This window comes from Panicum virgatum, chromosome 2K, assembly GCF_016808335.1.
Source record: "Panicum virgatum strain AP13 chromosome 2K, P.virgatum_v5, whole genome shotgun sequence".
Classification (NCBI taxonomy): domain Eukaryota; kingdom Viridiplantae; phylum Streptophyta; class Magnoliopsida; order Poales; family Poaceae; genus Panicum; species Panicum virgatum.
In genome coordinates this window covers 1,869,015-1,939,410 of record NC_053137.1, presented here as the reverse complement: position 1 = coordinate 1,939,410, position 70,396 = coordinate 1,869,015, and the positions used below count along the sequence as shown (strand labels likewise).

At 49.4% G+C, this 70,396-nt stretch overlaps 5 protein-coding genes and 1 pseudogene across 7 annotated transcripts; 2 read left to right on the top strand and 4 right to left on the bottom strand.

Annotated features, from left to right (window-relative positions):
- Positions 1–5,585: 5,585 nt before the first annotated feature.
- LOC120659379 (translation initiation factor IF-2-like) lies at positions 5,586–6,134 on the bottom strand. The gene has a single exon (XM_039937511.1). It carries the CDS (start codon positions 6,132–6,134, stop codon positions 5,586–5,588), a length of 549 nt encoding a protein of 182 aa, XP_039793445.1.
- Positions 6,135–6,844: 710 nt separating this feature from the next.
- On the top strand, positions 6,845–14,699 carry LOC120659375 (annotated as a pseudogene).
- A 22,448-nt stretch (positions 14,700–37,147) lies between these two features.
- On the bottom strand, positions 37,148–40,821 carry LOC120660690 (protein HGV2-like). Its single transcript, XM_039939311.1, has 6 exons — positions 40,383–40,821; positions 39,548–39,783; positions 38,618–38,839; positions 38,446–38,536; positions 37,917–38,151; positions 37,148–37,799 (listed from the first exon to the last, which is right to left on the bottom strand). The coding sequence occupies exons 1-6, from the start codon at positions 40,601–40,603 to the stop codon at positions 37,413–37,415; spliced, it is 1,392 nt and encodes a 463-aa protein (XP_039795245.1). The 5' UTR covers positions 40,604–40,821; the 3' UTR covers positions 37,148–37,412.
- A 919-nt stretch (positions 40,822–41,740) lies between these two features.
- LOC120660676 lies at positions 41,741–46,328 on the bottom strand. 2 transcript variants are annotated; one of them, XM_039939301.1, is made up of 3 exons: positions 43,878–46,328; positions 43,445–43,776; positions 41,741–43,230 (listed from the first exon to the last, which is right to left on the bottom strand). In XM_039939301.1, exons 2-3 carry the CDS (start codon positions 43,485–43,487, stop codon positions 42,233–42,235), a joined length of 1,041 nt encoding a protein of 346 aa, XP_039795235.1. In that variant the 5' UTR covers positions 43,488–43,776; positions 43,878–46,328; the 3' UTR covers positions 41,741–42,232. The 2 variants fall into 2 exon arrangements, with proteins under 2 accessions (XP_039795235.1, XP_039795229.1); XM_039939295.1 differs by having other exon boundaries at positions 41,741–43,776; positions 43,878–46,327.
- Positions 46,329–47,194: 866 nt separating this feature from the next.
- On the top strand, positions 47,195–50,306 carry LOC120659367. Its single transcript, XM_039937487.1, has 3 exons — positions 47,195–47,413; positions 49,289–50,137; positions 50,251–50,306. The coding sequence occupies exons 1-3, from the start codon at positions 47,389–47,391 to the stop codon at positions 50,304–50,306; spliced, it is 930 nt and encodes a 309-aa protein (XP_039793421.1). The 5' UTR covers positions 47,195–47,388.
- A 10,088-nt stretch (positions 50,307–60,394) lies between these two features.
- On the bottom strand, positions 60,395–63,875 carry LOC120660661. Of its 2 annotated transcripts, XM_039939278.1 has the most exons (4): positions 63,744–63,875; positions 63,430–63,650; positions 62,275–62,313; positions 60,395–62,173 (listed from the first exon to the last, which is right to left on the bottom strand). In XM_039939278.1, the coding sequence occupies exon 4, from the start codon at positions 62,141–62,143 to the stop codon at positions 61,208–61,210; it is 936 nt and encodes a 311-aa protein (XP_039795212.1). In that variant the 5' UTR covers positions 62,144–62,173; positions 62,275–62,313; positions 63,430–63,650; positions 63,744–63,875; the 3' UTR covers positions 60,395–61,207. The 2 variants fall into 2 exon arrangements, with proteins under 2 accessions (XP_039795212.1, XP_039795219.1); XM_039939285.1 differs by lacking the exons at positions 63,430–63,650; positions 63,744–63,875 and having other exon boundaries at positions 62,275–63,177.
- Between the last annotated feature and the right edge of the window lie 6,521 nt (positions 63,876–70,396).

Genomic DNA, 70,396 nt, shown 5'->3' with positions numbered 1-70,396 from the left:
ATTCAAACACTCAGACCGGTCAGACCGGTTGAGCAGACCGGTCAGACCGGTCCTACGCAGAACCTGCACAAAAGTGTTAACCCTCCCCTTTACGAGCTCTAGCACAAATGTAGCTTGGTATGGTGCTTCTTTAGATGCTTACAAATGTATTTCTTAACCCTGCACACACAGAAACAACAAAACCAAGTAGATCGAAGCGGAAGCACAAATAAAGCTAGAGTACAAAGTGTGAGGCAAACTAAATGAAGATAATGCAAGGAGACATAGAGATTTGTTTCACCGAAGTTCGGATTCACCACGTTCACCACGTGTGAATCCTAGTGTCCGTTGAGGAAGCTTATCGCGACCACAAGGTCAAGCTATCTCCTCCTTTCCACTATTTGACCATATGCCCTTGTGGCACACCTTTGCTGCTGCAACAAACTTGCCGCTGCTCACCACAAGCTTGGCAGCTAGCCGGTGACGCCTAGCCGTCTAGGAGGCTTCTCCTCCAAGAGTAACAAATGCTTCAATCAAGTTGGTGACGCAACCACAAGTGCTCAAGCTAGGGCTTATTCTCTCACTGCTCAAATGCTCTCTTAGCAAAAGTTTCACTCAACCCAACTCAAAGGATTCAACTCTAATCACTCAAATCTCACAAAGAGAGGTTGGGGAGGACTTCTCAAGTGCTCTCACGACTCAGAGATGGGTCTGGAAAGTAATGGCATCAGCACCCACGAATGGGTGAGGGTGTGGGGTATAAATACCCCTCTCTCAAAACTAGCTGTTGCTCTGTCAGACTTAGACCGGTCAGACCGGTCCCCCAGACCGGTCAGTTCAAATTAACTAGCCGTTGGACCCCGACCGGTCAGACCGGTCGGCTGGACCGGTCAGACCGGTCCAAGTAGGTTTTCTGCTCCCAAGTGTTTCTTTCTGATTTTTCTCACATGGGATAGCTATGAGCACTTTTGGTAATGTCAAACCACTGATGTTGCATCCCTCTTGATAGTACGGCATCCTATACTCAAGTTCACATAAAATGACATACAAAACACTTGAGCTTTCATGTCTTGATCAAGCCGAACTTCTTCAATCAATATCTTGAGGTTGTCAACATCCTTAATTTCAGTGAGCATGCCTGCTTGAGCTAGTGACTTTGAATCTTCCTTCATATAAGAATGAAATCCGTCTTTGATTCACAAGTCACTCCCATTTTCCAAATAATGACACTCTTCAACATAGAGCTCTCCATGACTCTAGGATCTCCAGTATTTTGACCCGTATCGGTTTCCTTGCTCCCCCCCCCAAGCCAACGCTTGCGTAGCCTCTTGAAACACGCCTCTCGGTCCTCTACCTTTATCCTAGCCGTCCATCTTGAACTCATATTGATTTGTGTCATGCATGAAATCTTCGTTGTCAATTTGAATTCTCAATTCAATCTTATATAGAAGCCTTCTAATTTGAGATAACATATGCACATCAACTCATGTCTCATTCACTTTTCTCTTGCTTGCTTCCCTTGTACAATAATATTCATCTCATGCGACAAGTCTTTCCAATTTGAGACTATGCAACAACATATTGTGTCTCATTCTCATAACCTTTACTTGTCGTACGAATTTTATCATAAGTCGAATAAGCCTTTAATAGATATTTGAGCCTTCATGTCAATCATGAATACTTGCTCACATTTTCCTTTTTCTTGTCATATACATCCGAAACAAGCCTTCGCATATTAGAGCCTTTATATCAACCATGAATACCTTGCTCTATTTTCTTTTACAACTTTTGCTTGCCACTTTGAGTCCCACATAAACTAACAAGCTTCAACACAATATTAGAGCCTTCACACTACACATGAATACCTTGCTCTTCCATTTTTCTTTCTCATTCTAGCTTGTCACATATAATGATTGTCAATGGGACATACACATTTGCTTGTAATATATGAGCTATATCATTCCACAAATTAAATACCTGCTCATAATCTCATGCAAACAAGTTAGTTCTTTAATCGTATTGTCAATCAATACACCAAAACCCACTAGGGGCCTAGATGCTCTTTCATCAAACAATACAAACTATCAGAGGAAGCCCAAGAAAAATCCGAACAGGCCAAGGTGAATGCAGCAAATAAGAAGTACATCCACCACCTTGGGGCTGCCGGGTACAAGAAGTCAATAAAAAAATGGCAGAAGATGGAGCAGGACCTTATGGATAGAGGCATCAGGCCGACGACTTGGGATTGGCTGGATAGATCCAAGTGGTGGTTATTTGCTAATGGCGTGACACTAAACCAGTTGGATGGAAATTTGGTCGTGCCCGAGCATATGCAAGAAGTGTCCCGCGATCTAGTCGCTGCAATAGATGAGACCCAACAAGGAACATTCCATCCTCAAAGGGAGAATGATGAGCTGACAAGGGCATTAAAGAATCCAGAACACACTGGACGAGCCCGCGGCATCGGCGTGGTCCCATGGAAAGTTGCTTGGGCCGGAGATTCCTCTTACAAGACTCACCGAAAGAGCAAAGCCGAACAGGAAGAGAAACTTCGTGTCATGCAAGAAGAGATGACAAGGAAGGTTGCGTCCTTGGAATCTCAGATGGACGCCAGGGTCAATAAGGCAATGCAGCTAGCTCTGTGCCAAAGGGGCACTGCTGGGTCGCACCCAGATGTTGTGATAAGCCCGGTCTCTCAGCGATGCAGCAGCTGTGCATCCACAGCGGCGCCCGACGTACAAGCGGAACAGCAACCCCAGATTGAGCAAATGGCGGTAGATGACCAGAGGTATCCAGTGGACGATGTCACCATGCGGACACCGTGCGAGCTTCATGTGCGAGCAAGAAATATATCCATTCATGTCACATACAGGTCAGTCTTGCCCCTGAATCCTTCTACTATAATTCATGGAAGGCCGATACCCCCTGGCTACACCTCCGTCACAGTCGAGCAGATAGTTGGAAACAATCAGGATCTTGAGCTCGACTTCGTTGGAGGGGATGGAGAGAAGACATTGGGAGACGCACTGCACGGGGTCGTTCTATGGCGCAAGGCCAACATCAAACTTACTGCAAGCTCAACGGCTCCCGTGCAGACCGATCGCCCGTCTCCGCGGTCTCCCTCACCGCCGTCCCCACAACCACCTCCTTCACCACCATCTCCGCCGGCGCAAAGGGCTACGAGTACTCCAACTCTTCCTGACCCAGAAAAAGGAAAGAAAAAGACAGCATCCAGCCTCCCAGCGGATGGACCCTCAAAGAAGAAGCAGAAAATGGTCGAAAGAAAATTAACCTACGAGAAAACTACTGAGGAGTTGGAAAAGAAGACTGCTCAATATATAAAAGAACAATTGAAGCCTAAAGTCCCCCCGCCGAGGGAAAATGTACCTCTAGAACTAGGGAAAAAGCTTCTCGCAAACCTAGACAACCCATCAAAACCGAAAAGCTTACCCTCGGACTATGATCATACTCTGACAAAAGCACACAAGGTGAGAAATCTGAAGAAAAAATGTGGCAAGACCATTCCTCAGCTTGGCACACAACAAAAAGGATTCGAGCCCCTCCGGGTGCCAGGGTTGCCACTCCTACACCCGACGGACGTACAACTCCAGGCGGACCTACAGGCTGCAATATTTCTTTCTGAAACTGGATTAACGCTAGAGGAGGCAACGGGGCAAGTGGAGGCGGAAATCCCTGTCGCTCCCGTTCTTACTCCATTCCAGCATGGAAAACCTTTTGTCACTGAGGAAGAGGAGAAAAGTCTAGGCACGCAGATGTTCAATTTGCATAGATGGTACCTGCGAATGTCGAAGGACCATGGGAAAATGTTTGGAGTCAAGTATCGTGACCATGATTTCTTCCACGGGGAGGAGGACTTCTGGGTGTACTTCGAAAATTTATATCACATTTACCATCGACAAGCCCTCGACGCCGCTATCATCACCATTTGGGTTTTGTAAGTATCACTTACCTCTACATTAATACTTTTTTGTTAACAAGAACATAATTATATGTGTGCATTATAAAATTTCTATTGTATCATTTAGACAGGAGACCCAAAGAAGCCGAAAACATGGATGGCACCATCAGATCGACTTCATGTCTCCTTTGCTAGTCAACCAGAAAGTGCTCAACGAAAATTACAAGGAAACGTGCGAAAACATGTACGATTCATTGACTAGGCAAAATTACAAATCCTATATATTCATACCATACAACTTTGGGTAAGCCTTGGTTGACTCAATCCTCTGTTATATTACTAAATAAATACTAAGTCTTCTAATGCATGTATGTATGTATCCTATCTATATCCGCAGTTATCATTGGATTTTACTCATACTTTCCGTAGAGACCGGCAATCTTATAGTCTTTGACTCAATGAGAAATCCAAAGTCCGCAATCGAACATATCATAGACCCCTTGAACAGGTAAGTTCAGTTTGCACAATCAAATCTTTTTCTGTTAATAACAATTTCTGAATATCAAACTTAACTTTGAGCGCAGGGTTTGGAAAAAATTTGTGAGAAATAACAAAGGACGTGGTCAATGGAGGCCCGAACTGAATGTTAACATGGATTATCCGGTATGTTGATTCATAAAGATTTGTCTAGTTAAGTATATAATCCCAAATTGTTCTAAATTGAGTAATTTATTTGTTTCACCTTAAGTGTGCGAGACAACAACAAGGAACTGATTGGTGCGGGTACTACGTATGCGACTACTTGCACATCATGACTCCATGCGGGAAGGTTACTGATGAAGACACGAGAGTACGTCCAAACCGTTCACTAGTATATTTTCATAATTGTACTAACGCACATGATGTTAATCCTTTTTTTCTAAATGATAGATGTCTCAAATGGCGGATGAATGTTACTCTACTGATCGGATCAACGCCGTGTGCGAGCACCTCGCCGGATTCATTTTGAACGAGATCTTGGATCCTAGAGGCGAGTTCTACCACAACGGTCATATCCATAGAGGATTTCCATCTACCTCCTGAGGGGACCAGTAGTTGGACTACAAACATGACTTGTACATTTGTAAATATTTTTAAACATTATGTCTTGATGTTTGTAAATTTGTAAATATATTAGTTCATCTAATTAGCTTAATTATATGCTCGCATTTCACTTTTAGTTAGTTTCACTACTACAAAACAGGGCTTTGTTCCTGCACATTTGTCCCGGTCGTTATTGGACCCGGGACAAATGAAAGCTTTAGTCCCGGGTCTAAAGTCTAGCAGCCAATAAAGAGTAGAAAGAGACCTTTTATCCCGGTTGAAGACTTCCACCAGAATAAAATAATATCCTTTAGTCCCGGTTGGAGTCACCCACCGGGACTAAAGGATTTAGTCCCGGTGGGTGACTCCAACCGGGACCAAAAGATAGTCTTTTGTCCCGGTTGGAGTCTCCAACCGGGATAAAAGATAGTCTTTTGTCCCGGTTGGAGTCTCCAACCGGGATAAAAGAGTTTCACGGGCATCTCTCTCCCTCTCATTTATTTAACTCTATCCCCTCTCTTATCTCTTCGACTCTTCTTCTCTCTGGCATCTCTCTCCCTCGAGCTTTCCTCCTCCCCTCCCTCCTCGATCCGGTTCCTCCCTCTCAGGCGCAAGCGGGGGCGGCGAGCCGCACCCAGGCGCCGGTGGGGGCGGGCGCGGGCCGGCGAGCCAGCCAGCCGCCGCCGCCTCTGCGCGCGGCCAGGAGGCGCGGCCACGCTGGTGGGGGCGGGCGCTGCTGCGGGCCGGCGAGCCGCGGGAAGCGCGCGCGGTTGCGGGCCGGCAAGCCGCGGCCAGGCGCCGGCAGGGGCGGGCGCACCCGGGTGCGGGCCGGCGAGCCGGCCAGCCGCCGCCGCCTCTGCGCGCGGCCAGGAGGCGCGGCCACGCTGGTGGGGGCGGGCGCTGCTGCGGGCCGGCGAGCCGCGGGAAGCGCGCGCGGTTGCGGGCCGGCAAGCCGCGGCCAGGCGCCGGCAGGGGCGGGCGCGCCCGGGTGCGGGCCGGCGAGCCGGCCAGCCGCCGCCGTCGCGCGCGGCCAGGAGCGGCAGCGACGTTGACGGGGACGGGGCGCGGGTGCGGCCCAGCAAGCCGCCGCTGCCGCGCGCGGCCATATGCAGGGGCCGGCACGCCCGTCGCCGTGGGCCGGGGAGGGCGGCATATGCTTTTTTGTTTTGTTTTTTTTTTGTTTGTGACTGTGGTGGTCAATTCTTGTATGGTGAATCAAATCAGTCTCTTGTATTGTGAATTAGATTTTTGCTATTTTACTTGTGTGATGTGTGATGACCATGTAAGATAAGAATGTTTCTAGCTTAAATTTGAAATTTTTTTCAAGTGTGATTGTATCTTTGTGAGGGAGTTCAGCATGTTTTTGTGATGGAGTGATTGGAATTGGAGCTCGAGGAGGGAGGAGCCGGTGGTGCATGCGGAGCTCCGGCGGGGGACGCTAAAAAAAACATTTTGTCCCGGTTGGTATTACCAACCGGGACAAAAGGGTGTCTTTTGTCCCGGTTGTCAGACCCGGGACAAAAGGGTTCCTCCTTTTGTCCCGGCATGGCGTTCCCGGTTGGGAAACCGGGACAAAAAAGGTTTCCCAACCGGGACAAATCAAGGTTTTTGTAGTAGTGTTTCAAATATTCTCTGAAAATGAACACGAACGACCAATGAACGTATAGTACTGTAGAGCTTGAGTGCGTTTAGCAATTATAAAAGAATAAACAGCAATAAATATAACAAAGAAAACTGGATTTGGGAAAAAAGGGAAAATGTCATTGGTACCGGTTGGAAAGACCAACCGGTACCAAAGGGGCTGCCACCTTGCGTCAGCGTGGCAGCCTCTTTGGTACCGGTTGGACTTTCCAACCGGTACCAATGGGTGCCTAAGGCACCGGGTTAAATACCCGGTGTCCTAAGGTGAGGCCATTGGTCTCGGTTGGCGGGAACCGGTTGGAAAACCGGTGCCTAAGGCCATTTCCAACCGGTTCCCATGGCCTGTTTTCTAGTAGTGGAAGGAAGTTAATCGTATATCTGAGAAATACTTTACCACATATTGTATTTTTTTATTTCTATGTTGACAAGAAACATGAAGAAAATATCTCTGATATATTGAATTGCTCTATTCTCTGTATTCTTGTAGATTCATATGAGGCGGAATTTCCTGACATAATCGAGGAGTACCTGCATCATGCTGCTATGAAATGTATCGCATTTAACCGTACCGGGACGCTTCTTGCTGGTAATTATTTGAGCTTGTTATTCTTCAAGTAAATTCAAGTTTTCTATGTAATTATTTTCCTAGCTAGTTCATATAAACCATGCTGGTTTCTTGTATACTTCTTGACTGGTGTTGAGTTTGTTATGGTTAACAAGGATTAAAATTTCTTCTAGTCTGGAATTGCAATTTCTCTTCTGTTATACTGGCAGGACCAATTAGATTGCCTGAATCTTTAATAAATTAGCAAAGGAACCTTGTATTTTCTATGCGCCTTTAGTTTTATGTGGTTCATTTCAGCAGGTTTCACTCTATTATAATAATCTTAGTTCCATATGTGCTTGATGCTGCATGCCTGCTAAAATTTGGGATATAGACATCATCATTATTTTTTAAATGTGCCGTTAAATCTTTAGATGGTCTAGAATATCTTTCCGCTTGAAATTGTTTTGACTGGTCACTAACGTTGTCTATTACATATTTCCAGCAGGATGCTCAAATGGTAGCTGTGTTATCTGGGATTTTGAAACAAAAGGGCTTGCAAGAGAATTTCGTGATAAAGATTGCACTGCATCTATAACAAGCGTCTCCTGGTCCAAGTATGGCCACCGTTTGCTTGCCTCTGCTACTGACAAGTCATTGACACTTTGGGATGTGTCATCTGGGAAAAAGATTGCTCGAATAATTCTTCAGAAGGCTCCATTGCGTGCCAGTCTTCATCCTGGTTCTCCAACTCCATCTATTTGTTTGGCATGCCCTCTGTCTTCTGTCATGTGGGGCAAAGTCTACGAACGCAGGCGCAAGAAGACTCAGGTGGCCGGTTAGGATTGTGTCATCGGCCTTGGTTGTTATTTGGTAGGCTATCTCCTAGATATTAGGGATTTGTTATGCAAGGCGCCTAGGCCTATATATATGTAACTAAGAGACTCTTGAAGGCGATCAATGAATTATCGTTCCTCTCCTATCTCAACTAAGCCATGCGTTCGACCCTGCCCTCCTACGTGTCCTATCGTTCACCACATCTGGTATCAGTTGGTTAGGTCCGATTCAATCACATCTTGTGCTCCGAATTGGATCAGAACTGTGCCTCCTCGACGTTCTCATCCAGCCATCATATACCCACACCACCGCCGTATCCTTCCACCAAAACCCTAGCCCACCACCGCCACACGTTCCTTAAACCCTCGCCGCCATGTCCGACGACGAGAAGTAGCCTGATGGATCCGTCCAGTTGATGGAGGCAATCCTCAAGAAGCTGGAGTGCCTCGATGTCTTGGACGCCCGCCTGACCGAGCTCGATCGCCAGCAACGTCTCCATAGCGCAACTCTCTAGCGCATGGAGCAACGACAGGAGCACGCGCATCCAGATCCCCGGCGCGAGGGGCCTATCGGCCAAGCTCGCTTCCACAAGCTTGATTTTCCCAAGTACGATGGCACCGGCGATCCGATGCCCTTCGTCAACAAGTGCGAGCACTACTTCCGTGGCCAACGCACCATCGAGGAGGAGAAGGTGTGGCTTGCCGCGCTGAATCTTCACGACGCTGCACAACAGTGGTACACGCAAGTGGAGAAGGATGAGGGCACGCCCTCATGGAACCGCTTCAAGGAGCTCCTGGATCTGCGCTTCGGCCCTCCCCTACGCTCCAATCCACTGGGGGAGCTCGTTGCATGCCGCCTCACGTCCACGGTGGCCGACTTCCAGGATCGCTTCCAAGAGTTGCTCGCGTGCGCCAGCCCCCTGCAGGAGAACCAGAAGACGTAGCTGTTCCTCGCCGGTCTTGGGGAGCCTCTCAGTCTGGACGTCCAGATCCAAGGGCCCCAGTCGCTCGCCATGGCTATGAGCCTGGCACGCTCCTTCGAGCGCCGCAATGCCGCGGTGGCCGCCACACTGCAGCCCCAGGCGCCTCAACCTGTGCCCCTGCGTTTGCGGCCGCCACCACCACAGCCACCTCTGCTAGTGTTGCCAGCGGCCCCTACATCCGTGGCGACACCAGCAGCACAGCCGCCCAAGCTCTTGGCGCAGTCGTCGTCCAACGCCACCACAGTGGTGGCCAGTCGCACTATCCGCTGCCTGACTCAGCCGGAGATCGACGAACGGCGCCGCCTCAGCCTCTGCTTCAATTGTGACGAACGGTACGTTCGCGGCCACAACCGTTCATGCAAGAAGCTCTTCCTCCTCGACGTCGACTACGACGACGCCGACGACACCGAGGACGCCGAGGATCTGAAGGTGTCCCTGCTGGCGGTCACCGGCATCCATCAGGACACGAAGCGCGCGCCGGGCACCGCGCTGCAGCTGCTGGTCCACGTCGGATCGGCCACCCTCCGTGCATTGGTCGACTCCAGTTCGTCACATAACTTCATCAACTCGGAGCGTGTGGCGTCCACCAGTCTCCAGGTGACTCCGCGTGCGCTGCGGGTCACCGTGGCCAATGGCAAGAAGGTGCCATGCGCCGGCGTGCTCCGCCAAGCGGCGTTCCTCATCGACAACGAGTCCTTTGTCGACAACATCTTCGTGCTTCCACTGGGAGGCTACGACATCGTGCTGGGCACAACGTGGCTCACCTCCTTGGGCACCCTCAGCATGGACTTCCGTACCCTGTCCATGGCGTTCCGGCGCGACGGCCGCCTGGTCCAGTGGCGCGGCGAGGCCGGACCCCAGCGCCCACAGCTGCATGCCTTTACTCCGGAGTCGCTCCTGGATGACCTCCTCGATGAGTTCGAAGACGTGTTCGCTGCACCAGCGGGCTTACCCCCAGCGCGCTCCAGGGATCACCGCATCCTGCTCAAACCCGGCTCCCTTCCGGTGGCAGTGCGCCCTTACCGCTATCCGGCGCTGAAGAAAGATGAACTTGAGCGCCAGTGCCGTGTCATGGAAGAGCAGGGACTCATCCGCCGCAGTTCGTCACCGTTTTCTTCTCCAGTCCTCCTCGTCAAGAAGCCCGACAACTCCTGGCGCTTCTGTGTGGACTACCGCGAGTTGAATGCCCTAACGGTGAAAGACAAGTTCCCCATCCCGGTGGCGGATGAACTCTTCGACGAACTCCATGGTGCATGCTTCTTCTCTAAGCTGGACCTCAGCTCCAGCTATCATCAAGTGCGGATGCACCCTGATGATGTGCATAAGATGGCGTTCCGCACTCATGAAGGACTCTACGAGTTCTTGGTAATGGCGTTCGGCTTAACGAACGCGCCGGCTTCCTTCCAAGCGCTGATGAACGAGGTACTCCGGCCCTTCCTCCGCCACTTTGTTTTGGTTTTCTTCGACGACATCCTTGTCTACAGCAACTCGTGGGCGGAACATCTTCAACACCTGTGCCTCGTCCTCGACACGCTGCGCGTGCACCGCCTCTTCGTCAAGCGCAGCAAGTGTGCGTTCGGCACGACGACCGTCTCCTACCTCGGACACGTTGTCTCGGTGGCCGGCGTCGCCATGGACATCGATAAGGTGCGCGCCGTGCAGGACTGGCCGCAGCCGCGCTCTATTCACGCCCTGCGCGGCTTCCTCGGGCTCGCCGGGTACTACCGCAAGTTCATCAAGGACTTCGGCGCGGTGGCGGCACCCCTCACGCGGCTCCTCCAGAAGAATGTGTTTGCCTGGTCGGACGAGGCCACGACGGCGTTCGATGCTCTCAAGCGCGTGCTCACATCTGCGCCCGTCTTACAACTACCGGACTTCGCCAAGACGTTCATCGTGGAATGCGATGCTTTGGGCTCGGGGTTCGGCACGGTGCTCCATCAAGACGACAGTGCCATCGCTTTCTTCAGTCGTGCCATCGCCGTCCGCCACTGGAGACCCTATCTGTGGGGACGTCCGTTCGTCGTCAAGACGGACCACTCGAGCCTCAATTTCCTCCTCGACCAGCGATTTGCCACGATCCCGCAACACCATTGGGTGAGTAAACTTTTGGGCTTTGATTTCACTATGCAGTACAAGCCCGGCCGCTCCAACGTGGTCGCTGACGCACTGTCACGCCACGACGCGGACACGGCGGTCAACAGCATCTCGGCGCCCTCCTTTGACCTCTTTGCTGAGTTCCGAGCGGCAAAACTGGTCGAACCAGCCTTGGTAGCTTTGACGGAGCAGATTGCGTCCGGCGAGCTGTAAGCTCCTTGGGCCATCATCGCCGGACTGGTCCTCTACAACAAGCGCATCTCCGTTCTGCCGTCGTCCCCGCTCTTGCAAGTGGCTCTGGCGGCTGCCCACGATGTCGGCCATGAGGGCGTCCAGCGCACACTGCAACGGTTTTGGTGCGACTTCCACACTCCGAACGCCCAGTGCGTTGTGCAGGAGCACGTTCGTGCTTGTCTTGTGTGCCAACGCAACAAGACTGAGCAGCTGCATCCCGCAGGTCTCCTACTACCACTGCCGGTTCCATCTACAGTCTGGACAGATGTGTCCATGGACTTCATGGAGGGCCTTCCAAAGGTTGGCGGCAAGTCTGTCATCATGATTGTCGTCAATCGGTTCTCGAAGTCGGCGCACTTCATTCCGCTTGGACATCCTTACACAGCTGAGACGGTGGCACGCACGTTCTTTGGTGAAGTGGTGCGCCTTCATGGGATTCCAGCTTCGATCGTATCGGATCGTGATCCAGTGTTCACGTCAGCGTTCTGGCAGGCTTTGTTCAGCGCCACGGGTACCAAGCTTCAAATGAGCTCGGCGTTCCACCCTCAATCTGATGGCCAATCTGAGGTGGCCAACAAGATCATCGCCATGTATCTCCGTTGCTTCACCGGCGATCGTCCCCGACAGTGGCTTCGGTGGCTTCCATGGGCTGAGTTCACCTACAATACTGCCTACAACTCAGCCCTGGGTGACACGCCCTTCCGGGTGGTCTACGGCCGTGATCCACCCTCCCTGTGGATGTATGACCCCGGCGAGATTCGTGTGCCGGCAGTGGCTCGGTCCTTGGAAGAAAGGGACGAGTTTTTGGCGGATGTGCGCCTCCGTCTCGAACAAGCACAGAAGAAGATGAAGTTCCACTACGACAAGCGGCACCGCGAGCTCTCCTTCGCTGTGGGAGATTGGGCGTGGCTGCGCCTTCGTCATCGCATGGCTTCTGGCATTGTCGACACAACTAAAGGCAAGCTGTGCCCTTGCTTCTTCGGCCCGTATCAGGTGGTGGCCGTCATCAATCCAGCTGCTATTCGACTTGCTCTACTGCCAAAGGCTCGCGCATACACGAAGTGGTACATGTGGGCCTGCTGAAGCTGTTCAAGGGTGATCCTCCGGTGTCGCCTCCAGCTCTTCCTCCGCTTCATCATGGTGCAGTGGTGCTAGCACCTGAATGCGCTCTACGTGCCAGGCTCTATCGGGGTGTTCGCCAAATTCTGGTGCAATGGCAGGGTGCCCCTCCGTCATCGGCCTCTTGGGAAGACCTTGCATAATTCCAGCAGCATTATCCAATGTTCCAGCTCGAGGACGAGCTGTTGCACGAGGGGGGAGAGATGTCATGTGGGGCAAAGTCTACGAACGCAGGCGCAAGAAGACTCAGGTGGCCGGTTAGGATTGTGTCATCAGCCTTGGTTGTTATTTGGTAGGCTATCTCCTAGATATTAGGGATTTGTTATGCAAGGTGCCTAGGCCTATATATATGTAACTAAGAGACTCTTGAAGGCAATCAATGAATTATCGTTCCTCTCCTATCTCAACTAAGCCGTGCGAGCAGTAGGGTTCGACCCTGCCCTCCTACGTGTCCTATCGTTCATCACACTTCTGCACCTCTTCTTGTTGATTTGGATACTGGAAGTACCACATTTATCCCTGTTTCTGTATCTGGGAACAGTAACCCCCCAGCAGCTAATGCCCGTAGTAAATTTGCAGATGGTAACCCACCTTTTACACCAACAGCTGCTGCATTTGATAAGCATGGGGATCTGATATATGGGGGCAACACCAAGGGAGAAATTTTAATCGTAGATTCAAAAAGCATCCAGGTACATGCAGTAATTCCCATCCCTGGTGGAGCTGTTGTTAAGGATATTGTTTTAAGCCGGGATGGTCAATATCTGCTGACAAATTCTAATGATCGGGTCATTAGAGTCTACAAGAATATTCTGCCTGTTAAAGGTTCTGGAGAGGAGATTAGAAACTTGAGCAACAATAGTAATGACTATGAAAGTCACTATGATAAGTTAAAAGTAAATGGCACAAGCTGCCTTATCCTTTCCTCTGAAATTTCAGATTTCATCACAAGGACACATTGGAGGACACCATGTTTCAGTGGTAATGGTCAGTGGGTAGTTGGCGCTTCTGCAAACAAAGGTGAGCACAAGTTGCTGAACTTACAATTGCTGTATCTGTTAGAGGCTTTGTATACATTTGGGCTAAGGAGCATGTAGAGAACTGGAGTGCGTTTGCTCCTGATTTTGAAGAATTAGAAGAAAATGAAGAGTACGTTGAACGAGAGGATGAGTTTGACCTGAACCCACGTGAAGAAGAGGTGAATAAAATTTCTCTGTTTGTCTTTTAACAGTTATTCATATTCATGGGTACACAACTTGAGCATTTTCTCTGTAAACCCCATACGTAGGATGAAGAAGTAGCGATAGATGAGGATTCTGATGTTGATATTGAGACATTTGAGAAGAATACAATGTTCAGTGATGTGGAGGATTCTGTGGATGAGATTGTCTACTTACCAGCAATTCCTTCCCCGGATGTTCCTGATGAGCAGCCAGAGAAATGCCTTGGAAGCTCATCAAAGTTGGAGGATAGCAACCATTCTGGTTCCCCATCCTCAATGGATGCTGTACAGGGTGGTCAAGCTATTCCTCTGGTGTCAAGCCCAATGGAAGGTATTCATTTTTGCAACTTCTTGTGTCAGTTGCTTTGATTCTATGCAATATTGTCCTTGCGCTTATGATTTGCTTTCCAAATAGTCTCTGCTAGCATTGTGATTCATTTTGTATTCATATAAAAAAACTAATCTGTGCATCCACCATGATGAAAACATTACTGAATTTGGTCTAGTTTAGGTCATAGAAAATCACAAAACTGCACATGCATGTTGAAAAAATTGACTGAATTTGGTCTAGTTTAGGTCATAGAAAATCACAAAACTGCACATGCATGTCCATAAGTGATGATGATGCACCAGCAAAACTAGCATATTCAAAGTAGAGTGAGTTGCATTACTAGCACCAGAGCACCTTTGAGCAGGGATAGAATCTTGAAAACCTGAGGATTTCATGTTGTTTCAATTATTAGTTTCAGTTTAATGCTAACTCTTTTATTCAGTCAATAATGTTCTTGGTTTTATTCCTCTGACAGTGAACAACTCTGCTGCTGAAGACCCAGCGGAAGGGCCAGTCTCAAAGCGGATGGGTAGGCTGTTCGTGAAGGAGCTTGAGTTGCAGCAGTCTGAGAAGGGCAAAACGCCAGCAACAAAGAACAAGTCCAACGTCAAGTCCACAAAATCCAGCTCCAAGCAGATGGAACCTGCCACTGGGAAGAACTCCACCTTTGATGATGAAGCAACTGAGGACGACGATGTTAACATCGATACCTAGTGTTTCCGACTGCCGGCAAATAGGCATATGGGGAATAGAAAAGGCTTCTCCTGCATTCCCCCCAATACCAAATAAAAAAAGTACCAGTGTTGTTGAATGTAAGTTGAATGTACCAGTGTTGTTGAATGTAAGTTGGTATGGATAAGTACTGTTGTAGTGTTGTATGCTGAGACGAGATAAACTTGTCTGGTATCAGTGTTGTTGGCTGTAAGTTGATGTATGCTGGTTGCACCAGTAGATATGTTCTGTCTGTAGTGTCTTTTTTTAAAAAAAAACAATTTATTCAAGATGTTAAGACTTAAGATTAATACCTTAATGATGGAGGTACATGGTGGCCTCATCTGGTTTATATTGATGGATGGTGATGATATGATCCCTTCAGGGCATGGTTTATGTTGTACATGTGATTCTAAGATGTGGGTATACCTTAATTTTTGCAGATGTTAAGGTTGATACCCTGTACATGGCGGAGGGACGTGCACCATCAGATCGTGCCGAGCGAGGGCACAGCTCGTACTACTGCTGCCGCCGCCTTCATCCTTGCAGTATGGCAACTCATGAGGAAAGGTTGGCTCCGCGGTGCCGGGCTTCTGGCTGTTTGATGGTGCAGAGGAAGCACCGGCAGCCACCAATGCCACTAGCACCAGCTCGCCGCGACCACATGTAGTTGCAATCGTTGAACAGGGCCACAAGTACTAGCTCTCCATCCTCTGGCTTCATGAGAATGGCGTTCAACTCTTTTGGCATGCTGGTCACGTACGGATAGCTCATCCCCACAAAGCTAGACCACGAAAAACCGACCACTCGTAGCAGTCGAGGTGGTCGCAGCCGTCGGCGGCGTATTTGCTCCTGACCAAAGGCTATTGGTACTGCATCTACTACTCTGCATGTAGCTGCAGAGCCACAGAGGCCAAAGGCTAGTCAGTCCATGGACAGTTCCTGCTCTGTACTCTGATACTGATTTGCAGATGGTCAGTTGAATGGAAACAAAAAAAAAATGGATGTGGTAGAGGTAACTGCATTTCTGACAAGCTTGACAATTCAATTTCAACCTTTTAAGCATCATTCTTGATATTTGCTGTATGTCCTCACAGCACAACACCCATAACCTTGTCAACCTTGGTAATTGCATCTGCTGGTTAGCAAACCCTTTGGCCTAAGCTAATCTTTTTATGGCCCTTTTGTCTTGTGCTCTATTTTACTCTCCATAAATACTTCTTTTTAAGAGTACTACGGCAGGCAAGAAGCCGGCCTGAACTTTTATATTGATGCTAGGTTATTGCATACATATAATTTGTGAGAGTGGGGAACAAGGGGTGGGGATTTACAACAAGATCAAATTACACTGCTCATACAGTTTCTCTATAAATATTAGGACCGGAAACTCCAGGCTGTTCATCTTTGAAAGCTGTATACATTATTGAGCTACACTTTTTACTTGCATTGTGATTTTCAGATTCTCGGGCGCAGGAGACAAATTCAATCACTATCTTCTCTTTCTTACTCAAACTGTCCAACAATAGCAGGATGATGTCAATATATAGATCACTGCATCTTCATGGTGGGCTAACATTTGCACATATTTGCAGAGATAAATCCAGAAAACTTACAACCATGCTAACATTTGCACAAAAGTAATATATATACATTTGAATGATTATACGATGCCACGATGGGCTTGGTGCTCCTCCATCAGATTGGCCAGAACATTCATAAAATCGTAAGTAATATATTGAGCTTCCTATAGATATATAGCTGTTATCCAGAATTTTTTTTCTTATCAACTTTAACCTACAAAATGAAAAATTGTATGCCTGTGTACTTGAGATTGTAGGCTTACAATTCCATATATTCATTTCCCTGAAAACATAAAACCAAAGAATTTCAAATATGCACATCACTATCAAATTTCAATTAGTCTTACAATCTAACCGATTATAGACCTCTTGCTAGTTGATTATATAACATGTATAACCAGTATTCCAACCAAAAGTTGAACAAAAACAACAAACTAGGTCGGAGCAAAACATTTGAAAAGAGATTGTACCTCAAATGAGTTTATTAATTACATGGATAAACTTCATATGCCATTGCAAATTGATTAGTAAATAAATCCGTGCTACAAATTAGAGAAAGGTTGTATGTACACAACAATCAAATGGTGAGCTTCATGCCTTAAGCTTAACAGCTATCATGCAAGCATCTACATAAGTTTAACTAGATTTTGAAAATGAATAATCGAACATTTTTTTCCTTCACAAACAAACGCATATAACATATTGTGGGAATAACTTAAAGGAATTACTTTAATTTATCAGCTTTTACTTCACAGTGTTTCCATTCACCCGGCATGAAATCTCTGGAGCTTTTACCAAAGATGCAAAAGAGATATGATAAAAACCTGTTGAGTTGCTTGATTCATATATACAATTCCAATGCTTGGAGTGAGGACCGAGATCTTCTAGCATACCAAGTGATATTTTGTATTTAAGTGCGCACTCAAAGTTTTTGTTATTCTCTTTGAGAAAACTTTACTGAAACTGGTTACACTTATCATGGCATGACAATGATAATAATCTTGGGCCACAATCATGAAAATATTGTGAGAAGCGACATACTAATTGATCATGATATCTAGGTAAAAACTGGCACTTCCACGGACCGTGAAAAGGCTTATTACTTATTTTTGAAGTTAAGAAAAGGCTTATTACTTAAACATATAAACCACCCTTCTGAACACAAGACAGAGTAATTGATCCTGATGCCCAACTTATTGAAACTAAATCTCGAATTATGGAGACAAATTAATTTAATCACCAGCTCCTCAAGCAGCCGACAGTAGCAGGACTCATGTCAAATATTGATAAATCATTGTCTTCACGGTGGTGACAGTCTGCCTTTAACAAGATCTGGAAAGATCAAAACCATACTGTAGCTCAATTGTTATCATATATAATACATGCATGTACCTCTGAACCGTTACAAGAACGGGGTCGGTACTTGTGCATCATATTGGCATCAAAATTCAAAATTGAGAATGATAACGAGTTAATAACGAGAAAAAGCATGCGTATAAGGTGCAGATGTTAAAGAAATAAAGGCACAAGGCTAATACCTGGAGTATAGTAGCTCGTGTAAGGTAAGATAACATGGTTGTCGATCTGCCTTCTCTCCAACCTTCTTCACCTTCCTTGATTTGAGATCCAGTGTGAAGACTCCCGCGGTTCCAGCTCCTCTGATGAAAATCGTATCCATGCCTTCCACAGGGGTGATCAATTCATGCCTTGTGCGCGGAGCAGCCTTGGGAGCAGCGTCTCGAGCTCCGTAACCATGTGTTTCTCCCATCCACCAGTGCCATTAGCAGTGTCCTGCCGGAGCCACTTGTAGATGCAGTTGTCCGATTCGGAATAGGTCCCGGAATAGCTGTGCGGCGGGGAGGAGGGCACGCTCAGTTCCTTCCGGTCGCCGGTGATCGGGTCCCAGACGAGGAGGTGGCGCTGGAAGGCGTCGAGCAGCACGCGGCCGTGGCGGCAATCGAGCGCCCAGTAGGAGCCGCGGTCGTCGAGCGGCAGCGGCGGGGGGAAAGGGGAGGCTGCGGTGGTTGGGACGAATGCCAGGGATGTGCCCCCAGTTTCGTGGCAGAGGTTGTGGAGGTAGCCGAGGAGCGGCGGCGCCCGGTGGAACCCGCGGTAGCGGCGGAGGAAGCCAGGATCGGAGAGGGTGCGGCGCCAGGCTTTGCAAACGAGGGCGGCGCGGACGAGGTGAGCGGGCTTGTCCGGCGGGATGCGGAGGAGGATCTCCTCGACGATCTCCTCCATCAGCGCCGGCGGCGAGCGAGGGCGGCGGCGCCATGCAAGTCATGTCGCTGGTCGCGGCTTGCGAGATTGGGTTAGTTTCTGGCTTTGGCCGTCTTGAGAGGTAGGGCCAGCGACGTGTGGGCCTGTTGGGCCCAAAACAACCGGGCCGGGAAACGCCAGCTCGTTTACAGATTGGAATCTACACAAACATGAGCTTTTGAAGAATTTTTTTCACATAAACAGTTCAATTTTATTATGTAAACTTCAGGAACAACTATTGGTTCAAAGGGGCTTCTTCTGACCTACTTAAGTTTGGAAAATAATACTCGGTACTGTAACAACAAGAGCTGATAATTTCTTTTTGCTGAAATCTGTGTGTATGCTAAATGTCGGGTATCACAATTAGGGACACCCTAATTGGGGTACTAAGATCGCTCCAAAAACACAAAACACCTGTTAAAATAACCAGACCCACAAAGGCCCACGACCTGCCTCCCATTCGGAAGAAAGGAAGGGACTCGAAGAAGCCCAGCGTGCGGTCCATTCGCATCCCCCTCGAACCCGCGGAACGATCTCCGCCTCGCTCGAGGGTCCCTCTCGGGCCCGCCGGACAACCTCCGCCTCGCTCGAGGGTAGCGGATCTGCCCTCGAGCAGGTGACTTATCTCCGCCTCACTCGAGGGTAGCTGATCCACCCTCGAGCGGGTGACTTATCTCCGCCTCGCTCGAGGCCGTCTCTCGGCACAAGGGACAAACGGCCCCGCCACCCAACCAACCGCCGTACGAAGGCATTAAAGGCCAGCCACTCCGCCACGGCTCAAAGGACGGGCGGCGTCAGACTGCCACTCCCACATTGGATGTGACCGGGGTCCCCATCCGCTGACTCCGGTCACCATTCCGCCATCCCGGATGCTGTAGCAGTGCCTTGGGACCTGCACGCGGAACAAGATGGGCTCGGCACTGCTCCCATCACTGTTCTGCCGACGCCGACCATCCGGACTCGCCTCCCACTGGGGAAGGGGTCTGGGACTTCCACGTGTCCCCCGGACCTTCTAGTGTGCACGCCCGCACTCCCACCAGGGGGTCCGGGACCATCGCGCGTCACCACTGCACACCACTACACACCACCACGCCGCCTGCAGGACACTGCAGGACGACCGGCGCGATCTTCATAGGACCAAGGACAATGTCCAGGACGACTGCGACGCGCACCGCCTTCCCACAGTGTACTTCCTACAGTGTTCGACCACTGTACCCGCGATTCGGGGGAAAACGACGACTTCCGCGCGCCCTACACTCGTGTACACCGCCCCCTCCTTGTGACTATAAAAGGATGAGGCGGACCCCCTTTAAAGCTCTCTGAGCTCTAATTGGACTCTAGGCTGCTGGCTAGTTAGTCTCTCTCTCTGGTTTCTATCTCCCGAGAGAACTCTTAGTACTACTGAGCACTCATCTCAACCGACTCCGCTCCTAGCAGAGACTTGGGAGCTTCCCTCCCTCTCTCGCCTCGCTTGTACCCCCTACTACAAGCACTCAGGGTGCAAGATAATACAGTGCCCTCGCACACCCCCTTTGCTGGACGTACGGCCCCGCGGCCGGAACCAGGATAAACCGTGTGTTACTGTGATTGCCTCTTGCATCATCATCTGGGACGAGGAAACACGGAGCATTTACTAGTTGGGATCCAGGCCCCCGGGTCGGGACACCGACAGCTGGCGCGCCAGGTAGGGGACGCTGCGTGACTTTTTTTCTCTCTTTTTCCCATTTGATCTCCAGGGATGGCGAGTAGATCCAACCCATACCCTATGGGCGTTTCGGATCCGCTCCCAGCGGGACGCGTGATCTCGTTCGGGAGTCTTGAGTTCAGGGCAACCGGCAACGGTTACTTCATGCAGCTCCTCTCTCCCGGACGCAACCCTATCGCTCCGACTTCGCCAACCCGGCGCAACAGGCGCTCGGGTCAGCGTTCGCGACAAGCACGCACGGAGCGGCGTCGTGCGGCACGCCACAGCTCCCCCACGTGGGTCGAGGCTGGCATGTCGCAACTCAGCATCACGACCAACGGGGCCACCGTTTCGTCATCACGTGCCTCGGCGTCATCTGCGCCGGCACCATCGCCTGCGGCAGCAGTGGTGCCTCCCAAGGGGGACTCGACTTCGGCGCCGCCCTTCCCCTTCGGGATACGCAACGCTGCCGCCCACGCCTCGTCAACCGAGGCTAACTTCATCAAGCATGAGGATCTGCCAGGTCATCATCTTCGGTCGATTCGCAGCCTCATCGCGTCGTCTCCTGACGAATCCTACCCCGAGACGGCGAGCTCGATCGCCGACGATATCGACTTCTTCATGAACCGGTTCCAGCTCTTCGCGACCCCGACGCTCTTCGCTCGTTCCAGCTGGCGACGGCATACTGCCTCACCTGCTCCGAAGACTCTAGCGAGGGGGATTTCGATCCTTCCCGGGAGTGCTTCATGGCGGACCTTGCGGACAAGCAGGACGATAATGCTCCGAGCAATGACGGGGACGGCGGGGCGGACGTGCGGGCAAAGCAATCGGTGGTCCCGCCTGCGGCCCCTTCCTCGTCAAGTTCAGCAGCGCGACAGGCTCAGCTGGTGCAGCTCAACGAGCTTCAAGCCAAGTTCGACGAGCAGCATCGACAAACCCAGGAGCTACGCACCGCACTCGAGCAGCAGCGCGCCGTGCGTGGTGCACACGCCCAGACGGCGGGACGTGTTGCCCGGGAGCGCATCCTAGTCGACGAAAACGTCGACAAATCTCCGGAACTGCAAATGGCCGGCAAAAAACTCGTCGCTGCGGCCTACCTGCTTCAAGCCATGCCCGAGCCATCGACGCCTTCGGGCCGCAACCTGCGCCGCGAGGCACGGGAGCTCATCGAGCAGGCTGCCGTGCAGCAGGCCGAGAATTCTGCGTCTCGTATGCGCTCGAAGGTCCCGGAGCAGCGTGATGGGACTGCGCATCAGGACCGCGAGGTTTCAGTGCACACACCCCCAGCGGGAAAGGGCAAGGCAGCCGTAGCGCCCGGTGCGAGGGCGCCCTCAGTGCACGAGCGCATCGGGAGAGTTCCCGTAAGGGAACGAATCCGTGACACTCGCGGACACGCTGGCGACGGCGACGCCCGCAACGTCATCGACGGCAGGAGGTACATCCCTCGACGGGGTAGACGCTTCGACCCCGAGCACGACAGGGGCGAGTCACCGGAGCCTCCGGGCACCCGGGTCTTCAGCCGGGAGATTCGAACTACATCCTTTCCTCCGCGCTTTCGACAACCTAACACCCTCGTCAAATACTCGGGCGAGACTGACCCTGCAGTATGGCTCAATGACTACCACCTAGCGTGCCAGCTAGGCGGCGCGACGGAGGACGCGGTCATCATCCGCAACCTTCCTCTTCATCTTGCTGACGCCACACGAACGTGGCTCGAGCACTTTCATGCGGATCAGATCCACAACTGGGCCGACTTGGTCCACATCTTCGTGGGCAATTTCCAGGGCACGTACGTGCGCCCTGGGAACTCCTGGGATCTCAAAGGGTGTCGCCAGAAGCCCCGCGAGTCCCTGCGTGACTACGTGCGACGCTTCTCCAAGCAGTGCACCGAGCTCCCTAGTGTCACCCACGTCGAGGTCATCAACGCTTTCCTCGAGGGTACGACCTGCAGGAACCTAGTGCACGAGCTCGCGAGAAGCCGACCCATCAACACTAATGAGCTGTTCGATGCTGCCACCAACTACGCCGCTGGCGAGGAGGCCGTTGGTGCCATCTTCGACGACAAATCGAGCAAGTGCAAGGACGATGCGCCCACGGAGGGCAGCAACGCCAAGCCCAACGCCCCCGCCAAGAAACAAAAGCGGGGGAGGAAGGGAAAGAAGCCGATCCCACCGAACCAGCGTGGGTCAGGGCAGGCGGAGGACTCCGAGGAGGCCCTCGCCGCCACCCCAGACCGCAAAGGGCCTCGAGGCCCCCCTCGAGGTGGTGGTGGCCAATTCGACGACATGCTCAAGAAGTCGTGCCCTTACCACAAGGGCCCGGTCAACCATACCCTCGAGCAGTGTGAAATGCTCAAGAAGTATTACAACCGCATCGCGCATCGCGACGAAGACAAGAAAAAGGATGCGGGCAACAAAGGTGCAGATGACGAGTTCCCCCCAGTGGAGAACGCCTTCTTCATCTTTGGAGGAACAACGACGAATATGACTTCTCGGCAGCGCAAGTGTGAGCGTTGCGAAGTCTTTTCCGTCACCAAAGCCAGGCCATCCTACCTCGACTGGTCAAAGGATACCATCGCCTTTGGCCGCGAGGACCACCCCGACTACATCCCGCATCCGGGACGGTATCCGCTCGTTGTCGACCCCATCATCGGCAACACCCGCTTCTCCAAGGTGCTCATGGACGGAGGCAGCAGCCTCAACATCATGTACGCCCCTACCTTGGAGCTCATGGGGATCGGGCTGGACAAGCTTCGCCCCAGCAAGTCGCCATTCCATGGCGTCGCGCCGGGGAAGCGAGTCCAACCCCTCGGCCAGATCGATCTGCCTGTGTGCTTCGACACAGCAGCCAACTTCCGCAAGGAGGTACTCACTTTCGAGGTGGTGGGATTTCGAGGGTCCTATCATGCCATCCTTGGTCGTCCTTGCTACGCCAAGTTTATGGCCGTCCCCAACTACACCTACCTCAAGCTCAAAATGCCGGGTCCGAAGGGCGTCATCACCATCGGCTCTTCGTTCGAGCATGCCTACGAGTGCGACGTCGAGTGCGTTGAGCGCGCGGAAGCTCAAGCGGGGGACGAGGCCCTCGCAGCCACCCTCGACAAAATGGCGAGCGAGGCCTTGGACTCCACGCACCGACACGCCGGGAGCTTCGAACCCGCTGAGGGTATCAAGAAGGTGCCCCTCGACCCGAGCCACTCCGACGACAAGGCGTTGCAGATCAGCGCCACCCTCGACGATAAATAGGAAGTGGTGCTCGTCGATTTCCTCCGCGCCAACGCAGATATCTTTGCGTGGAGCCCCTCGGACATGCCTGGCATACCGAGGAAGGTCGCCGAGCACTCTCTTGATGTACGACCCAAATCCAAGCCGGTTAAGCAGCGCCTAAGACGCTTCGACGAGCTCAAGCACCGGGCGATCGACGAGGAGTTGCAGAAACTTCTGGCGGCCGGATTCATCAAAGAGGTATTCCATCCCAAGTGGCTAGCTAATCCAGTATTAGTGAAGAAAAAGAGTGGAAACTGGAGGATGTGTGTAGACTACACTAGTTTAAATAAGACATGTCCGAAGGTTCCCTTTCCTTTGCCACGAATCAATCAGATTGTAGACACTACCACGGGATGCGAACTCTTATCCTTTCTTGATGCTTATTCCGGTTACCATCAAATCAAGATGAAAGAGTCCGACCAGCTCGCGACTTCTTTTATCACACCCTTCGGCATGTACTGCTACGTCACAATGCCCTTTGGCCTCAGAAACGCCGGAGCCACATACCAGAGGTGTATGCTCCACGTTTTCGGAGACCATCTAGGGCGCAGCGTAGAGGCATACGTCGATGACATCGTTGTGAAATCCAGGAAGGCGGACGACCTAGTTGCTGATCTCAGGATCGCATTCGATTGCCTACGAGCCAAAGGGGTAAAACTTAACCCCGAGAAGTGCGTGTTCGGAGTGCCTCGAGGCATGCTCTTGGGCTTCATCGTCTCCCAGCGGGGCATCGAACCCAACCCTGATAAAGTCTCGGCCATCACTTGCATGGGACCGATCCGAGACCTAAAGGGGGTACAGAGGGTCATGGGATGCCTGGCGTCCCTTAGTCGGTTCATCTCGCGTCTCGGCGAGAAAGGCTTACCCCTGTATCGACTATTGAGGAAAACCGAGCACTTCGCGTGGACCCCCGAAGCTCAAGAAGCCCTCGAAAGGCTGAAGGCATCGCTCACTCGCGCCCCCATTCTCACACCACCCACGGACGGCGAGCCCCTCTACCTGTACGTAGCCGCGACGACCCAAGTGGTCAGCGCGGTGATCGTGGTCGAAAGACAAGAGGAGGGCCATGCATTGCCCGTCCAGCGGCCGGTGTACTACATTAGCGAGGTGTTGTCTGAAACTAAGACACGCTATCCGCAGATTCAGAAGCTGCTCTACGCAGTGGTTTTGGCTCGGCGCAAGCTGCGCCACTACTTCGAGGCTCACCCCGTCACCGTGGTCTCATCTTTCCCCTTGGGAGAGGTAGCCCGCAACCGGGAAGCCGAGGGTAGAATTGCCAAATGGTCTGTGGAGCTGATGGGAGAAACACTCACCTACGCCCCCCGTAAGGCGATCAAGTCCCAAATCTTGGCTGACTTCGTGGCTGAGTGGACAGACACTCAGCTACCCCCACCACAAATCCAGGGCGAATGCTGGACTATGTACTTCGACGGATCCGTGATGAAAACCGGCGCCGGTGCCGGCCTACTCTTCATCTCACCCCTCGGAGAACACATGCGGTACGTGATACGTTTGCATTTCCCCGCCTCTAACAACATGGCGGAGTACGAGGCCCTTCTCAGTGGACTTCGCATCGCCATCGAGCTCAGCGTCAAACGCCTAGACGCACGCGGTGACTCTCAGCTTGTCGTCGACCAAATAATGAAGGAGTCTAGCTGTCGCGACCTGAAGATGGAGGCATACTGCAATGCAGTGCGCCGCCTCGAAGACAAATTCGACGGCCTAGAGCTCAACCATGTCCGACGTAAGTACAACGAGGATGCCGACGAATTAGCGAAGATCGCGTCAGGGCGGACTACCGTCCCCCCGAATATCTTCGCTCAAGACATCATTAATCCCTCCGTCGAGTTCACGAACCCGACGGAGTCAGGCCCCTCGTCCACTGGGCCCTCCGGCGGGAACCCTCCGGCGGACGAGGTCGAGCCCATGGACATTGACTTCGAGACCACCTCCGTGGACGAGGCCGAAGCAATGGAAGTCGACGAGGCCCCCGCTTCGCGAGACTGGCGCGTCCAGTATCTAGACTGGATGATTCGAGGGGACCTACCCTCGAACCGCGCTTAGGCGCGGCACCAAGTCCTTCGTTCTGATTGACAACGAGCTACACAAGCGCAGCCCCTCGGGTGTCTTGCAGCGATGCATCCCCATCCCCGAGGGCAAGGAGCTGATCCGCAACATCCATGCTGGCATCTGCGGCCATCACGCCGCGCCACGTACCCTCGTGGGTAACGTGTTTCGGCAAGGATTTTACTGGCCCACCGTGGTCGCCGACGCCACCGACGTCGTGCGGACCTGCGAGGGTTGCCAGTTCTATGCTCGAAAAACACACCTCCCGGCCCATGCTCTACAGACCATCCCCATCACGTGGCCGTTTGCCGTGTGGGGACTGGACCTCGTCGGTCCACTGAAGAAGGCGCCCGGGGGCTTCACCCACTTGCTGGTGGCGGTCGACAAGTTTTCCAAGTGGATCGAGGCTCGACCCATCGGCAAGATCAAATCCGAGCAAGCAGTTCTGTTCTTCACCGACATCGTCTTCAGGTTCGGGGTCCCAAACTCGATCATCACTGACAACGGCACCCAGTTCACAGGCAAGAAATTCTTGGCGTTCTGCGACAGCTTCCACATACGTGTGGACTGGTCGGCTATGGCACACCCACAGACGAACGGGCAAGTGGAGCGTGCCAATGGCATGATCCTCCAAGGACTAAAGCCAAGGAGCTTCAACAAGCTGAACAAGTTCGGCCAGAGGTGGCTCACAGAGCTACTCTCGGTCATTTGGAGCCTAAGGACGACCCCGAGCAGAGCCACGGGCTTTTCCCCGTTCTTCCTCGTTTATGGCGCCGAGGCCATTCTCCCCACTGACTTGGAGTACGGGTCGCCAAGGCTCAAGTCATACAAAGAGCAACAAAACCAGCGAGCTCGCGAAGACTCGCTGGATCAAGTGGAAGAGGCTCGAGACGTGGCACTCCTACACTCTGCGCGCTACCAGCAATCCTTGCGAAGGTATCAGGCGCAGAGGGTCCGGCGCCGAGACCTCAACGAAGGGGACTTGGTGCTGAGGCTTCGACAGGACAACAGGGGCCGCCACAAGCTCTCACCACCATGGGAAGGACCGTACATAATCGCCGAGGTGCTCAAACCCGGCACCTACAAGCTGGCAAACGAAAAAGGCGAAGTCCTCACCAACGCTTGGAATATACAACAGCTACGTCGCTTCTATCCCTAGAACTTCAAGTTTTTTGTACATTTGCTCGTACTCGCATTTTCAATTTCCCGAAGTAATAAAGTACGTTCTACTGGTTTATTTTTTGGGAACCATCCGGGCCCTCGAAGGCTAGGATGCGCGCTAACTCTGAGGTACGCTCGGCTTTACCTTCGGCAAAGCCGAGCCTCCCTCGGGGGCTACTACAGGGGGAACCCCCGAACGTCCCCAAAAAGTCGCCAATGTTTTTTGAAATATTTCCGTCTCGACCCAAATTTTCTCGTATCCATGGAAAAAAAACGGACGCGAGGCATAAGCAATTACGGTACGGGGCCGGCCGAGTCGTGGGGCCGCCTACGCCTCCGGGATACGGCACCCCCCTCACCACCCTACGCCTACATTGCTTATGAACGCGAACCCCCTCGCAGACGTTCGTCCAAGTCGCATACAAGAACACGGGAATAAAGTAAAGGAACATAGGCTCGAACACGCAAGGCCTCGACGGGCCACACATTCAAATTACGAAACAAAATCTTTTATATTCATAGGATGCGATTACAAAGCGCGACCATGATATAAACACTAATCTATTTACATGGGCTTCGAGGCCCAGTTTTCCTACAGGCTATCATCCCCCCCTTGCGAGCCCTCAGGGGCGTCGAATTCGGCGATGGGAGGGATGTCTGCTTCGAGCTTCTCGGCGAGGACGGTGGCGAACTCCTCCGCGGCTGGATCGGCTTCGTCCATGATGACCGACGCGGCGTCCGCATCCGCATCATCGGGAACGACGTACCCCGACGACACCCTCTGGAGATCCATGAGGTAGTGTGTCGAGGCCACGGCGAGAGCCCGCAGGACACCGAGACAGAAGGTGCTCTTGGCGTGTTCGGCAACCCGGCCGCCTAGCGCGCGCAGGCGGCTGATCACCGAACTGCCCGAGACAGCACCCTCCCCCTCGAGCTCTTGACACACGCTCACGGCGGTCTGCTCCAGCTCAGCAAACTCCATCTGTGCCGCCATGAGCGCGGTGTGGACCGCTTCCTTCGCCGCGGTCTCGTCCGCCACCTTTTGACTCAGCTCTGAGCAAAGGAAATCGACATTAGCCACGAAAGAAAGCAAATCGACAAAAAATCAAAGGTACTCACCCGCCATGTTCTTCTGCGCTTCCTCCCTCTGGGTACGGGCGGCCTCTTCGAGCGAGGACAAGGGGGCTTCCTTCTCTCTAAGGGCGGCCCCCATGTTCTGGAGGGCCACCTCCTTCCCCTCGAGGGCCTCGCCCTTTTCCCGGAGGGTCCCGGTGAGCGCGACCACGGCCACCTCTTTATGGAGGAGCTTGGCCTTCTGCTGCTCGAGCGTGGTGCTGAGGCGCTGCAGCTCAGCGCTCTGCACCTCCGCCTCGCAAGCTCTCTCCTCGAGCGCTGTTCGAAGGAGCTGCAGCTCGGCAGTTTGCGCCTCGGCCTCCCGGGCCTTCTGCTCCGCTGCCGCCCTCTGGACGTCTCGCTCGCTAGCAACCCGCGCCAGCTCCTCCTCCAGCGCCTGCTGACGCGCTCCCAGATCGGCCATTTTTGTATTGGCGTCGATGTTTTTGAGCACCAGCTCGGCGTTGTGTTGCCCGAGCTGGCTCATTTGGGAGTACAGCCAGTTCATCTCGATGCTCTTTTGGCGCGAGATTTCCCTCAGCTGCTGCAAAGGGGGAGGGCGTGGGTGAAGACGCGAAAAATCTAAAACCGAATCCGAGCAATTTCCGGGGGGAAATATTAACCTAGCTGACCTGGTAATCCGCGTTCTGATGGAGCTGATAAGCGCGGTCGAGGGCCTGCAAGATCTCACGCCCGACGCCCATCTGCTTTTTCCAGGCCTCCTCCTCCTCCTGCTCCTTGCGGAGGAACTCCGAGGGGACCCCGGACGGGACGATCACCCCGAGGTGGCTCCCCTCGGACGCCCCCGCTTCGAGCACGCCCGCGCTGGCCGACGCGAACTCGGCGATGTGTGCGGCAGCGCTCGCCGCAGCAGCGGGGTCGATGTCCATCGAATCCCCGTACTCCTCGCTGCTGTCCGGCAGCTCCACCACCGCTGTCACACCCCCTTGCGCCTTTGGCTGAGGCACTACCGCAACGGTACCCTCGTCCAGGGCCTCCGCGGGCCCCGGCGCAGGGGTTCCTTCCACCGCCGGCGCTTCTTGCGCCGTATCATCCTCCACGACACCCCCGCCCTCGGCCCTCGAGGGCTCGAAGACGAGGGTCTCCCCCACACGGTCGGCAGGGCGCTCCTGCGCACCCCCACCGGTCTCTCCTTCTGTATCCGGTCGGGCGGCGCTGGCCGCGTCGCCCTGACCGGCCTCAACTTCGATGGCCGCCTGGGCAGCGCCACCGACACTGCCCTGGCCGGCCTCTTCGCCGCCGTTGGCCGCCTGAGCAGCTGCCTCGGCACCATGCTGGCCGGCGTCGCTCTGACCGGCGTCACCCTCCTCCTCCCGGGCTTGCTGCGCCGCCTGGGCCCCCGGGCCATGGCCTCCCGTAGCCTAGCGGCCGCCGCCTCGAGATCCACGGTGGGCTGGGGCTGCGGCGCCGTGTGCGGAGTGCTGCGAGCCCCCGTCTTGAGAGCCTTGGCCGGGGCAAGCCGCACTGCATCCTTGGGAACGGCCCCGGGGCTGGAAATCAAGAGACGCGAGTTGAGCAGGACCGAGAAATCCACCAAATACGTAACAAAAAACGAAATCCAAAATACTTACCCAGATCGAGCACTCATGCTCCGCTTCCTCGTGGCGCTCCTTCGAGCCCGGGGCAGCAAGCTGTCCCTCGAAGACTGCCCCGAGAGCGCCTCCCTCGTGTCGGCCCGGTGGCTCGAGGCGGCCAGCACGGACGACTCCTCTCCCGCCGCAGCCTCGTCGCCACGGATCAGCACCTGGGGCGCGGGCGTCTCCTCGCCGGCCACCGGCGGGGATGACTCCCGCGCCGCACCCTCAAGGGAGGGATTCGCCGATGGCCCCGCTACGGCCCTCGGCTCCTCTGGCGCCACGGTCGCTCCCTCTTCTTCGTCCCACAGGTAGAACGGTGGGGGGCTCGCGCCCTCCCCGTCCCTCCTCGGAGCGTGGTCCTCAGCATCCGAGGCCTCCTCCTCATCCTCCTCCGAGGACTCGGGTGTGGCGGGCCGCGCCTTCCCCTCCGCTCGAGCGAGCTTGCACGCCTTGTCGTGCCTCGCCTTCCTTTTCCTTTTCCTCTCGGCCTTCGTCTCCGCCGCGTCCTTCCGCCTCTTCATCTTCTCCGCATGGAGGCGATTGATCAGGCACTGTTCTGGGACCGGGGGCCTCGAGATGCCGCACCTCAACCCCTGTAAAACATGCCCGAGATAGGGTCAGGAGAAGGGAACTACACGACGCACGACGAGTTCGAAGCCAAAACTTACCAGGGAAATATACCCCGGCTCAGGGCGCATCTTGATCCTCCAAAGATCCGCCGGATCTTGGGGAAACTCTGCCACCGCGTACTTCGCCCTCCGGGCGGCGTTGGTGTGGGAGAGAAGCTTGCTCGACGTCCTCGAGCCTTCGACCTTGCTCCCGGGGGTGAGCTTGAAAATCGGCAGGGCCCTTTCCACGAGAGGGATAACCCTCTGCCGGTGGAAGTTCGCGATGATGGCCGCTGCCGTCAGCCCCTTCTTCGCCAGACGCACCAGCGCGTCGGTGAGGCCCTCGAGCTTGGCCTGTTGAGCTGGGGGCGACACCCCCCCCCCCAGTCCCACTTCGGCGGTCGCTCCCGGAGAACTTTGTTGGTGAACTCCGGAAGCGCGCCCTTGTGGTTCCGAAGGTAGAACCACCCTCGGCTCCACCCAGCGTTGTTCGTCGTCATCTTGCTCGTGATGTAGAAGTTCCGCCGGGTCGGGCAGACGTGGAGCGTCAGGCCACCGGCGCGCGCGTACCGCCTCGGCTGGTTCCGCACGTTCTCGACGAAGAGTTCGCCGCGGAACAGATGTATCCAGAGGTCCCAGTGGGCCTCGATGCCAAGGTACCCCTCGCAGACGGCGACGAAGACCGCCGCCTGCGAGATGGAATTGGGGCTGAAATTGTGCAGCTCCTCCTCGTAGTAGTCGCATAAGGCCCGCATGAACCTGCTGACGGGAACGCCGAAGCCCCGCTCGTGGAGGCGCACGAAGCTCACGACATAGCCTTGCGGGGGCTTCAGCTCGGTCTCGTCCGGGTGCAGGGAAATCCACGCCGGCGCCCCCAAGTTTGGGTTCCGTGGCAGCAGCCGGTCGGCGACCAGCTGCTCCAGGACCGCCACGGTGGCAGAGGACTTCCCCCACGGCAAGGGCTCCTGGATGTCCGACATGTCTTCGATTCGAAGGGGAATGTGGGAACGAAAGCTCTAGATGGCTAAGGTGCTTCCTTCTCCCTTCTCTCTCTCTCTCTCTTTCTCCTCTCCCTTCTTCCTTCTGCTCTTGGCTGCGGGCTCAGGATGCAGGGGACGCGGAGAAGGCGAAGCAGAATGAAGGCAAATGGCCAGGTGAACTCGGAACCTCCCCTTTCTCTTCATATTTATTCACCATGACGGGCGCATCCGTAGCCATGGCCCAAATCAACCGCATTGAAGGCGGTAGATTTTGCTATCGCCGACTAATGGGTCCCACGACCGCGGAGTCTCCCACGCGCGCACGCGACAATAAATGCGGCACGGTAACCGGCGGGCGCGGCGTGATTGTTGCGCTATCCCATCCGTCAGCCGCCGCCCACGCCGCTTCGTTTGCCCGAGGCGGACGCCTGAAAAGGCGTGCCCACGCCGTGCTGCCCAAATCGGGCCACGTCGCCCGCTACCGGCCGAAGACCCGCGCGCGCGTGGCTCGCGGCTCTGCGACGTTTTCAGACCACGACGGAATATTCCTTCATAGGGGTCTCTCTACCCTCGAAGGAATCGCATTTCGAGGCCTTACTGATCAGGGGGTCGAAGCCTGGCCCTTCAGAGGGTTCGACAGGCGCCCCAGATCACCAGAGTCAGGGACTGCGGGGATGTGCCATACAAGCTACCCTCGAACGCGGAGTTCGAGACATCCTACGCAGTGTTCAAGGCCAGTCGAGGGTGCCTAGAAGGGGGATCCCATCGAGGGAGAGCATCGAGCCCTCGAACCCTACCGAATGGGTTCGAGCCCCGCCTAGCGAACCCTCGCGAGCGCTTTATGAGACGTGTCTATGGACCACGAGCCGACCCCTATCGAACGGGGCATGGACGTCCGCTTGAACAACCCGCTAATAACTCACAGAAGCAGCCATGGCTCACGGCCCGGGCATGGGTAGCATGGTGCGCTTCACCCCTCCTCCCTGCGAAAGGGCGACGAGGGTCGTAATCGAAGTCGAGGGTTCCCCTGAACGCCTTCACACGGGCCTGGGCTCGGGGGCTCCTCGCACACCACGGTTCAAACCACACCCTTGAATAAGTCGACGACCGTCAATCGTGAAGACTCCACGTGTCTAAACCAAACCCTCCGCTATTGACGTGCGCTCTCCTGATGGTTAAGCTAAGCGCCGGACCACTGTACCAGCACAAAGAGTGCCGAGGCCGGCTGAAAGAGTGCCGATGCCGGCTGAAAAAAGATGCTGGGCAGCCGCTCCCGTAAAGCTAGACAGGGGGGCAGCGTTTATAGCCCTTGGACGAGCACAAACTCTCCTCCAAGGCCTCGGGGGCTACACCCGCGGGTGCGCTGACGCACCCCCGCAAAGGTGACTTCACACATATTCGAGGGTCGTGACTCTATGTACACCCCTATACCCTCGGTAATCCTCCCCACAGAGGAGAAAGGGAACTTTATTGCTCAATGCAAATGAAGATTACAAAGGGTCTCCGGCGTGAAGCCATCGAAAGATACAAACACGTTACCACCTACGTGGCAATTTTCCCTGTCTTGGGGAGGAGCGAGCGACGAAGAAAGGCACCGAGCCCCTAGCTGACGCAACAGCGAGGCTGCTAGGGATGCGAGGAATAGCCCCCAGACCACACGAGTCCAGCGGGACGCTTTCCTCGCAAGTCTTCTTCTAGCGTCTCCTCCACCGAAGACCATGCGGGGGGTCGAGCTGGCGGACAGCGCCCTCCGCACAGTCTCCCCGAGGGCAACCTCGTTGCCTGGGGAGACGATGCAAAGAACAGCCGCCCAACCTGGCACTGACGCCGTGGTCAGGCGCCCCCATCCCCCTTCAGGCTAGGGGACATCGCAGAAGCATGACCCCACGGGCCCTATGCTCTTCTGCTGATCCCGCTGAACCTGGGGGATGGAGCGCACGCCCACTCCGGTCTTCCCCTACCGCTCGCAAGCATTCTTCTAGCGCCAAAAGCCTAAAAAAGCCAGGCCACCCCATCTGGGGGCCGGTCACAAAAAGGCAAAGGAAACATAACAAGATTTAGGCGAGGCTGGAAGAAAGAGCTGGGAGGTTGGAGAGGAAAGGGAACCCCACGACCCCTATTTATAGCTGCGCCGGGCACCAAGCTTCAAGCCTGTCGAAAAGCGGAGGCTTGTGTCGCCCGTGACGGAGCGGCACTCCACGAGCAAGGGATGTCCACGGTCCCCGCACCGAGACATGACCAAGCGAAATAAAGCGGAGCTGGGCCCCTGGACGCTAAGCGGTGCAGCATCGGCTCTGGCCGGATGCCCTCGAACGGCGCGCCGTAAAGCAACCAGGAACGCCGGGGCCAAGACCCTACGTGCGCGCCAGCGCGATGGGAGCACCAGCTGCCAAGCGGCGGGCGCTACCATCGCCCTGGCCCCCCCTCAGTGCGCGGACACGTCTTGTCCTTCAAACAAACAAACAAAGAGGCGCGTGCCTCGAAGTACTCCCCCCACGGGCATACTATCCCGACCGGCGTGTTGTCACATCCGCCGGGCTAGTGCTCAGGCACGTCTGGCGGGTGCGCGGCATTGACTGATCACGTCAAAAGGGAAATCCCCGAATTACCCTTTGGCCGAACCCACTGATTCAACCAAAGTCTCGGGGGCTACTGTCGGGTATCACAATTAGGGACACCCTAATTGGGGTACTAAGATCGCTCCAAAAACACAAAACACATGTTAAAATAACCGGACCCACAAAGGCCCACGACCTGCCTCCCATTCGGAAGAAAGGAAGGGACTCGAAGAAGCCCAGCGTGCGGCCCATTCGCATCCCGCTCGAACCCGCGGAACGATCTCCGCCTCGCTCGAGGGTCCCTCTCGGGCCCACCGGACAACCTCCGCCTCGCTCGAGGGTAGCGGATCTGCCCTCGAGCAGGTGACTCACCTCCGCCTCGCTCGAGGGTACCGGATCTGCCCTCGAGCAGGTGACTTATCTCCGCCTCGCTCGAGGGTAGCTGATCCGCCCTCGAGCGGGTGACTTATCTCCGCCTCGCTCGAGGCCGTCTCTCGGCATAAGGGACAAACAGCCCCGCCGCCCAACCAACCGCCGTACGAAGGCATTAAAGGCCAGCCACTCCGCCACGGCTCAAAGGACGGGCGGCGTCAGACTGCCACTCCCACAGTGGATGTGACCGGGGTCCCCATCCGCTGACTCCGGTCACCATTCCGCCATCCCGGATGCTGTAGCAGTGCCTTGGGACCTGCACGCGGAACAAGATGGGCTCGGCATTGCTCCCATCACTGTTCTGCCGACGCCGACCATCCGGACTCGCCTCCCATTGGGGAAGGGGTCCGGGACTTCCACGTGTCCCCCGGACCTTCTAGTGTGCACGCCCGCACTCCCACCAGGGGGTCCGGGACCATCGCGCGTCACCACTACACACCACTACACACCACCACGCCGCCTGCGGGACACTGCAGGACGACCGGCGCGATCTTCACATGACCAAGGACAATGTCCAGGACGACTGCGACGCGCGCCGCCTTCCCACAGTATACTTCCTACAGTGTTCGACCACAGTACCCGCGATTCGGGGGAAAACGACGACTTCCGCGCCCCTACACTCGTGTACGCCGCCCCCTCCTTGTGACTATAAAAGGAGGAGGCGGACCCCCTTTAAAGCTCTTTGAGCTCTAACTGGACTCTAGGCTGCTGGCTAGTTAGTCTCTCTCTCTGGTTTCCATCTCCCGAGAGAACTCTCAGCACTACTGAGCACTCATCTCAACCGACTCCGCTCCTAGCAGAGACTTGGGAGCTTCCCTCCCTTTCTCGCCTCGCTTGTACCCCATACTACAAGCACTCCGGGTGCAAGATGATACAGTGCCCTCGCACACCCCCTTTGCTGGACGTACGGCCCCGCGGCCGGAACCAGGATAAACCGTGCGTTACTGTGATTGCCTCTTGCATCATCATCTGGGACGAGGAAACACGCAGCATTTACTAGTTGGGATCCAGGCCCCCAGGTCGGGACACCGACACTAAAAAATACGACTACAGTTGATTTTTTTTTTGCTACATAGCGTGGAGTCTTTCGTTGACTACAAGAAGTAGGCGTTTCTTTTACCCAGAAATGGTATCTCAGCTTAGCTTCCTTAGGAAGTGTGCTGCTTTCTACCCAGCTCCGGTTGATCTTGGGGAGTTAGGGGGGGCTTGAACCCCCTAGCCCCCATTTAGATCTGCCACTGTAATGAAAGGTACGCTCAGACTCATAGTCATCCTAGATCTGCCACTGTAGCTAATAAAGAGGCACTCAGACCCATAAGCCAATCAGAGGACCTAAAAAATGCAGTGCTTGGAAAGGACAACATTGTTGTTGATGCCAAGCTCATCGTTAATAGCAGGAAGAACTGAAACAATCTGACCTGAATCATGTAATGTTTCTTTTAGCATCTTTCAGATGATAACTTTTTCTTGACTGAAACAATCTGACTTGAATCATGTAATGTTTCTTTTAGCAGCTTTCAAATGATAACTTTTATTGTTTGTTCTTTAGTGTTGCATAAGAACATCGTGCTGAAAGTTTAATTTCTTTTAACATTAAAATGGGGATCTTTGAAAGATAATGTGGAAAGTTCTATACAAAAGGAAAGATAAAATGTGCTCCTTTAAGTTGTCTGTTTGTTAGACTCTTGGAAACTGAATCCAAAATATTTTCTACAGTTAGTATATACTGTGTGTCTTGATAAGAAAAATCTATCCAACAGTATAGGCCAAGCAAAAGTGCATTAAGTCCGAACTCCTCAGGTCATCCCTAGTGGAAGTTTCATAGAAGCTTCATGCACATTACTTAGCATACCATATAGGATTATGTGATGACATGGCATACAATTTAAGAATAAATAGAAGAAACCAGTTTTATCTAGATGAAACTCTTTCTACACACATACCAACACTCTATGAGTCTTGAAACATCAACATGAAACTTTCCACTGGGATTAGCCTTGTGCAGTAATTTGATTCCATGGAGGCATGGGTGAATGTTCCATTAACTGGTCCGAAGTGCATTAGTTCGTACATAAATGCCATGGGTGAATGTTCCATCAACTGGTCCGAAGTTGCACGCCAAAAAAAAAAAAGGTCGGCGCGCAGGAGGCGGGTGGCGTCGACGGCGGCGCGGCGCGCCACGCCTTGCAGACGCACCGGCACGCGGCGAGGCCGCGCGGCGGGACGTCCGCGACCACGTCGCCTGGCAGCGAGTCCATCCCGGCCGGCCAGGTTACACGGCGGCGAAGGGAGCCGGCAGCCCGAGGTAGAATATGGAAGAACACGTAACTTACTCTATGGGATTGGTATGTTTCCTTCCATGAACCTACTACAACTGCAACTCGCGGTTTCGTACACAGATGGTCCCACGTTATCGGAGTGCCAAAATCACCAAGGGTCAATGATTGCAGTCCTAAAAATGCAATTATGTTTGGAACCCAAAACGTTTAAGAAAATAGGTACTTGAGATGAATCTGCGAGGTGGGGCCAAGGAGTCAAGGGAAATGCCTACTGTACATGTCATCCGGATTCCGCCTGATGCAGCGATGTTTCGGTGTGGAAAAGATAAATTATCGTCATAGCCAATTAGTATGCCTATTAGTTACTAATCTGTCCTGTGAAATCAATGCTTAGTTTGAAGTTGTAGCCACTATCTCCCTCTAGAAGAGATTGGACGGCATTGTCTGCCATCAGAGCGGGATAGTTGACAGCCCCATGAGCTCTCGTGTCATGGTTATCAGAGCTCAGCATCGCAAATTCTGAATGCCCATCATGATAAGAAATTATACAAAACACAGAAATAGCCTTGGTCAACAGCAGATCCGCAAGTGCAGGGACTGCTGGCCTACTACCTCGCAGTAAAACATAATTGGAGGGTACCGAGCCCGAAATGGGTAAATAACGATAATACACCTGAGAAAGCACACATCTCACCACACATATATGAGCGAACATCAGACAATTCGCCAAACTTTCTCAGCAATTTAACCCTACAACGTACTAAGCTCAGGACGGAGAGGCTCAGATTTTAAATAAGTTCGCTAAAACGGCCAGCAGCAGGCCACATTTAAGTGAAACCTCCAGCAAGTAAACATAAGAGGTACTGTAGGGCTAGTGAACTGTAGGATTCATCTCACATTCTCACCACACCCACACATGCTCCGCAATAAACTTCTCAGCAATTCAACCTTATACAAGTTACAAAGCTCAGGATGAGTTCTTGGCTCGTACAGTCCCCTTCTCAAACATTTAAATAGCTTAAGCTAAAACAACTAATGGCAGACCACATTAAGTGAGACCGAACCACAGACATAGGCCGCTAACAGGTTCCAGCGAGTTAACATGACAGATAGGGCTACTGAAATTGCACTCTACTTCGATATGGATTCATCACCATTCTGTGTTGTAGGAAGAGCCTCTGAGCTGTTGCTGCTATCACCTTTCGCAGATGCTGAATCCACAGCAGGTTTCTTCGGAACAGGTTCAGATGTGATCGGCTTGATGCTAGCTCGTTTGACGCCTCTGCCTACAACCCCGAGGTCAGTTACAGTGCTCCCGGTGCTTCCGGTTGTCGCTGCCGTAGACATGACTGAGGAGTCAAAGCCATTGCTCGAAGTGGCCATCTGCGAAGAAGTAAAAGATGCAGCCCTTGGGATGCCATCAGCACCTTTCTGCGCAGCACCTGCTCTGGATGCTATCGTCTTCAAGAACTCATCTATAGCACTTGGGGTCGACATGGCTTGCTCCAGGTCTTCAAGCTGAACACACAACAATTCAGAGATGTCATTGTTCGTTAGAAGCAAGACAAATCATCTTCATCCCTGGTAACATTACGAGGGTCATAAACTAAACAAAATGAACTAACATTGTTTTACCTTCTTCTCAAGTTCAGTCAATATGCCACTAAGCTGCTCTATCTCAGCTTCAGGAGCAGATTTTTCTGAGCCTCCTTCAGCAGCAGATTCACCATCTTTACCAGCCAAAGAAGCATCCTTGGAATCTTTCAGTCTATGTATGCGTGACTTGCATAGTGAAATCGCTTTTGCACAATATGGGATTGCATCTCCAATCTTGGATGCCAGCTCATAAACCAAACATATGCGGAAGTTTCTAGGACTGAATTAAGGCAATCAACAAAGGAAGAACAACAAACTATACAGGACATTGGGATGTAATCATATAATCTACACAAAAAAGTGCGCCCAAGTAAATAAAGCTAAACGTGCATTTTTTGATGAACCTAAATAAAATGAACTAGTATATAATAGACTTTTAAAAAAGGCACATCTTTAGGCTACAATGTACTTATAAAACCAAAGAGATGGATGGACCAATAGACGGGTTGTAAATCGGGTTTATATAATCGTATGGCACACAAGATTGTATAACTATCATAGAGGATACAGTTCTACAGTTCGACGATGATCAGGCTCAACCAATTGCTCCAACATGGCTAAAGCTTTCATGTAGTCACTGAGTGAGTTGTCTATGTCCTCTGAAATTACAAGAGGGCCATGATTATTCACAGCACACACCAATCAAATGCAGGAGCATAATATAAGGTAACTGTGACTACCTCTTTCCAATGCGACTTCACCAAGAGCAGAATAAATTTTTACTTTCTCCATAGTGTTTTCTGGGCTCTTCTCAACTATGGCCCTTGCAATGTCCAACATTTTCCATGCAAGATCCAAATCGGAATCTTCTTCATCTCCCATCTTCTCATCCTCCTCCTCCTCATCATCCTTTTCAATTTCACCATTCCCATCCCCATGATCTTTGCCATTTGAGCTTTGACCTAATAAAGGACTATATCAATATTTACCACAGCCAGAAGAAAAACACACGGAACACAACAATCAATTTACTTATTATTAGTTCAACCTGGGTACTGTTAGTATTGGACTGTGTTAAAAGAAGCAAAGACATCAGGGGAAAAAAGCAAATTTATAATGCATAACACATTAACACCAAACAAGAAAAGGAAAATCAGATCTTAGTAGAAGTTGGCCTATGCAAGCATACTGATCTGACATCTAGTTGCATGAGAATCAAGTGACCTAGTGCACAAGGGATACTAATCTGTTTATTCTAGCATTATTATTCAAGTAGACAACATAAGCACACCATTAAATACACAAATCTATAAGAAATATATTTCTAATCTCACCCAGTTCAAAACATAATCACCACATAGACAACCTTATACATGGGCATTTAAAGTATTTTCTGCATCTCTTAACTCATTTATTATCGATAGAGACAAGTTAGTTTCAGGAAAACAAGCTACTCTGATGAAATGGAATCCTATGCAATGCTTACCACTTAACTATTACATTGCAAACACACAGGAGCAAGTTACTGATTAGTAATGTATTTCACAGAATATTAGCAGGTGTAAACCGATGAAGAGAAGAGAAAATACTTAGTGCTCTGCTATAAATTATCAGCATACACAGAACAGTAATGTGTTTCAGGGACATTACTATTTGAGGTAAGAGTATACCTTCTTCAGCATCAACTATCTCTGAAGATGTGGCACCCTCCGCATTGCCAACAGAGGTTTTTGAGCTTACACTATCATCTTTAGCAGTTGTACTCTTCGCTGATTCTTCATTTGGTGCATTCTTGGGAACATTGCCCAAAGGATCGGTCTCCTCCTGTGCTTTGTATAGCAGCGCACATCCATATTTGAAATATGTGCTGGCACACTCTGGAGCCAGCTCTCCATAATGTGAAGTCCTAGTTGGACACAAAGGCAGAAATTTGTCAGTTCACCATTACAAAGGTTCTTAACAAAACTTACACCAGGCCACAAGAGTCAAGTGTAAAACAAGCCAGAACAATACAATAAAAAAAACTGAGCTACAAATATAAAATCAACAATGTTAAGATACAAGGTCCTAAGGTTGTTCAATGTTGATTGACTTTGGTAACATTTACATATTCTCACAGACAGCACCGCTTTAATTGATTGTAAAAGCAATTTAAGCATTGGAACCAACCAACCAACACAGGCTCATGACAAAATATTAAAAAGAACTACAGGGTTAACAGGTCGATAGCCAAATGCACTAATCCATGACAACGACAACATGTCCCTCCACCTCGCTCAACAGTAACACGAAAAAAAAAACTCCTGCTACCCAATTTCCTGCAGAACCCCTTAAACCCTAGCGACCCAAATCCCCAAATCACACAAGCGCTCGTGCAAAATCCAGCAGATCCCGAGGGAAACGCACCGTACCAACCATCAATTCGTCCAAAATTCCACCAACGCGCGGGGTCGCTTCAGGCAACTAGGTCCAAAGAGGAGCGGGGGTGGGAGGGGGAACCCTAACCTGATCTCGAGCGCGCGGCTGAGGCAGTCGACGGCGTCGACGAAGTCCTCGTCCTCGATGGCCTTGGAGCCCCGGTCGAACAGCTCCTGCGCCCGCTCTAGGGTTTTGGGCTCCTCCTCCGCCCCCTCGCCGGCCGCCTCCCCGCTAGGGTTTGGGTTCGGCGGCGGCGGGGCCTGGGGCTCCTCTAGCGGCGCTCCCGCGTTCTCCGACGCGGAGGCCATGGGCGGCGTGCAGAGCGGCGGCGGCGGCGGCGTCGGCGGAGGGTTCCCCTCGGCGCGGTGAGTGGGGAAGGGAAGGGAAGGGAATGGGGAAATTTTGGGGGGACGGAGCGCGAATTCTCAGGGATATCTTGGTAGGTTGCCGCCAACGGGGTTTCAGGCTGGCCTATTTGGGCTGAACTGGGCCAACTGCACATGACGGCGGCGCGGCGGTCAGAGCGCGCAGGAGACGCGTGCCGCGCCGGGGCAGGCAGGGAGCGGTGGCCGGTGGGAATTGGGAAGCAGGGGGACATGTGCGTCTCTGGTTTTGGCCCCCGGGATGGAACATGGAAGGCGGCGGCTGCGGTTTCGGAGGCCACAGACCACATACAGAAGCTTCATCGGCTCAAACCTGCTCTTTCTTTCTTAGGGGAAAGAAAAAAACACGGGTCTATTGTGGCCAATCAAGTCAACATCAGTGTTTTTTGCAAAAAAAAAATCAACATCAGTGTCTACTGAGAGACAGATCCCATTGAATTAGGTAGGATTATCTTTCTTTAATACAGATTAAAGGCACTGCATTATGAAAAAAAATGACAGTAGGATTTAGTTTGACGATTCTCGCCTGAACAACAGTAGGTCTATTATTAGCTAAGTCAGCTAATAATAACTGTCCCTGCTATTAGGATTCAAGCATTTGGAGCACCACTACTGCACTTGCATACCAGTGAAATAGGTAAGAGTACAGAAACCTAAACCTGGTGGTTTGATAAGAAAGTTGATTGAATTGCATGGAAATAGTGGGCATCTATCCTTGTACTTTGTAGGGCAGATCGTACTGCCATGATAAGATCAGAAAATAACGAAGAAGAAGATCGTGAGACAAGACTTTTGAGAGCGCAAAAAAATAAGCACAAAAGTCAATAGTAGTACTATGATAACAATGACTTGTGGAGACTGGAGTGGAATCAAATGTGAGGAACCACAGTACTATGATTTTTTTTACTTAATATAACACAGGAAAATGAGATGCTGCTGTTATCCAGTTGGAAAGGGACGTATATTAAGTGAAACACAGTCGGATAAGATCTCATAATCTCTCTTCAACTTTATTTGCTCGTGGCACATAGCAAAATATTCAGTGTTCACATACAAAGCAAATGGTCTATGCTTACAAATGCATTTATATATGTAGTAAACCATGCAATTCCCAGCACATGATTACAAAATGGTAAGACTACAAAAATAAAACCATTTGAAAAGGACATTTGAACACAAAAAGGCAGCGTACTGCTCTGACTTACATAGATACATAAAGTAGCATATATGTAACTCAATAACCTTTATGGAGAAGTTATCAATATTATTACAACAACAACATAGACTTTTTTCCCAAACAAGTTGGGGTAGGCTAGAGATGAAACCCGAAAGAAATAAGTTCAAGGTTCAGGCACATTGATAGCTAGTCTCCAAGCGCTCATATCCAAAGTTATCAATATTATTGCTCTGACAATATGTTTGCTTATAGGATGTTTTGACAGAGATGCATGTCCTCCGTTAAGAACAAGTCCTAACATTTAATCTATTCCCCAGAAATTCCATTTTTTTCTTTAAACCTCGTCTCCATTATCGGTCCGACTTTAATAATCTAGACTAGAACTGCAGGCGTAGTGGTGAAAACGCCAACTTATTTTTGACCTCTTTCTGAATCCAGTTCATGATGGAGCCCTGCAGCTGGATGGGTGCATGTGCAACCCATAAGTTGAGGAAGTGAGGCACCACACATGAACGGTTCTCTTGCTCCTGCTCCTGCCGTTGCACAATCTTTCCTCCCCGAATCATTCGCCGTTTGCTCTGCGTCTTCGTGCTTCCCTTCACAACATGAATGTACGCAGTGCCCTGTCTGGACTTCCAAAGCATCTGGTAGACTAATGTGTCTGTGTTCTGACGGAAGTACTCTACTGCCTTTGGCAGCGTGATCTCTTCCAGCTGTGCCAAGGTGATGTCTGTATGCATGCAGTGTTGCTCCTCACTGTGATTCACTGCTATGGCAGAGCTTTTATCCGCAGGCAGCAGGTCCTCTAAAGAGCCATGGGGCATAAAGAGGAGGCCAGCTATCAGGTATTGAGAATCCTGAAGACAAATCTCGCCTCCATCCAGTGAGACTTGACACTCCAAATGTGCTTCAATAACTGGTTCTAGAGAAATATCTGACTTGTCTGTTGTGATATTGCTACTATTGTGAATTTCATGGTGGTCAATCTGCTTGCAACATGATGGGTTTGGGCGAAGCCATTGAGAAACGCAACCAGCTAGATTGTCCCAATGTTCTTTCTGGCGTGAATCAACAAACGGCACCCATGAGAAGTCTTGTGTAGGCAGTTGCATAATTTTATTCCTAATAATTTCAACTTTAGACTTGAAAAGAGGTGTAAACAACTGCAAGCACTTAATTGCGATACCAAGTATGTCGGTCCTCTCTGAAAGTTGTAGCATGATGCTGAAGTAAAAATTATTCTCAGGTGCATTACCATCTTTCTGGATGAAGACTAGGGAAACCTCTATTCCATGCTCTGCAGTAATGAAGGGTAACCATAGTACAAAAAAAGTGCTCTCATTTCCCTGATCGATTTTGTGCTGCAGCTTCTTGCCTGAAAAAAAGTTTTTGATAAATGGGTTGAAGGGCATGTGGCAGTATGGTGTGCAACCAAGCTCTATGAATCTCAAGAAGTCGCTGGCTCCATCTGCATACCACTCAAATCTTTGAACAACGCTGCTTAACTGCTGGTTATCATGGCCAAAGGCAGAGGAGATAAATGACCTGGTTGCATGTGCTATCCGTTTGGGAAAGGCTAAATTCCTCACCTCCTGTTCTATCTGTTCTTCTTCTATGATTCGATTCTTGCATTTGTGCAGTGTGTCGTCACACTCTTGAGCAGCACGCTTCAGCTTTTTACGCCAACGCAACAAGGATGCGCCAGTGATCTGCCACTTTTCAGATGTCTCAAGAGCAGCCTCCAACTTAATGTGCGCCATCTCTAGCCTCTCCAAGTTTTCATTGACCTTGACTTTTTCTTTCCCCTCACGCCTACTAATGAGATCAGATAGGATTTGGCTAACTACTTCATGCACAACAGCAGAACTGAGCATATCTGCCATTAGGATTCAAGCATATATAGCATCCCTTTCCTGCACAGCTGATGAAATATATAACAGCATATCAGTATACATGAGAGACTAGATATATGGAAATTTGGATCACAAGCATAGATACAGCTTACTGGCTGTAAGAATTTACCTTTGATAGAATCGCAGGGAAGCGGCGATCAGCTATCCTGCGTATGTAGCTATCTACCTTTGAACTGTAAGGTAAGATATGAATTTAAGAAGAGCATAGTGTGGTCCAAGATTTATAGGAAGCAAACAGAGGCAGAAAATTCACTAACAGAGGTCTGACAGCATGGGGTCTGGAGGTTTGGTCTATACATGAGGAAAATGTTGATTCAAGGAAGGACATCTGACTTCAATCAACAATGAGAGTTTTCGCATCTTTTATGTGTTTGAATATAATTGGCTAACGTGCATTAAGTGGTGGCAAGTTGAAGAGTCACATTTAAGCTGTGCAACAATCAAATGGAGGCTGCTATGCTAATTGGGTACAAGTGGAGTACAACATGAAACAAGTCAACCCGGAAACCTTTCACCAATTAATTTAGAAGGGTACAGGGCAAGAAACTCAGAAATTGCCATAAAAAAAACATGACAATACATCTTTAGCTGGCCTACATAGAAGTGTTAAGGAACTCAGAAAGTTATCGTCTCCACCAGATGAACAATATAAATCAGAACCTGTTACTTGTGATTTTGAAGCAACTTATTGATGCCTATGGTTTTAGCCAAAGGAAACTGGCTGCAATTTGGTTACACTGCATGGACTCTGATCTGGTTTTGCACTTTTCTGCATCAACAAACGTGTTTTTCTTCTAGCAGAGGCAGGCCTGTTATGCCCAACCAAACACCATCCCAATAAGAAAGGGACTTACATGACTTCAAATGCAATACCACAAGATTTATAATTTCTCATCAACTTTATTTGATCGTGGTACATAATAATATGCTAAATATTCATACACTAAGTAAATAGTCTACACTTACAAATGAGTTGATGTAGTAAGTCATGTAATTCCAAGCATGTGATTATCTAACTTGTAAGAAGCAAATAACACCATATGGAACATACATTTCGAACCTAAAAAAGAGCAGCGCACGGTATCACACTTTCATAGATTCCTATGGTAGAACATACTCCCTCTATTTTTAACTATATTACATACTACATCCTTCTTCTGAATCCTGTTTCCATTATTGATCCATGCTAAATGATCTAGAATGTCAGGCGTAGTGGTGAAATTGCAAACTGATTTTTGTCATCTTTCTGAATCCAGTTCATGATCGAGCTTTGCAGCCGGATGGGCGCATGTGCAACCCATAAGTTCAGGAAGTGAGGAATCACATATGGCCTGTTCTGCAGCTCCTGATCCTGTCGTTGCACGATCTTTCCTCCCTGAATCATTCTCTGAGTGCTTTGCATCTTCGTGCTTGACTTCACAACCAGAATGTATGCAGTGCCCTGTTTAGACTTTCAAACTATCTGATAGACTAATGCATCTGCGTTCTGGAGGAAGTACTCTACTGCCTTTGTCAGGATGAACTCTTCCAGCTGCACCAAGGTGATGTCGGTATGCACACAATGTTGCTCATAGCTGTGATTCACCACTATAGCAAAACTTTTATCTGCAAGCGGCTGGTCCTCTGAAGAGCCATGCGGCATAAAGAGGAGTCCAGCAATCACATATTGTGAATCTTGCAGACAAATTCCACCTTCATCCAGTGAGACTTGGCACTGCAAATGCACTTGAATAACTGGTTCTAGGGAAATATCTGATGTGTCTGCATTGCTACTACGGCAAACTTCATGCTGGTCAATCTTCTTGCAACATGATGGGTTTGGACGATACCATTGAGAACAACAACCGTGAAGATTTTCCCAATGTTCTTTCTGGCGTGAATCAACAAATGGCGCCCAAGAGAAGTCTTGTGTAGGCAGTTGCATAATTTTATTCCTAATAATTTCAACTTGAAAAGAGGTGTAAATAACTGCAAGCACTTAATCGCAATCCCAATTATGTCTGTACTTTCTGAAAGTTGTAGCGTGACACTGAAGTAAAAATTGTTCTCTGGTGCATTACCATCTTTTTGGATGAAAAATAGGGTAACCTCTATTCCATGCTCTGCAGTACTGAAGGGTAACCACAGTACAAAAAAAGTGCACTCATTTCCCTGATCGATTTTGTATTGCATCTTCTTGCCTGCAAAAAGGTTCTCGATGAAAGGGTTGAAGGGCATATGACAGTATGGTGTGCAACCAAGCTCTATGAATCTCAGGAAGTCACTAGCACAATCTGCATACCACTCAAATCTTCGAATAATTGATCTCCTCAACTGGTTATTGTGGCCAAAAGCAAAGGAGATAAATGACTTGGTAGCATGTGCTATCCGTTTGGGAAAGGCTGAATTTCTCACCTCTTGTTCTATCTGCTCATCTTCTAGGATTCTATGCTTGCATTTGTGCAGCGTCAATGTTTTTAAATCGCCTAATCGTTTGATCGAACAATGGGTGGACCAGACGACTAATCGTGATTAGTCGTCGACTAGGGTCGATTAGTCAGGTCTGGTCGACCCTAGTCGTCCACTAGTCGTCCAGGACATTTAGGATCCATATATACATATATATATACATATATAAACATATATATACATATATATATACATATACATATACATATATATACATACACACACTTATAATATTCATTAGCTTCAACAAAGAAGAACAAAGCAAAGGAAGGAGACAATTTCTGAAAACTTAATAGGATTTTTTCTATCTCTATCTCTTATTGCTCCTTGCTTATCTGGAGCTCGCCGGACCAGTCACCCGTGCTCACGCTCGCGCGTCGGCAGAAGGAGGTCGCCAGTCGGGGTAGCTCACCGAAGAGAATAGAGGGAAGAAGGGAGCTCGCCGGAGGGAAAGGAGGGAAGGAGGTCGCGAAGGCCAGGAGATGAGGGGTTGGACAGCGGCCTGGAGAGGAGGGTTTGACGGCCGGCAGCAACCTGTGCTCAAGAAAATCAATTAATACGCGCTGAGCTTTGAGGCTTTGTGCTAGGGAATTGGATGAGTGGCGAGAGCAGAGCGAGGCGCATTGGATTGTCCGGCTGATCTGAGCTAGAAGGTGAGGGGACGGCAGCGCGGGGTGGAGCTCCCCGTTGGCGAGCAGCGGGAGGTCGCGGGAGCCGCCCCCCTGTCGAGATGAGTGGCTGCCGACAACCCTAGACGCGGTCGTGCCCCTCCAGTTTTGTTTCTAACCAAGTGGGCTTGGGCCTCTTGTTGGAAATATTTCAATTAAGATATATTGTGATCTTCACTATTAAGGAAGCATTTAAACCATCTAAACACGATTAAGGAAACCTAATGATAAAACCCTAATGGGCTGTGATCAGCAGGCCCATTAGGCCCGTTTCCAGAGGCTGGCCCCCAGCCCTACAGTGCCTATAAATATAAGGTCGTGGTTAGCACCTTAAACACCCATTCATCTCAATCTAAAACCCTAGCCACCGCTAGTCTGATCGCTGAAGGCACTGGAGGGGTTTGGAAGGCCAAGCACTCCAGTTTGGCTCCCGGAGGACGCCGATTCGCCGCTGCGTCTTCTACACCGACAAGAACGCCTACTTCCTCTACGGATCAGGCGTAAATGGCTGCTGCAACTGCTAACGCTGGTATAATGTTTACCAATTTATTCCGCATTAGATTGATTTGTCATGAACTAGGTTATGTTAAGATCTTGGGTTATTAGCCTATAATGTTTAAGCCTGGCTAATTCTAACAATCGGTATCATGAGCCATCTTAACCTAGTCATGCACGGTCAATTTTTGAGTATGTTTATGCCTCTGATTTTCGTCGGTTTAAGATGCAATTAGATCCTGCATAATGGTTTTTACGTGTTAATTATGCGTGATTAGATCTAAATCATGGTTAATTAAGTTTCTGATCACGAGATTAGATCTAATCTATTTCGGTTTAAGTCAAGTTTTAATTAATCTTGACCTGTTAATGCTAAGTGTCTCGGATTAGATGCAAATCATTAATGTTTATGCTAATTCATGGTTAAACCGAGATAAATTGATGATTAGCTATGCAATTAAAGTTAGGGTTTACTGCTAGCAGTATCTGTTCCCCAACTTAAGCCCCTGATCATATTTATTCCGCAAATTAGTTCTTAGATCCATGAAATTGATGCTTCAGTAAGCATGTAGAAGAAGGGGAAAAGCAATTTTCAGATAGCATAAGAAATCTCCAAATCCTGTGATGAACCCTAACCCTAACCCTAAGATTGAATCTTACCTGGTGACCATGAGTTGGTTCACTGAGAATAAGCAAGCACCATCACGGCGCATCAAGAAATCTCACGGCTGAGGCACCGGTCGGCGCTCATGGCGCGGGGCCCGCACAGAACCGCACTCCAAGGCGGCGGCCGGCGCTTGCGGCCGGGGTAGACGCGCTGCCGGGCCCGCGCATGAGCACACGCGGCCGACGGCCCGCACACGCGCTCCTAGCGGTGCGCAGGGCGGCCACCAGGCGGTCGCGTGGCACGCGGCCCTGGGCGGCGAACCGAGCGGCCGGGCCATCAGGTCGCAACGCTGGCGCTCCACGCGGCCCACGCGGACGCGCAGCTCCCGCGCGTGGAGCCGACGCGGCGGCCGGCCTGAGCCGCAGTACCGCGCGCGCAGCCTCCCGCGTAGGCGGCGCGTGGCCTTGCTCCTGCGCGGCTCGCGCAGGCGGCCGGCGGTGGCCGGGCTGCAGCGGCTGACGGCTGCGGGGCCCGCGCGCATGAGCAATGGCCGGGCCAGAGCAGCTGCGCGTGCACGCACATGAGCAGCAACGTGCTCGCGCCGGCGGACGAAGCTGCTAGAGCAGTGGCGGCTCGGGCTGAGATGGGAGAGGGAGTGAAGGGAGTTTGGGCACCCTCCGACAAGCCCTATCCTATTTATACGGTGCTTGATCAGCTCACGACCGTCCGATCGTGAGCAACGGTCCAGATCGCACCAACATTAGGGTTTGCAACGATTGGGCCGAACTGGGCCAATGAGGGAAATGGGCCGCGTGCATGGGGATGTTTTTGGGCTGTTTCATGAGTTTTAGCCCATTTAATATTAAAGCCTTATTCTTTTACTGTTTCTTATGATTTAAGCTCAATTTTAATTGCTGTTATGTTTAAAGGCTTTAATTATTTCTGTTGCACTTATTATTACCAGCATTATGTTAATTAATTTCCATGAGTTATTTAAATGCTTTTAATCATGTTATAATTGCATTTATTCACTGAAAATTATGTTCATCCACCTTAAGCAATTAAGATGCACTCTATTTAAATGGAACCATCGGGAAGTTTATTTAGAGCACTTGTAATTAATTCTGACCATCGTTGATTTAATTACGAGTTTTAATGATAAATTTCGTTTGTTTTCCCCATCGGTGATGCAAATTGAAATTTATGTATGATTTTAATCAGACCATCGTAGGGTTAATTTCATACTTCTTATGCGCATCTTAATTGTGAGTTTAATTAAGTTATTATTCTCATGATTTTCAGTGAACACTGTGACGGGCTACCTGAAGTCCATTGAGCCCCTGAATGGCACCAACTATCCAAGCTGGTATAAAGATGTTCAGGTGGCCATTGCTGTGTGCGAGTATGATCTCGCCTTACGTCAAGACAAGCCAGCAGAGCCCACTGATCCCAATGGTGATCGTACTGCCATTGAGAAGTGGGAGAGATCAGACAGGATGGTCAACATGATCATTAAGAACACGATCACACCGGCCATCTGTGGTGCTATTCCTGATAAGGACCAGGATGGTAATGAGCTGAGCGCCAAGGCATACCTTGCCAAGGTGGAGGAGAACTTTAAGAGTTCTTCCAAGACTTATGCTAGCACCCTGATCATGAAGATGCTGACTTCACAGTATGATGGGCAAAGTGGAATCAGGGAGCACATTATGAGCATGTGTGACATGGCAAATAAGCTGAAGACACTGGATATGGCTATCTCTAATGGTTTTCTGGTGCACTTCATCATGACTTCTCTGCCAGCACAGTACAGTCCCTTCAAAATAAGCTACAACACTCAGAAGGCGACTTGGAGCATGGCTGAGCTCATTAGCTACTGTGTTGAGGAAGAAGAAAGGCAGAAAGCTGAGAGGATGAAGGATGCTATCAACATGGTCAGCGAGCGCTTTGGGCGTGTTAGCATGAGCAACACTCCTAAGCATCAGGCTGAATCTGGCAGCAGCAGGCAGCATAAGAGAAAGTTTAAGGGCCATAAGAGCAAGGCCGTGTCACATAAGAAGACCTCTTATGAGAAGCTGTGCAAGTTCTGCAAGTCACCTAAACATGAGCAGAAGGATTGCCATAGATTTAAGGAGTGGCTTAAGAACAAAGGTACAATTACTGATTATGTATCTTTTATTGATGAATCATTCTTAGTGAATTTTTCTCCCAATACTTGGTGGATTGACTCAGGTGCCACTGTGCACATTTCCAATTCACTGCAGGTATTCAGTTCGATCCGAACTATAAGAGAGGGGGAGCGAAGTCTAAGAGTGGTTGATGGCAATGAAGTGAAGGTTGAAGGCATTGGGAGCTTCAATTTGGAGTTACCAGGCGGCTTCAACCTTAGTTTGCATGATGTTCTTTATGTTCCCAGTTTGAAGAGAAACCTTATTTCTGTTTCGCATTTAGATAAGTCGGGACATATTTGTGAGTTTGGCAACTCAGTGTGCAACATTAAATTTCATAATTTAAGTATGGGCCTTGGTCATTTGCAAGGCGATCTTTATTTGCTCTCTCTTGATAAAGTTTATTCTGCAATGAATGTGGATGATGTATCGCATAAGCGTAAGCGTGATGATGAGACTTCTTCGAAATTGTGGCATTGTCGTTTGGGCCACATTTCGAGGGGGAGAATTGAGCGTCTCATAAGAGAAGAGATACTCCATTCATTAGATCTCTCAGACTTAGATCAACAATGTGTTGATTGTATTAAGGGGAAATTCGCTAAGACAATTAAGAAAGGAGCTACTCGGAGTACGGGCCTATTAGAAATAATTCATACTGATATTTGTGGCCCGTTCCCAGTAAAGTCTGTTGATGGTTTTGACTCGTTCATTACCTTCACAGATGACTTCTCTCGTTATGGTTATATTTACCCCATTCGTGATCGATCCGAATCATTAGATAAATTCAAAATATTCAAGGCTGAAGTGGAAAATCAGCATAATGTCACTATTAAATTAGTGAGATCAGATCGAGGTGGTGAATATTATGGGAGACATACTCCATTCGGCCAAGTACCTGGACCATTCGCTAAGTATCTTGAAGAGAATGGCATAAAGGCCCAGTACAGTATGCCGGGCGAACCACAGCAAAACGGAGTTGCTGAGCGTCGTAATCGTACACTAATGGACATGGTACGTAGCATGCTTAGTTATTCTACTTTGTCTGTGGAGCTGTGGATGGAAGCATTAAAAATAGCTGCGCACATACTTAATCGTGTTCCTTCCAAATCAGTGCCAAAAACACCTTATGAGTTGTGGTTTGGGAAGAAACCATCGCTTAATTATTTGCGTGTGTGGGGCTGTCCAGCCGAAGCTAAGTTATTTAATCCACAGCAAAAGAAATTAGATGATAAGACGGTGAGCTGCTATTTCATCGGATACCCTGATAAGTCTAAGGGATACCGATTCTACTGTCCTTATCGTTTCACTAAGTTCGTTGAGACCAGGCAGGCTGTATTCCTAGAGGATGCAGGAATCAGTGGGAGCTTTCCGGGGAGGGAAATTAATCTTGAAGAAATACGGGCTGAGCTTCCCATCCCGGTGATTCAAGAAACAGTAACACCTCAGTTAGTGCCGCTATTCGTTCCTTCCGTTCAGAGTACACCATCTGTTCAGATTACGCCTTCTGTTCAGAGTACTAGCGCTGCTCCGCCTGTTGAAGTAACTCCTGAGCCTACGAGCGAACAACAAGCTGAGCAAATAGCGCCTAATGCTGAAGTTGAGAACCCTGTCGAGGTGCCTCAGACTGCACCTCAACCAGCACCTCAGCCTGTTGAACCATTAAGAAGATCACAGCGGGCTAGGAAACAGACAGTTTTCCCTGATTGTGAAACATACTTAAGTGAAGACATGTATGATATTGGGAAAGCTGATGATCCTAACTCATTTAGAGAGGCAGTATCATGTGAGAACTCTGTCAAATGGGTTGAGGCCATGGAAGAAGAGCTTAAGTCCATGAGTTCCAATGATGTTTGGGATCTGGTAGATATTCCTAATGGAGTCAAACCAGTAGGTTGTAAATGGGTCTACAAGACTAAACGTGATTCTAAAGGGAATGTCGAACGATTCAAAGCAAAGCTTGTAGCCAAAGGATTTACACAAAAGGAAGGGATTGATTATAATGAAACTTTCTCCCCTGTGTCTAAGAAAGATTCATTCAGAATCGTTATGGCGCTAGTGGCTCATTATGACTTAGAGCTACATCAGATGGATGTCAAAACTGCGTTCCTTAATGGTGACTTGGATGAGACCATCTTCATGGCACAACCGGAAGGTTTTGTTGTGAAGAGCAAGGAACATTTGGGATGCAGACTTAAGAAATCCATTTACGGGCTTAAGCAAGCGTCAAGACAGTGGAACCTTAAATTCGATCAAGTGATTAAGAAATTCGGATTTAAGGAGAATGACGTGGATAATTGTATCTACACTAAGATAAAGGGTGGTAAATTTATAATTCTAGTGCTTTATGTGGATGATATCCTATTAGCGAGCAGTGATAAGCGTATGCTGCATGAGACAAAGGGATTTCTTTCATCCAATTTTGATATGAAAGATCTTGGTGAAGCCTCTTATGTTCTGGGCATTGAGATACACCGAGATAGGACCGAAGGAGTACTAGGATTGTCTCAAAAAGCATATATTGAGAAAATGCTTAAGAGATTTAATATGGATAAGAGTAAGGCCACACCTGTTCCATTAGCGAAGGGCGATAAGTTTAGTGAAGCCCAATGTCCTAAGAACCAATTGGAATCAGATGAGATGAAGGACATACCTTATGCTTCAGCTGTCGGAAGCCTGATGTATGCACAAGTCTGTACGCGTCCTGACTTGGCATTTGCTACCGGAATGTTTGGAAGATATCAGAAAAATCCCGGAAAGGTCCACTGGGTTGGTGTCAAAAAGGCATTACGTTACTGCCAAGGCACTAAAGACTTCATGCTCACATACAGAAGATCAGATAACCTTGAAGTTGTGGGTTATACTGATGCTGACTTTGCTGGATGTGTGGATAGTAGGAAATCTACATCAGGATATATCTACATGTTAGCTGGTGGAGCTATATCATGGAAAAGCTCTAAGCAAAGTTTAGTTACAGCGTCGACGATGCAAGCTGAGTTTGTGGCATGCTATGAAGCAACTGGACAGGCTGTTTGGCTTAAGAATTTTATTCCGGGCCTCAAGGTAATTGACAGCATTACGGAACCTATAACGTTATACTGCGATAATCAGTCTGCAGTATTCTTTTCGAGTAACAACAAGTCAAGTGGTGCTTCCAAACACATTGACCTTAAGTATCGTGTTGTGAAAGAAAGATGCCAGAATCGAACCATTAAGATTGAGCACATAAGAACTAATGCTATGTTAGCGGATCCGCTCACTAAAGGCTTACCACCGAACGTGTTTAAGCAGCACGTTACTAATATGGGTTTGGTGAATAGTCTTTAGGTCCTGGTTTAGGGCCATTATGACTCCCAACTAACGAATAAGCGTTCTACCGAGGTGTTTCAGTGAGACTGTGGGTAATGGGGTCCCAGTAGTGCATCAAGCTACTGACGACGCATTGGTCCGGTACTTTCTGTTACTACTAAGGGTGAACATTAGTATAATACGAACATTAGCCTTAACCGTTCGATCAAGTGGGAGAATGTTGGAAATATTTCAATTAAGATATATTGTGATCTTCACTATTAAGGAAGCGTTTAAACCATCTAAACACGATTAAGGAAACCTAATGATAAAACCCTAATGGGCTGTGATCAGCAGGCCCATTAGGCCCGTTTCCAGAGGCTGGCCCCCAGCCCTACAGTGCCTATAAATATAAGGTCGTGGTTAGCACCTTAAACACCCATTCATCTCAATCTAAAACCCTAGCCACCGCTAGTCTGATCGCTGAAGGCACTGGAGGGGTTTGGAAGGCCAAGCACTCCAGTTTGGCTCCCGGAGGACGCCGATTCGCCGCTGCGTCTTCTACACCGACAAGAACGCCTACTTCCTCTACGGATCAGGCGTAAATTGCTGCTGCAACTGCTAACGCTGGTATAATGTTTACCAATTTATTCCGCATTAGATTGATTTGTCATGAACTAGGTTATGTTAAGATCTTGGGTTATTAGCCTATAATGTTTAAGCCTGGCTAATTCTAACACCTCTCACTCTCCAGTCCAGCCCACAAGCAAACCAGCTACACAAACCTAGTCGAGATCACGCCTAGTCGGACGATTAATCGCTTTTAGTCGCCGATTAGTCGGTCGACCGGTCGATCAGGGTGCCTGATCGAGTCGTGGAGCCTAGTCGAGCACGATGGACCGATAAGGTCGATTAATCGCGATTAGTCGCGCGATTTGAAAACATTGTGCAGCGTGTCATCACACTCTTGCGAAGCACGCTTCAGCTTTTTACGCCAATGCAACAACGATGCATCAGTGATCTGCCACTTTTCAGATGTCTCGAGAGCAGCCTCCAACTTAATGTGCGCCAACTCTAGCCTCTCCATGTTTTCATCAGTCTTTGATTTCTGTTTCTCCTCATACCTATTAATGAGATCGGATACGATTTGGCTAACTGCTTCATGGACAACAGCAGAACTGACCATCTCCGCCATTACGATTCATGCATCTATAGCATCCCTTCCCTGCTCAGGAAGTGCACTATATAAAAAGTGCATCAGTACACAAGAGACTAAATATATGGACTTTGAATCACAAGAATAGATTTAGCTTAGCGGTTGTAAGAAATCTACCTTTGATAGAATCGCAAGGAAGTGGTTTCAGCTATCTTGTGTATGAAGGTATGTACCTTTGAACTGTAAGGTAAGATAGAAACTTGAGAAGAAGCAAGTGTGGTCCAATACTTATAGGAAGCAGAAACAGGCACACAGTTCAGTAGCAGAGGCCTGATAGAAAGATGGTCTGAAGGATTTGGTCTCTACAAGAGGAAAATGCTGATTCAAGAAGGGGAATCTGGCTTCAATCAACAGTGAAAGTGTCCACATCTTTACGTGTTTGAATATAACTAGCTAACAATAACATGCATTGAAATGGTGGCAAGTTGAAGAGGTGCATTTAAACTGCATGAAGAGTCAAACGGAGGCTGCTATGCTAACTGATGACGACTGAGAACAGAGTGAAATATGTCAACTGGACCATCTTTCATCCATCAATTCCTCATGGTACAAGGAACTAGAACTCAGAAAAGTCTTGCCCTTTGCCAAATGAACGAGACAGCTTGAAACAGGCGCTTGTCCTGTCGATGGCAACTTTGAAGTAGACTGTAGCGAAAACATCCTAGGCGTTGCAAAAATTTCCATGGGTTGCGTTCTAGCGTGGCTGAAGTCTAAGAGTCACCGACATTTTCCTAACATCTATGTTTCCAGCCCCCTCATTGCTCAGTTTGAGTGAACTGCATTCGATGCACCAAAGTACAGAGGACTGATAGCTGTTGGGGAAAAAAAAACCCCTATATCTGTATGTGCTCGAATATAGATCACACAATGCAGTCCAACCAATCAAACCAAAAGAAAGATCTGACGGACATGGCCACTTCTATAGCAGTACTGTTGAACTTGAAGATTGTGGCGTCGTACTGTTGAACTACTAACTAACAGGATACTCTGCTCTAGTTGGGGATCATGAATTCCATTCAAAGCAGCCGAATTTTGCATGTGAAACCCATAAGCTGAACAACTTGACAGATAATCGTTCAAAAAAAAAGAACAACTGACAGATCATGAATTCATGATCATCCCTCGGGTTGGGTCGGGTTCGGGGTTTAGGTCGGGTCAAAAAAAAATCATCGGGTTGGATTTTTCGACCTGAGCCTGGCTCGGCACGTGGTCGGGTCAGGTCGATTCTTTTTGAATTTTAGGTTAAAAATTTCGACCCGAGCTCGGCTTGCACATTTGTCGGGTCAGATTTTTTCAGCGGGTCAGGTGGCCCATGGTCAGGTCTGGTGATCAAATACGACGACAAACTCCTCAATGAACATCCTCTTTGTGCTAGGCTAGGCGTCCTGATACCTTCTTCCTTGTCCACCAGGCCATGTTTAGATCATTTGGCAATTTTTTTTAAAGAGAATCATACTGTTTTGGAGTACTAAATAAAATTTATTTGAGCTCTTTTATAATAATTGTAAAGTACCAAAGGTATTTTTACTTTAATTTTTTTAGCCGTTGATCTATAAAAAATATTTATAAAAATTAAATTAAATTAGTATTCAGGGATTCAGTCCTACTTTTTGGTACTTGATCCCATATTTTCGAAGTACTAGGTACTTTATTCTAGGTAATTCCTACATTCATCACCGTAGAATTTTATCAGATGGACGGCTCCTAATTTTTTCAATTATTGTAAAATTTCTCAATTATTTACAAAACTTTTTATACGGATGGGTTATAAATCGCGAGATGAATCTAAGGAGACTAATTAATCTACGATTAGATTAGCGAATGGCTACTGTAGCATCAATGTTGTAAATTATGGATTATATAGTCTCATTAGATTCGTCTCGTGATTTACAACCCATCTGTGTCAAAAAAATTTATAAACAGATTTTAGTCCAAATATTTGATGTGATGTTTTTAAATGTAAAATTTTTGGATCTAAACACGGCGAATGTATGTATGCAGTGCCAATGTGCCATGCATGCTTGGACTTCCAAGAAAGAAATTTTGAGATAGTGATCGAGTTCCTCGGTTTTGTCGCACTACAGGGACAGGGAGAGGCCGCAGAGTCTCGCCCTGTAGTCCCGTCGCCTGCCACTGCCAGGCTCCTCTGCTCTAATCCGAAACTCCCTCGACGCAGAGGAAACGCCGGGACGGTAGCTAGCTAGCAGGTCGCGACATGTGCGGTCGGGGAGTAAACCGAGCCAGCGTGCCTCTCAACTCCGACCGCTGCCGTCGTCGTGGGGGACGGGCCGGCATCCGCGCTCGCTCGTCGTCCTCCACGGCGGCACCGCCCCCCGTCGCTCTCCTCCCCGGCCGGTCAGCCGAGCCGAGCTCCTCTCAACGCGGCGGCACCGCGAGCCCGGCGGCACAACCCTCGCCGGAGGCCCGAGCGGGCATGGCACTTCCAAGAACGCGGCTGGCCGCGCCTCGCGCCACGGTTTGCCGCCGCACCTCCTGAGCCACCGCCACCGGACCTGGACCGCGGCCACCGGCTGCCGCGCGCCTGACGCGGTGGGAGGACGAAGCCTTGCGCGTCCGCGGTGCGCCGATCTTGGCCGCACGGTGTCCATCGGACGGCTGGCAGGTGCCCAGGGGTGGACGGTATTTGAGATACCGTCCGCCCGGTCGGTATTTCAAATGCCGTCCTCCCTTGGGGCCTTCCCGCCATGGCGCGCCGCCGCACTCGGCCAGTCCCCTAGCTTCGGTTCCATCCCCTTCCTCCTCGTGGGCGCCTCGCCGACCGCCGGCCGGTTCGTGAAAGCTAGCTTGGATTCGGTGCCCCGGAGGGGCCGACGGGATGCTGGGCGCGGCCCCGGAGTCGGGACGGCATGCCAGTGCCAGACATGGCGGGAGCACTGACTGAGCTCCGCCGCAACGTCGTCGGCTCCTCCGCATCATTCACCGTCGTGAGCCCCTGGCCGGGAGAGAGACGCGGCCGCCTGCCTGTTCACCGCTATCCTGCGCCTGCGCTCTTCCTCCCGGAAGACGACAGTGTATCTTCTTTTGAACCGCGATGTGTAAGATATAATCATATAAACTTTAGGTGAATCAAACAGAGGCTGCTATGCATGCTAACTGAAGACGACAGTTGAACACAGCGAAATTTGTCAACTTTCAACTTGACCATCTTTCATCCATGCAGCAGCCGTCAGGTGTACAGAGAACAAAGCAATTAAAAGTGTCACTCTTTGCTAGATGAACCATACATACACAACTTGAAACTGTTGCTCGTCACTGGCCGCCTGGCCGTCTGCGACTCAAGACAAGCAGAAGACCTTTGAGCTATTACTTGAACATGAAGCAAATGTAGAGTATTTGTAATTTGCAGGACAATCTACTGGATACTACACCCCATAATCTTTTCCTTTGTCTGTATCAATCAATGTTATGTGAATGTGGCAAGTGTCAACAAGAGCATGGACATCAGTTTGTCTGAAAGAAATTTAAGACCTGTATATACCATGAAATATTTACACAACCAATACAACGTCTAGATTATGGAGTCCATCAATGCCATGAAACATGGGAACGACTTGTACTAAACGAAAACAACCCTAAACAAACTATGGGACATACTGCGTTCTGTTTGCAGTTTTCCAGGTATTGGACCTTCCACTGGTTTTGGGCGCACCAGCTCTCTCAGAGCTTGGGTTTCGCAGACAAAAGTACGCAGCCCCATGTTTAGAGATCCAGGACACCGAATAATCTGCCAGCTCTGCTTGTCGGACAAAACAATCAAAAGCTTTTGATCTGAACATCTCGCACGTTTGTTGTATGCTACTACCATTCTTATGTTCTATTTTGCCTCCCATCCTCTCAACTACATAGTTCTTTTGCACACCTTCGCACAAGAGATGGGGAATGAAACAAGCTGCAAACTCCAGTGGTGGCGGCCGATATGTGACTGTCACTACCAGAAACGGCTAATATGCCGTGTGCCAAATAGTTTGCCGTGTGCTAAAAGACGGGCACACGGTAAACAGTCACTTTGCCGTGTGCCCAAAATAAAACACACGGTAAACCCCAAGCACACGGTAAAATTGTCTGTTTGCCATGTGCCAGTCCCAGGAACACACGGCAAAAATAAAACACACGGCATATTACCATCTTTGCCGTGTGCCGCCCTCAAAACTCATGGCAAACCTCGTGCACGTGACACTCACGTGCGGACTGGCGAACAGAGGTGGACGGAGGGGCGACGGAGGTTGACGGGCGCTCACTTTGCCGTGTGCCACAGTCAAAACACAAGGCAAACCTCGTGCACGTGCCACTCACGTGCAGAGGTGGCGAACGGAGGTGGACGGAGGGGCGACGGAGGTTGACGGCGCTCAACTTCGCCGTGTGCGACAGCTTGGCACACGGCAAACAATACACTTCGCCGTGTGCTTTTTCTTGGCACACGGCAAACAGTTTAAAAATTTTGAATTTTAAAACTCGAAACTTTTTCTACACTGCAGAGACATTGCTTGGTACTCTGTATTAAAGTTTGGTATTTTTGTCGTAATGTTCACTATATATAAAAATTGTGTATCTGCTAAATGAATTTTTCGGATGAGTCAAATTTTGAACTGCAAGTACATAAAATAATAGAAGAAAATTCTTGGAAAAATGATATTCGTGTTTCTGAGTGCACAGTAAGAGCTCATGTCATAGTTGACATTGTCATTTCGAAAATGGTGTTCACAAAAAGTTCTCGTGAACGTAGAACCGAATAATTGTAAAATTTTAAAAAAAATCAAACGAAGTCTGAAAATTATGAGATTTGTCGATTTCTTATGCTATCATACATAGAATCTATGGTAAAAAAAATTGAGGGAGTTCTGCACGTGTTTGTCACGTACGCTGCTTATAAACTCAAACTTTCCCGAAGAAGATCTGGGTAACGGAGAAAAACGCGGTTAAGTTTGTAGGGGCAAACACGTTCAAATTTGAATTTGGTTTCTACACTTTTTATATAGGCAATAGAGAACATAAATGACTTCGTGTTAATTTTTTGCATTTTTTTGGATCCGTTTGATAATTTTAACGTATTAACTGCATTTATACAATTTTAATTGATATAAATTGAATTTGAACTATTAGTACATGAAATAATGATTTAATATGAGTGAAAAAATTATATTCATGTTCTTCAGTGAACTTTAAGGTCTTGTTTTCAATTTCAAAATAAATTTCGAAAATGACATTGAAAAATTTAAAAGAATACAAGTTTCATTCACATGAAATATAGAAATTCGTGTTCGCTGTGTGCCTGAGATCTGGCACACGACGAACTCATTACTTTGCCTGTGATGAGGTGCGAGGCGACGCATAACGAGCGAGAATGCGACGGCGTCCACCACCGCGCCGGAGCATGGCGCCGTGGTGGATGCAGGTGTCGACCGGGGACACGCGACGGTGAGCTGGGCGCCAGAACTTCCGGTTCCGCGGCATACTCTGCTCTGTCAGTCAGTCTCCTCTGCTTCAGGGTAAAGTTACCGAGCCATTGCAACTTCCTGTGTAATTTCAGATTAAGACTTCCTGTGTAATTGATTTATCCTCAGCGTATACATAACTGGTGAGAAGTGATAACTAAACAACATCATACATGCAAGGCACACAAACTGAAACCAAGAACAAGTGGCGTGCTACAGTTGCACGAGTTCCTGATGTAGAATATAGGACTTCTAGGTCCCAGCTGTTGTAGCTATTTTTTATTTATTTACACTCTTCTTCTTATTAACGAAATGACACGCAACTCTCTCAAGTATTGTAGAAAAAAAAAGGTAAATCATAGTACTTCACTACTTCCTAACTATTGGGATGTTACTTTTAACACATTCAAGCTATAGCTTTCCTCCTCTTCCCGTAGCATTTCCAGATTTTGTTTCCCATGTGCTTACAAGTTATATTACTTCAGGTGTAGCCGCGGTGCTGCAGACAGAATTTCCTTTTCTTTCCGTAACCAGTTCTTGAGCGATCTTTGCAGTCGGACAGGCACATGTGCAACCCATAAGTCGAGCGAGTGACAGGCACGTATCCGATGCCTAATAAGCTCCTGGTCATGCCCGTGCAATAGCTTTCTCTTACAAGCTACCCCAAAAGCTCTTTGTGTTCTCATGCTTGATCTCCGTGTGCTCATGCATGGCTTGTCAACCTGAATATGTGCAATCCCATGTTTAGACTTCCAAATCATTTGGTAAACCATCGCTTTGGCATTCTGGTGGAAGTAATCTATTGCCTTTGGCATCATAATCTCTTGCAGCTGTTCCAGGGTAATGTCTGTATGCAAGCAATTTTGTTCCTTCTGGACTATCGCCACTATTTCAGAACTCCTATCCGCCGGTAGCATGTCCTCTAAAGAGCCATGGGGCGCATAGAAGATTCCCGCATTCAGATATGGATAATCTTGCATAGAAATTATGTCTTCAGACAGTGAACTCTCCTGCTTGCTGTATCTAGACATTGAGACTTGACAATGCAAGCTAAAACTAATTACTGGTTCTAGCAAAGCTTCTGATGATCCTGCCATATCTAGGTTGCTAAAATGTCTAAACTCGTGCTGACCATGCTGCTTGCAACAAAATGGGTTTGGCCGGGCCCACTGAGATGTGAAGCTGTTGAATTTGTCCCAATGTTCCTTATGGTATGAATAAATAGATGGCCCCCATGAGAACTCTTGAGTGGGCAGTTGAGAAAGTTCATTCCTAATATTTGAAATGTACACTTGAAATGAGGGGCAAAAAACTGCAAGCACTTAATTGCGATCCCAAATATGTCAGTACTCTCTGAGAGTTGTACGGCCAAAGTAAAAAAGATATTACCCTTTGGTGTACTATCATACTGGACAAATGTCAAGCCAACGGTGGTTCCGTACTCTGAAGTACGGATCGGCACCAACCATAACTGAAAGGAGGGATATTTGTTTCCCCGAATGATTTTATGATGTAGTTCGTTGCCTGCAAAAAGGTTCTTGACAAGGGATTCAATGGGCATGTGACAGCGTGGTCTGCCACCAAGCTCTATGAATCTCAGAAACTCACTAGCACCATCTGCATACCACTCAAATCTTTGAGCAATGGATTTGGTCAACTCATTGTTGTTGCGGTCAAGGACAGAGAAAACAAATGACTTTGTAGCATGCACAATTCGGTTAGGAAGGGAGGAATTCTTTACCTCTTGTTCCATTTGTTCGACTTCTAGGATTCTCTGCTTGCATTTGTGCAGTGTGTCATCGCACTCTTGAGCAGCACGCTTTAGCTTCCTACGCCAGCGCAATAAGGATGCATCAGTGATCTGCCACTTTTTAGATGTCTCAAGAGCAGCCTCCAGTCTGATGTGAGCCATCTCTAGCCTCTCCAAGTTTCTATTCACATTTGATTCCTCTTTCTCCTCATATTTTTGAACAATACCAGATAGTATTTGGCTAACTGTCTCATGGACAATAGCAGTACTGACCAATTCCGCCATCAGAATTCAAGCATTTGTAGCCTCCAGTCCCTGCTCAGAACAAGAAATATATAACAATATGATGAGAGCTTAGATGATGATCTTTGGATCATTAACAAAGCTGATTCAGCTGAGCGGTTTGAAGGGCATACCGTCAACCGAATTGCGTGAAAACTGTGGACAGCTAACCTCTGTATAGAGAAGAGAAAGGGTGTTACAGTTGGAAGAGAATGTGGCCCAACACGTTGAGAGCCAAAAGTGGTAGATGGATCGTTAATATAAATGGGTATGATCGTGAGGGGTGCGGAGGAGTTGGTCTGTACAATGGAAAATTGTTGATCAAGGCAGGATTATTATTTTTTCTATCTTATAACTTTTAATAACTGAAAGAAGTGCTTCTTTGACTTGACTGAAACATGAGAGCAGCAAGTCTGTACGTTGGCTAAAAGAATTGCCCAACAGGCATAAAGTAATGAACAACGTGCTAAAAACCAAATGATTGGTGGTTGTGACCTACTGACAATTGGCAAAGAAAGGGCAACAAAGTCAGGTACAACTGACATTGGAAAAGAAAGGGCCTTGGCCTATGAAAGGCAAATGCTTGTGGAGGAAGCAAACATATATTATAAATTTGTGATTTGAATGGAAGTTTTGTGTATGCCGTGCTTGTGTGACAGATCATGGACAATTATATTTCCCATGTTTAATTTCCTGCCATGCCATCATTCTAGCTGCTTTTCCATCTGTGTTACCCCAATTGGCTTACAATATCTGCATATGCTAGATTGCAAATACAGTGCTAGATGGTAATGTCAATAAACCAAAATACAAGGATAGATCTCACATTCATGAGAGTAGAAGATTGTAGCATCATATATCGGCAGCCATTTCTGATTACTTTAAGAGTCCTCGAAGAGGTCGATCGCACAATCTCATTCTTCTTAGGAACATATCAGGTGCAAACTAACATTCCGTGCAAACTATGCAAACTTTAATCTAGGCAATTGGATCAACATCCAAGGGGAGGGGCGCAGGGGGTGGGAGGGGGATTCGCAAAAGTGTGATTACCCAATCCAAGGGCGGGTGGTTTAATTATAAAATTATCCAACTCATGCCCCTTGGATGTTAATCTGGTGGTCCAGATTGAAGTTTGTACAATTTGCATGGAGATGTTGGTTTGCACCTGATATATTCCCTTCTTTAATCAGGTCATCGACTGAAACTGCTCTAATTCGAGCCTCTCGGTCTCTCCTAAGTCCCTGAGTAGAGGAGGCGCGTCAGGTCGATGGGAAGTAAATCGAGTGCACCTCGACTGGGCCTGCACGCCGCTGCAATGGGCGGCGCCTCAGCCCTCATCTCTGGCAGCTCGTCCTCCTCCCTCTGCTCGCTCCGGCACCCTCGTCGCCGTTTCCTTCGCCCCCGGCGATGCGCCCGGCGTCCGGCCAGCGGCTCGTTTCCGGGCCGGGGCGAATCAGGCCGAGTCGATTTAGGGTGCCTTTGGTTGAAGCGCACTTGTAGCATCCATTCCCTACTCAGGAAAAGAAATAAATAGCAGTATACATGAGAAGCTGGATACATGGATGAATATTATGCAGTACTAGTGTATAAAGGTTTTGCTTACCTGCGGTAAGAAACTACCCTTGATTGAATTACATGGAAGTGGTTACCAGCTATCTATGGAGACTGGAGAGTAATGTTGTGTGGTAATTAAAATGGCACCTAAGAAGAATGTGATATGGAGTTTCCAAAGAAGTTGGGCTGCCAAAATTTAGAAGCCCAATTTGGTGGCCCTCTATTTGGGCTGCCAATTATGGGCCCTCTATAGAAGCCCAATTTACTCGGCTTGCTGGAGTGGAGGCCCATATTTGGGTGACTAAAATTTAGAAGCGGGCTTCTAAATAAATATTTGCTCACCCAAATTTAGAAGTCCTACTAGAGTTGCTCTAATTGACTAAGGAGCAACGACGTGAGAATCCGCACTTCATGATTGTTGTGCTTATCATGCGAGAGTGGTTGATTGCTTCCAAGGTCTGGTGAACAAGGAATTGGTCTACAGGATGAACGAACTGCCAGTCCGCCACATGTCGCTTGGCACTAGCAGCAAATATTCGAATATTCTCAGTTCGCAGGAATAATTTTCAGCGTGGGGAAGAATTGGTCTTTGCAAAAAAAAAAGTGAACTGATTATGAAGGGTTGTTTTTTCACTTCAAGTTGCCTCAAATTTTTTTGGCTTAACAGCAACAGCAGACTCTGCATTTCACTGTGTTTTGCATCTGTACATAATGTGTTTGGATTACTGTCAAGGACTGGAGGAAAAGACATGGAATTAAGCTCTGAACACCTATCATCTACGCATCAGTGTAGAAGCTGTATCAGATGAAGGAAAATTACATTATTGAAATTGCAGCTTGTATCCTCGCAACTGCCCCAAAGGTGAAGTCATTGTTTGAATATCTGTAGCTTTTTCAGGAGTGATTTCCATGCCATGCTTGTCCGGTCGAAAGGTTTACACAGATTGCAATGGAGAACTTGGGAGTTGTTTTTTGAAGGAACTGGATGGGCGGCCAGAGAGAGGGGGAGTGAATGGAAGTCTTTTAAAAAAATTCTTCTCGACGAGAACAAGGGCTATTTCCCAAATTTCAATCCAACACGTCTCTACTCTAACCGCTAAGTTGACAAAAGCCAACTCGTGACAAGCTCACCCTAGAAACGGTTAGTAAAAACTTGACGCAAAGCGAAAGTAAGCGAAAAGCGATTTATCCGAGCAAGGCACAACACAAAGCAGAAGCAACAATTTATCAAAATGCTAAAAAGCTTTCACTTAACTAAGCATGCAGAGACTAACAAATATAGCTAATTAACACAAGTCAATTGAGCATGCAAAGCTAACAAGTACGAGTGACAACAAGTAAGCATGCAAAGGCTAGTAGCAATTGATTTAACAATGAATATAAGCAAGTCGGCGAGCAACAAGTTTAAGCTCAACATTCAATAGGTCTCGTACACGAGCTCAAGGCCATTTAAACAACAAGCTAATCAACTGCACAAAAGATTTACCCGAACCGTACAAGCAAAGATTAACAGTTGTTGTTTATCTATTTAAAACAAGTAGCACTGTTTTTTTTAGAATAACAAGTAGACTGTAAGACTCCTACCAAAATTAAGCTGCCGGCCTACAGGGAATAAATGTGCCAAATGCTCACCTTTTTTTTTTTGAGAGGATGCCAAATGCTCACCTGGGAATGAAGCTCAAGGGCACCCGCTGCCGTCGGCCTGCCAGCCGCCTGGCGTTGCCGGCCAGCTAACACAGCTTGGGCTCGCTTGCCCCGTCCGCTCCTGCCGGCCCACGTGGGCCAACCTGGGCCACGTGCCTGTGTTGGCCCGTGAGCGCCTGGCTGCCGCCACCGCGCTGCGCTGCAGCGCGCACGCCCAGGCGCCGCCGCTTGCTGCGCGTGCTGGGGGCTGCTCGGAGCAGCACGGGCTGCTGCGAGCCGTCCGGTCGCACAGGCTCTCCCCCCTCCAAATTTTATGTTTTGGGTTTAAACTGATCGCAAACTAGCCCATAATCAAATTTGTTTTAGAACAAATTTTTTTTGTTTCGAAATAATTTTTTAATTATTCTAGCAATACAAAAATATTGTTCTGAAACAAAAAAATTTTTGTTTCAGAATAAAAAATAATTATTGGGCCTTGTGGATGGTTTGACTGCATGTAGCCCGGGCTACTCCTAACATTTACGCGCGTGCTGGCCGCTGCTGCCGGCGTCCCCGCGCGTGCCTGTGCCCCTTTCGATCCTGCACATACACAAGAGCAAGAACCGGGAAGAACAAAACCGGAATTCGGAACTTGAATCCTAAATTACTTCCTCAAACCTCCATAAATCGAAACAAAACTTGAACTATAGATACACACGAGGTCTAACAGATCCAAAAAGAATTTCATGAAAAGATGGAGTAAAACTCGCGAATCGAAAATCACACGAAAATCCACCCGAAAATCATAGAAAAGGAAAAACGCTCGGGAGCACAAGATTGAATACGAATTTGATCTTTCGATTACTCCATGAGATCCGGCTACAAGTTACTCCTAGCCTAATCAAAATATATAGATGGCAAAAAGCTCAAAGAAAGAGTCAAATCTCTCCTCTCTCTAACCCTAGCTCTCACAACAAAAGAGAGGATGTCACACCCGGTTTTAAGGACAAAACCGAATGCATAGCTATATGTATGCCAGGATCAAGTTTCATACATATAGAGACATTGTAAGTGAATAATCAGTAACAATATCACGTAAAAATAACAATTAAAAGATTATCAGAGTTATACAGCTTATCCTGGAAACGAAGGCTCCAAACTTCACAGGCAATCGACTGGGGGTTGCGTACGCCTAGAACTCAGCAACATCTTCAACAGACTTCATACATCTTTTCTTCTGAGTAGCAGTAAGCAAGGGTGAGTACACTTATGGTTGGTACTCAGCAAGACCACAAGAAATAACCAGAATATGATTTGAGCTCATCTTTAAGTTAAATTAATCATGTGAGGGTCCAAGCCGCTCGTGACCGTGAGCACGGCTGATATATCAGTTTTACACTCTGCAGAGGTTGTACACTTTCACCACAATTCGCGTAAAAGTTCCGAAGAACTTTGAACCCAACCACGCAATGTGCTAGCTAGGCACAATACCACACTTCAGAGGTGTGATTGCATAGGGACGCTACGAGGCCTTTACAAAGATTCCCTAACCTATGACAATCCGCTAAGGTTTCAAGCCAAAGCGGTCATAACACTGTCCTAATGAGGTGGTACCTTGCCAAAGGACCATTAAACATTACCAATTGTCCCAAGAGGACCGAGCTATACCCCATCGATGCATCCCCTCTTGCCCTTTCGGTAAGACTGTCACAAACTAGAGTCTCTAATTAATCAGTCAAGACCAGAGCCATGTAGTATTGTGGTTGTACGGTTTTCTTGGGTGGTTCTCCATGTTCTAATTAAATATATAATCTTATAAATAAAGCATAGACAGAAGTATGGTTAGGGTCACTTGCCTTTCTCCAACGAAAAGCTACTCTTACTGCTCTTCAGCTTTTGCTCACTTGGAATTCTTGATCTTCAAACTTCGAACAATGATTCTTCTACTCGGAACAATCATCGGGCAAACATACAAAGCAAACAAGAAGATACATCTAAGAACATTACACCATAACAAAAGAAAGGCTTTAAAAGAATGTACTAAAGGATAGGACTCACTGCCATGGTTACGAGAGCGCAAGAAACACGGAAAACGGAACTAAAACGGCGATTCTATAGACTAAACGGTGCTTCAGGGATCTAGTCGCGATTAACTAAAGAGTTGAAGACTAGCGGGAAAGATTTGCAAGACACAGAAAACTGTGCTCACAGAGGATAACAAGGTCATAAAGCTATCGCACACGTTGCAAGGATCACGTGAGCGCGAGAATCGATGAAAACGGAGTTAAAACGAAGAAGTTATGGCTAAAATAAGATTCCAAGGACTTGTTTGCGTTAGATTTAAACTTCTAGGGGCTAGCTCTAAAGAAACTAGGGACTAAAACAAAATTAAACCTAAACTATAGGGGCTAGCATGCAAAACTACAGGCTAAGGATGGCGGGTTCTATTTTAGAAAAGTCCAGGGGTTAAAACAGAAAAGAAAGGACTGTCTTGTAAATACTTTTGAGCTGGCATGGACTGCGGCTTGATTTCCTAGAAACTGGGGGCTTTTCTGCAAAAATCCCTAGGGTTGACTGGTATCTGATCTAATTGACTTGGGTTAGATTCGATCTGGATCATTGGATCGCGATCGAGCGGCTTAGGTCGATCGGGGCGGAGCGGCGACGCTGTGGTGGCCGGCGGCGAGGCTTGCGCGGCTCGCCGGCGTTGGCCAAAATCGGCCATCTGGGCTCGGATTTGGGCGCAGCTAGGTCGGGGAGCTTGAGCACGATACGGGGAATGCGAGGGCGGGGTCTGCGCGAAGCCTAGACGTGGCGGAGAGCACGCTCGACGGCGAGGTTGCTCGGCAGGGCGATGGCGAACGAACGAGCATGCACGGGAGCGAGAGGGAGAGGGGAAGGTGACCAGTGAAGGTTCTCACCACAACGCGGAGCTCCGGAGGCGGCTTGTGGAGGCGAGCGAGCGGCGGAGCGGCGAGATTAACGGCAGAACCAAGCTCGAGCGGAGCTCCAATGGCGGCGGCGATTTAGGGCTAGGGTTTGCGAGGCGGCGGCTGCGACTAGGGGAGGCTAAGGGGGTCGTGCGAGCGCTATTTATAGGGCCCGTAGGGGATCCTTGGCGTGCGGACCAAGGCACGGCGTGGGGAGGCGTGCGGCGGCCGGACTCCCTGAGTCCGCATCGCCCACGGGGAGGAAGACGACCCCGATAGGCGGGGCCCGCCTGTCGGCGGCAGAGAGGAGGGGGCGCCTGATCTGGGGCGAGAGAGGAAAGTGGGCCGGCGGGAGGGGGAGTTTGGACCGCGGGAGAAGAAAAAGAAAGGGAGAGGGAGGTGGGCTGGGCCAGCTGGGCTGAAAGTCAAGGGGAGGAAAAAAGAAGAAGCTTTGCATTTTTGAAACTAATTCAAACAATTCAATTCAAACTCAAATTCAGAGAATTCAAATTTGAACCGAACAACAAACAATAAAACAATGCATTGCAGCATGAATGCAACACTAAAAAAACAATCTTATTTAATTTAGAAAAACAACCAATTATTATTTATTTTTACTAAATTCCCTGGGAAGAAAAATAAATGTTGTGAAAATTTTAAAATTAGGAGAAAATTATTGTTTTATTTTTAATTTTAATCACATTTCGAAATCCAAAAATTTCAGGGTGTGACAGAGGACCTCCAAATGAGAGAGCCAATGAGGTTTGTTCAGAGGTGGGTTCCCTCAACTAGCCCACTCTCTATATATAGACGCCCCGACCAAAGACCAAAACGCCCTCCATTAAGCATACAGCCCAAATACCACTCAGGGTTAAAACCGTCCAACTTTTTCTCAGAGCCTCTTGCAGACACGCCGCCTTCACGACTTTGCTTCACCTCAAGACAAACTTCGCGATGACGCCACGTGCCCTCCGCAACTGCCATCCAGACGTGCCCCCGGTTTTGAGACCCAAACTGGCAAACCTGCCTCCACCCAGTTTTGAAGCCCAAACCGGTAAACCTACCTCCGCCTGGTTTTGAGGTCCAAGCCGGTAAACCTGCTACCTTCGATGTCGACGCGTGTCCGGCTTTTCCGCCAAGTGCCACGACACCTTCAAGATCTTTCGCGCTCCCACCGCACGGACAGCCTACTCGAACTTGCCATCGCCTTCCTCCCTGACTTGGCCGACGCCATCTTCATCACGATCATGTACTCTCACTCTTTCGTGCACCACATGGACCGCCTGTGACTCTGTCCGAACTATTCGTGTCCCTCAGCCCAAGCCTACTCACATTCACCCTTCACCACCGTTCGTCCATCGGCATGAACCTTTCTGTTGACCTTCATCGCATGCCGTCGACCGTCACATCGCATCCTACGCCTGCACATCACGAGCCAAGATATACATCAAATCCACACAATATTGTCAGTCACTCATGATCTAAGGGTGACCACCATTGGTCCTCATTTTGTTTTTCTCAGTTTTCTTTGACCACCGAAGCAAAGGCTTTTGCGACGTCCCCGATGCATGTCCTGCTCCTGCTCGCCGTGGCGACAGCATCCGACTGATTGGCCATGGCCCATATGGACGCAAAAGTGGAAACGAGTTGTGATGTGTTCAGGAGCAGTGGTGGATATAAACCTAGGGCAACTAGGGCCATGGCCCCTAGGTGTTGGGCCAATTTCCCCACATTGTAACTACTGTAGCATAAGTGGCCCAGCCAGCTAGCAATTGTTGTCCACTGAATGGCCCTAGCATGGGCTTGCCCCAGCTCCGCCCCTGTTTAGGAGGGTATGCAATCTGCATACAGAAGATCGAACAAGGAGCATCCAATTTTCTTGGAAGCAAAGGCTTGTAGTATGTTGTCCACCGATGCTGAAGGCTTGGCTGCTGCGCACTTGACATCGTCTCTGGACAATAGTATGTTGATTGCACCGATACCTGTCTTTGATCCATCAGTTAAACTGGTGATACTGAGTTTTTCTCACTTGACTCAGTATGCATGTCCAATTGCACCGATGCTAGAGCATCGGTTTATCCTGTAACTATCGGATGAACCGATGGTGAGGCTTCGATTTAACCGGTGCAGCTGACTCTGAATTATTACT

What these genes read in the sequence shown, in the direction of transcription:
- LOC120660690 (XM_039939311.1), bottom strand. Translation starts at nt 40,603, where the DNA reads ATGGCCTCCGCGTCGGAGAACGCGGGAGCGCCGCTAGAGGAGCCCCAG. An exon ending in GATAGTTGATGCTGAAGAAG is followed by an intron (nt 38,840 to 39,547) that starts GTATACTCTTAC and finishes GTCCTTTATTAG; the next exon opens with GTCAAAGCTCAAATGGCAAA. An exon ending in CATCGTCGAACTGTAGAACT is followed by an intron (nt 38,152 to 38,445) that starts GTATCCTCTATG and finishes ATTCAGTCCTAG; the next exon opens with AAACTTCCGCATATGTTTGG.
- LOC120659367 (XM_039937487.1), top strand. Translation starts at nt 47,389, where the DNA reads ATGGCTGCTGCAACTGCTAACGCTG. An exon ending in TGCTGCAACTGCTAACGCTG is followed by an intron (nt 47,414 to 49,288) that starts GTATAATGTTTA and finishes CATGATTTTCAG; the next exon opens with TGAACACTGTGACGGGCTAC. An exon ending in GGAGTGGCTTAAGAACAAAG is followed by an intron (nt 50,138 to 50,250) that starts GTACAATTACTG and finishes AATTCACTGCAG; the next exon opens with GTATTCAGTTCGATCCGAAC.
- LOC120659379 (XM_039937511.1), bottom strand. Translation starts at nt 6,134, where the DNA reads ATGCCGCCCTCCCCGGCCCACGGCGACGGGCGTGCCGGCCCCTGCATA.
- LOC120660676 (XM_039939295.1), bottom strand. Translation starts at nt 43,738, where the DNA reads ATGGCAGATATGCTCAGTTCTGCTGTTGTGCATGAAGTAGTTAGCCAA.
- LOC120660661 (XM_039939278.1), bottom strand. Translation starts at nt 62,143, where the DNA reads ATGGCGGAATTGGTCAGTACTGCTATTGTCCATGAGACAGTTAGCCAA.